A 72,089-nucleotide genomic window follows, 5' to 3' on the forward strand; every position below is an offset into this window, starting at 1 on the left:
TGTGCATGAAACGTTCCTTGTTTTACGTTACGTGACCAGGTATCACTCAGTGACTTCCTAGATTGAAGGATTTAGCTACCGTCACTATTCGAATGTTAGAACAGTTTCACAACAGGCACTTATCCTAATAATTTTATCAAAAAGAATCATGGTCCTATTTCAGTATGTGATCTATTTAAACGAAGTATTGTATGTACGGAAAGGCATACCCTACCCCTTAACACCTCGGTAGCAGACGTGCAAAGTGTCTCCTCTCCTTGCAACAGACACCGGAATGTGACATGCATAAGTTCTTCATCCGGAAGCAGCGTTTTGATGTTCAGTCCGCTGAAAATGTCTGGATACTTATCCTGCAAAATAGAATTTACCGTTAGCTTCCGTGAAGCCCCATCTGATCAAAGTAAAGAAATCTATTTCTTGTCTTCCAAGAAATTTTGCTGGCAACACTGTCGCCCACTCTTCCGACCCACACTCTGGTTTTAGAATCATTTGGCCACTTTTCTTGCATGTGTCATTTACGATAGGAGTGCATTTGCTACTTAACCATTACTATTAATGCTGCACGCTTCGATGTACGCATTTCTGGTGCAAAATTCAGTAATATTCTCCCAGCGACACCTCAGACTCTATTTTCAGAAATACGTTTAGTTCAGAAACTTGGCCTTCTTTCTTCATGGCTAGAACAACTAAGATTTATACCAGTTCCATTCCATGGTGATACATTTCTTTCAGTTAGGATGACATGTCGCACAAACCTATTCTCTGTACCTCTGATCGTCTCTCGAGACACTACATCGACTTCACTAGATATCAAATTCGTACCAGTTTATCTTGAGGGAAGGTGACATCTCCAGGGGACCAGTTTCGACGCTGCGCTTCATAATCGAAGAGAGTTTTAAGAAAAACCAAGCTACCTTCATACGATTTATCGATCTAGAAAAAGAGTTCAGCAAAGAAAAGTAGTGTGGAATGCGGGAAATTCTCAGGATAATCGGTGTACGCTGTAGGGAAAGATCGGAAATACATGATGTGAGTGATAAGCATCAATGTTAAGGACCACGCAGTAGACGAAGTCAAGGAATTCCGCTAGCTTGGAATTGAAATAACGCATTACGGACCGAGAAAGGAGGACTCAAAAAGTCGAGCAGCGCAGCCAAAGTGAGCGTTCTGGCCGAGATAAGTCTGCTACACTAAACATTGGCCTTAATATGAGGAAGAAAATTCTGACAATGTCCGTTCCTAGCATAGCATAGTGTGGAAATGAATCTTGGACTGTGGGCGAGCTGGAGAAGAACGTAAAATATCTGTGTAGTACGGGATGCCGGAAGGGCTGCATCTGAAAAGCAGCAAGTGATCATTTCCAAAGGGCTTCATGCACAAACCTCACCCGTTACAACAGATGCTACGGTAGTGGAACATAAAGCAGTGGCGGCCTGTAGTGCTCATCTGTCGCTGCTAATTAGCGAGAGGGCAGAATCTCGTTGACTTAGCACCTGTATGAAATATAATTACGAGGTATTAAACAATATACTCTAGAGCCACATATATGGACCAAGAGACCAGTTGCGTTATGAATTTCTCTTAGACGTGTTGTATCTATTTACCTTGAATGTGAAGCTAAAACAATTGCCAGATTGTTACCAAGATGGAAATAGTCAAAGATGGCACGAAGGTCTTAGAATTAAAATACTAAAATTAACGCTGTAGATAGTCAGTCTCGGATAAGGTTTTATGTAGGACATATTACGTGTCACTTGTGATGAAACTGTGTTACAGCTCGATGTCATGTGCCACTAACAATCGGAATATGAAATAGAGAATTGGGACTTCGTAATAATGCCTCGTCACAAGTGGTTTTGCATATGTAGGTGAAGTGACTTAAAGACATAAGCGAAGTATTGAGAGCAAGTTTTTCAGTTTGGGAGGACGGTATAGAGTTAGCTGACTCCAGTAAATACTGAAGATATCAGTTTTTATTACTGAATATAACTGCACCACAACGCACCAGCCATTCTCTTAACAGGATGCAAAGAACCTTGTGTTTAGTCAATAAGCGCTACATCGGAAAGGACATGGAGTACTGAACTTATTATATGTTGCCGTGACCATACCGTATTTTATCCAAACAGTGACGTATCCACTAGAGCAGTTCGACAGTGGTGTCAGTAAAACCTGTGGGTTAATGCTGTGGCAAACTGATGACCGATCCCGGAAATAGCTCCCAAGCTAACATTCACACTCCCCACACGCATTGCTGATACAGTACACCGGAACAGCATCGACAAGCTGACAGGTGTAATCGGGGAAGGCGCTCCTTTTAGGGGAAAATCGGTGGTCTCGTCTTTATTAAAACTTTTTCCGCACGTAAGGACCAGGATATTCAGGGCAAGATGAGGCCGCGTTATCTGGGCCCCTGTCGTATCATGAAGATACTTAGCCCGGTTAATCTGGAAGAAATATTCATCTCCTGCCATTAGTGCTTTAGCTAAGGATTCTGTTTATTATTCTTTGATTTGTGTGTAGTTTTGGTCCTATAGGATGCTAAATATGTACCTTCTAAAGCGAATAGTGGAAATGTAGTAATGAAGATTTTCTGAATCATATACATATACGTTCTGGTGTAAAGAATCCTGATGCCCCTGTTTAATGAGGAATTGGCTTCCAGATGTCACTAGAGTCGGTCCCGCCTGTATAAAAGGAGGCAAAGGGTACTGTGTCGCCACCAGAGAAGCAGCAACAGCAGAATGAGTTGGTCAGGAGAGGTCAGTGACTTCGAACGTCAGTTAGTCATGGGTTGTCAGGTGAGTAACATGTCCACCAGGAACATTTCAAATTTTCTAAGGTGCCCAATGATTAGTGATGCGACTGTGGAGGGATAACTGAATGAACAACCACAGCTGAATTAAGATAAGGTAGACATCGGGCACTGACCGTTAGGGATCGTCGAACATGCAGCGAGTGGTTGTAAAATAACGCACGACGTTATCGGAAGAAGTCGTCTTGAAATGCAAGATGCTACTACTAGACCAACTAGCGCAAAGACTGTGTGGAGAATTTATTTATACAATAAAAATCCGAGACAGTTGCCAGTAAGTTCGTAATTTACGCCACGACCGGTTTCGAAGCACGAAGCTTCATTTTCGGGAGCTTCCAAATAATTATGCGAATGTGAATATGTGGCGGTCACGCCAGTCAATCATGGGGGATAACACCCACATCAAGAAAACGGTTGGGAGCGTAGGACGAGCAACCACAGTTGTCGCCTGGACAGCACGACACCGAAGTGAATATCTACATCTACATCTACATCCATACTCCGCAAGCCACCTGACGGTGTGTGGCGGAGGGTACCTTCAGTACCTCTATCGGTTCTCCCTTCTATTCCAGTCTCGTATTGTTCGTGGAAAGAAGGATTGTCGGTATGCCTCTGTGTGGGCTCTAATCTCTCTGATTTTATCCTCATGGTCTCTTCGCGAGATATACGTAGGAGGGAGCAATATACTGCTTGACTCTTCGGTGAAGGTATGTTCTCGAAACTTTGACAAAAGCCCGTACCGAGCTACTGAGCGTCTCTCCTGCAGAGTCTTCCACTGGAGTTTATCTATCATCTCCGTAACGCTTTCGCGATTACTAAATGATCCTGTAACGAAGCGCGCTGCTCTCCGTTGGATCTTCTCTATTTCTTGTATCAACCCTATCTGGTAGGAACTTAACAAGAGTGGGATACAAAGACCCTGCATCTCCTAGTGAGCCACACATTTCTGTAGTCAGTTCTAAACAACCCATGAGGTAGCGCAAAGAGGGGCGTCAGTGCACAGTGGAAGACAGGAATCGAGTGATTTTGAGTGATGAATCACACTATACCCTGTGCAATCCGATGGAAGGGTTTGGGCCTTGCGAATGTCTGAACAACATTCTACCTGCCATTACGAGTAGTGCCAGCAGTGAACTGCAGAGGATGTGGTTTTATCGTATGAGGGTGCTTCACGTGTAAGGGTGTGATTCCCTTATTACGCTTAAAAAAACGACAATTGAGGAAGGACATGAATACATTTACGCATTGTATTGTGTACAGCAGAGTTCGAAGACGATGATTGTATGAGGATGAAATTGCACGCACTCATAAGCCAGCATCTTGGAGGTGAAGGTTTGTGACAGCAATATTCCAGAATTGGACTGGCCTGGACAGGTTCCAGAACCCAGTGGAAACCTTTTGGATGAGTTACAACGACAACTCCAGACACCAGCGTCCAACAACTCTGTCTTCTCTAGTCTCAGTCCTTGAGGAACAATAAGCTGCCATTCCTCCCCAGACATTCAGATATTTCATTTAAAGTGTTCCCAGCTGTCATAAAGGCGAAAAGTGGACGCAATCCTACTAGATGTCTGGGTACTATTGACCAGATAGTGTATACACGATCTGACCTACGCTAGTACTGTACGCACCTTAGTGATATGAAATGGGAACTGCTAAATACGATTCGTAAAAGCAATTTGTAAGAAACGAGTTATGTTCATTTAAATAAATCACCACAATGACGGAGTTTTCATCTCTGACACATAAAAATTCACCATAAATGAAATGAGTAGTAATAGGTCATTTAGCCCGCCTGGTTACCCGTTCGATCTAACGCACTGCTTTCCTAGGCGGAAAGGCGTGTCTGTCCCCGGCGCGAATACGCCCGCCGGATTAGTGTCGAGGTCCGGTGTGCCGGCCAGCCTTTGGATGCTTTTTAAGGCGGTTTTCCATCTGCCTTGGCGAATGCGGGCTGGTTCCCCTTATTCAGCCTCAGTTACACTGTGTCGACGATTGCTGCGCAAGCCCTTCCTCCACGTATGCGTACACCATAATTACTCTAAAACGCAAACGTTGGGGTTACACTCGTCTGGTGTGGGCCGTTCCAGGGAGGGTCCACTGGGGGCCGAACCGCACAATAACCCTGGGTTCGGTGTGGGGCGGCGGTGGGGTGAGTGGCCTGCTGTATACTGTTGTGTGGTTTTGGACCCCTGAGGACTACGGCGGGGACGCAGCCTCTTGAGGTTTCTAGGTCCCCAGTTCCATACAATACAATTAGTAATTTACCACATTTCTGTTGGTACTTATAAACTCCTCAGTTAGTACTGCCAAAAGTTACTCGTATTTGAGTCCAGAAATAATAGTTATAAAATTGTATTCGTGATGTATGGACAGGCTTTTGTCTTAAATGATTCTGTATGACATTATTTTAAACAACATTTTGTAACAAATCTATGAAGTTGGCTGAGGGTAAAATGGATTAATATATTAATATATATTACTTAACATATATTAATTTCAATATAATTAATTAAACTATAATTATTTACATATTAATAACGTAATTTTAAAATTCCTAACAGAATATGCACACATATTTCATCAGAACAGTGCTTTTACCAGTCTTTGTTAAATTATCATACGTCAAAAACGTATTATGTAAATGGAGCCGAATAGTCATGTGTAGAACATCAATTTTAATGTTACTGAATAAAACCACGTTTAAATTCTTACTACGCAAACTGAAGATGGATTTTCAATAAAAGCGAGTCACATGAGAATTAACCTCCACTAGTGCAGCATATAAAGAAAAACATATTAGTAACAATGAAAATGTGTGGTAACAGAATGTGCTCTCCAATAAAATTGCTAAGCCACTAATAAACTATTCCGAAGTTTCTAATGCAGCTCACATTTACCTGTGCTTTCGCAACCACGAAAAGTGGCAAGAGCAGCATCGCAACTGTGAAGACCACCTGATGAGCCATTGTAGCAAAAGTCTATATAATAAGCAGTCTATTACGGCGCTTGTAGCAATGCTTGAGGCCCTTTGCTGAGGTCTGCTTCTGCTTCGTCGCTTTCCTGGAGGTCGCACTCTTATATTAGTCACGTCCCTCACTCGCGGGTCGTCCGATAACTGCAGTACCAGCGCTGCTTTCCTGCTCAGTATCAGTAACTCCTCTCGGTCGTTTGCGTAATCGCAGATGGCACGATTCAAAACACGTGAGGTACACACTCTGCGTCTACTTCACGGCGATAACTCATTAATATTGTAAACATGGAGGTCATTATCTACAAAAATTCTTATTTGTATGATTGCTGAACGTGGCTGAAGGACAGTGAATCCAGGTGTAGGTGGATATCGCAGACTTCCCGCCCTGTCCAGCAGGATATGCGGTGAGCTGTGACAGGTGTGCTGGCAGACTACAACGCTGGCGCAGGCACAAGGTTTTTGCAGCACGCAGTCCAGCGCACGACGCTGAACACACAAGGCCTACGTGTTCCTATGTGGAGCCAACGGGGTCGTCATTTACGATGTTAGTCGAGTGGGACTCCCATGTGACTACCTAGGCTTTCCCGGTGTATCTGCTGATAATATTCTGCTCGGGTCTGCAGCCGGATCATGAAGTCCTTTTGACACAATGCAGGGTGTCCATGAAGACCCTTTACAACTTCAAAATTTTGTTAAAACATCAGTTGTTGAAATATTTTAATACGCTTTACTAAAGTTTTTATATACAGGGTGGTCCACTGATAGTGACTAAATGAAATATCTCACGAAATAAGCGTCAAACAAAAAAACTACAAAGAACGAAACTTGTCTAGCTTGAAGGGGGAAACCAGATGACGCTGTGGTTGGCCCGCTAGATTGCGCTGCCACATGTGTACCGGATATCAACGGCGTTTTTTTAAAATAGGAACCCCCATTTTTATTCCATATTCGTGTAGTACGTAGAGAAATATGAATGTTTTAGTTGGACCACTTTTTTGGCTTTGTGATATATGGCCCTGTAATAGTCACAAACATATGGCTTACAATTTTAGACGAACAGTTGGTGACAGGTAGGTTTTTTAAATTAAATTACAGAACGTAGGTATGTTTGAACATTTTATTTCGGTTTTTACAATGTGATACATGTATCTTTGTGAACTTATCATTTCTGAGAACGCATGCTGTTATAACGTCATTACCTGTAAATACCACATTAATACAACAAATACTCAAAATGATGTACGTCAACCTCAATGCATTTGGCGATACGTGTAACTACATTCCTCTCAACAGCGAGTAGTTCGCCTTACGTAATGTTCGCACATGCATTGACAATGCACTGACGCATGTTGTCAGGCGTTGTTGGTGGATCTCGATAGCAAATATCCTTCAACGTTCCCCACAGAAAGAGATCCGGGGACGTCAGATCCGGTGAAGGTGCGGGCCATGGTATGATGCTTCGACGACCAAGCCACCTGTCATGAAATATGCTATTCAATACCGCTTCAACCGCCCGTGAGCTATGTGTCGGACATCCATCATGTTGGGAGTACATCGCCATTCTGTAATGCAGTGAATGCTCGAGTAGGAACATCGGTAGAACATTACGTAGGAAATCAGCGTACATTGCGCCATTTAGATTGCCATCGATAAAATGGGGGCCAATTATCCTTCCTCACATAATAACGCACCATACATGAAACCACCAAGATCACTGATGTTCCACTTGTCGCAGCCATCGTGGATTTTCCGTTGCCCAATAGTGCATATTTGCCGGTTTACGCTACCGCTGTTGGTGAATGATGCTTCGTCGCTAAGTAGAACACGTGCAAAAAAACTGCCATCGTCCCGTAATTTCTCTCATGCCCAGTGGCAGAACTGTATACGACGTTCAAAGTCGTCGCCATGAAATTCCTGATGCATAGAAATATGGTACCGGTGCAATCGATGTTGATGTAGCATTCTCAACACTGACGTTTTAGAGATTCCCGACTCTCGCGCAATTTGTCTGCTACCGATGTGTGGATTAGCCGCGACAGTAGCTTAAACACCTACTTGGGCATCATCATTTGCTGGAGGTCGCGGTTGACGTTTCACATGTGGCGGAACACTTCCTCTTCCCTTAAATAACGTAATTATCCGGCGAAAGGTCCGGACACTTGGATGATGTCGTCCAGGATACCGAGCAGCATACATATCACACGCCTGTTGGGCATTTTGATCACAATAGCCATACGTCAACACGATATCGAACTTTTCCGCAATTGATAAACGGTCCATTTTAACTCGGGTAATGTATCACGAAGCAAATACCTTCCGCACTGGCGGAATGTTAAGTGATATCACGTACTTATACATTTGTGACTATTATAGCGCCATCCATCACAAAGCGAAAAAGTGGTCCAACTAAAACATTCATATTTTCTTACGTACTACACGAATATGTAATAAAAAATTGGAGTTCCTATTTTTTAAAAACGCAGTTAAGATCCGTTTGACCTATGGTAGCGCCATCTAGCGGGCCACCCATAGCGCCATCTGGTTTCGCCCTTCAAGCTAGACGAGTTTCGTTCTTTGTAGTTGTTTCGTTTGATGGTTATTTCGTGATACATTTGGCTCGGTCACTGTCAATGGACCGACCTGTATACTAAAATTTTATGTTTCAGATACTCTGCTGATGCAAGGAACTGAACCTCTATAAAATGGCAACAATCTGTGTCCTGATTAATTGAGACAATATCGGATGATCAGACTCAACGAAACTGCAGAATGAAGTATTGAAGAGATCCACCATCACGCCCTTCAACACGTGCATGGTACAAAAGAATTACGGACACAGGGCAGTGTTGGATAACGGGAGGAGCGGACGACCAAGAAGATCCGAGGAAAACATCGATCGCGTTTTAAAGGTCTTCATTCGTTCACCTATGAAGTCCATCCGCACTACTGCCAGACAGTTTGCAACCACCACGTCCAACTGTGCATAAGGTCCTCCACAAGAACTTACGGTTGTACGCTTACAAAGTGCAAGTGCTTCAGACACTTCAGCCAAATGACAATCCAAAACGGACAGAGTTTGCACTTAACGTGCTGGAACGCCTTCCAGAGGATGAAGCATTCCTCAAGCGAATTTGTTTCAGTGATGAGGCATCTTTTCATGTTTCTGGGACATTAAACTGGCACAATGAGAGAATCTGTGGATCTGAACACCCCCCCCCCCCCCATGTGACAAGGGAGCTTCATCGGGTTAGTCCAAAAGTGAATGTGTGGTGTGTAATCATGTGCAACCGAAAATTTGGTCCATTTTAGTTCAACGAGTCATTAATTACTGCAGATGTTTAAGTTGACCTTCTGACCGAATATGTAGCACCAACTGTCGTTTTCCAGCAAGATGGTGCACCACCACATTGCGGACTGCATGTTCGTTGGTTCATCAATGAAACATTTCCAGGCAGATGGATAGGTAGGGATCAGTTAATGTGTTGGCCACCGCGTTCGACAGATATCACTCCCTTGGACTTTTTTTATGCTACAGTGAACATGACAAGAAATCGAGTACCGTCTCGATGTGCTTCATGCAACTAAAGGCGCCCATATAGAGGTCTATTAAACACTGTCAAAAAAACTTTTGTAGACACTGATTACACTAAAAGAAATGTTGTTAAAATATTTCAACAACTACCGTTGTAATAAGATTTTGAAGTTGTAAAGGGACTTTAGATAAACCCTGTATTTCAGCAGTCAACCCGATCGTCATAGTCAAGTGAGAAAGCACGAACTCGCCAGGAATGAATTCAGACTGTGGGCGGCGGACCACTGAAGGCCAACAGCGCATGTATAAGAAATCGTCGGAACTGCCCTCTAGCACAAGTGATCATATAGCATTCACTGTTGGAAGATGGTGAAATCGATAAATCGCTATCAAAAACTATTTTGACGGCTGAATCAGAGACAGCTTCCCGTCTTCTTCATTTAAAAAAAAATCTGATGAAAAAGCTTTTCAAATCTTACTTAACGGGTAATGCCTGTCTCTGTTTAACAGCCTTCAGATCGTCGAATAAACTTTCCCGCAGTGGCAGGGATTTCGACCACACTGCGTGTTGTAACCAAAACCAACTGCGGGAACGCCTTAGGCTGCGGATCGGAGCCGCCAGGCGGGGAAGCCGCCGGCGGTGGAGCAAGCACCACCGGGTAAACACAGGACGAGTCAGGCGACAGACCAACGACAACTGACCACAACCGACCACGACCGACTATGACCGACGCACCAAGGAAGAGATAAGCAACGGAGGCTTGTGCAAACCACAACACCAAACACCAACAGTAAATCCACTCAGAACCAGAGCCAGGCAAATGTCAACAACGAGCAACGACCAGAACGCAGTACCGCCGAGATAGAAACGAAATCCAGAGCGAGTACCAAACTGACTGGGCTAGGGCCATTTTTTCCCTTTATTGAGTTTCAATTCCCCCTAAAGGGGGCGGGCTGGCAGCAGCTTATTACGCCGCTCTTCAGCCGACAGAATTTGTTTTAAAAAGATGAAGATAATTAAAAAAAATTATAACAGTTGGCGATAAAATCGATGACTTAAAGGTAAAATGGGAGAAAATTCTGGAGCTTAAAACATAAAACACAGAGTGGATGATGCTAATAAAATACACAGGAAGCAGAAAAATAATAGACAGACAATTAAAAAACACGGCGACAGTCTGGGTCCTGTTCGCAAGAGATATAAAAAGCACACACAGCAACAGCATGATTTCTGTTCGCAACACTGTGGAAGGACGCACAACACCGAACATCACTTAAACACTGCACTAAAAGTTGGCACAAATATGACATACCACACCCGAGAGCAGGTGGGGGGAAACTGGGCAGATGACGGGAAAAAGGGGGGGGGGGGGGCGGAGAGGAAAAGTGAAGGGGGAGGTGGGCTAGGGCAGAGCGGGTCCCTATATATGAAACCGGAGGGAGCGGCTATTGGCCGCTGTCTGCACGTGGCGTAGCGGTGGCGCCCTCGTTGCCCGAGAGCCGCTGCGCGGAATAGCCGCCGCGGAGGCGGAGCCCTCTATGGGCTGACCACGTCCATTTGTTCTGGCGCGTGTTCGACTTCCGCGGCGGAAGGTACTAGGCTGTGCTTCCTCAATCTAAAGTCATCCTTTACTGACCCAAGCAGCGCTTTAATCTTTACTGACGTATGTAAAAGGACTTATGATCTCATACATTTGTAAAAATCTTCCTATTTTCGAAAGTGTGGTCCCAGAAAAAGCCACCGATTTACAAGTGTCTTCTCATGGTTCCCGTGACGGTTCAAACTGGGAAGCACAACGGGTCCGTTATCTGTGTAGCCATTCTGTCTAAACCCAATTTCCGGGCGATCCAACCCTTACGTCAAGCTTTCTGCGTCTGATATGACATGAGCTCTTGTTGCCAAAGCCCGCAGGATGGACGATACATCAATGCAGGCAGGTAACAGTCTTTGTGTGTACACTTTCGATATACACTTAGTATCTCATCACCCGTGGACAGTTCCATTTCAGCCGCGCTAGCGAGTGGCCGCTGTTAACTGCTGCGCTGCACTTCCGTGTTTACATCGCTGTACTTGTGCTTTTCCGAGTACTGTCCGTCCGTTAATCTCCGTGTTCGTTCATATTCCTTGTGATCTGATCGCTTTTTCTAGTCTTGCTGCTGCTAATTGAAATTTCGGTTGTTTAACTGAAATTGTGTCGCTGGATTAACGATGGCTACAAACCTCGGGAAGAATACTTCGGTATTAAATTTTGACAAGGAATCCCGTCCTGTTCAGCCAACATCCATGTAAATAGATGACTGGATTACACAGGCAATTGGTCTCAATTCTGAAACCACCCATACCTGGCAAATGGATCAGGAAAAATACAGTATTTTTGTCAAGGTAATCAGTACTGCGACTGTTGATAATGTGTTACGAAAGTGGGGCTATGAAGTAGATTTTGCGCATAGAAATAGTTATAAAAGTAGGGTTTCCATCTATAGAGCGGACATTCATTACAAAACCGTTCGTGTCTTGAATCTTCCCACTGAATTTGAAAATGATAAGATTAAGGAAGCTACGGGGACGTTAAATCAATTGCAAATGAAAGATGGTCGCCCCGCTTTAAACTGCAGTGTTTCAACGCTGTGTAGAGATGGACCTTAAGACGAATATTCCGTCTCACATAACTGTTTGGGGGTATAAAGCACGATTTGTTTATACAGGACAGGAAGCTACATGTCATATATGTAACGAAACCGGCTGCTTCAGACAGGAATGTCCGCTGCGAACTGTTGTTCTTAAAAGTAATTCGATACAGCGTCAGAAGCTTACCTTAAATGATCTGTTATCAAAGAATAGCCCGGATCAACTGGTTGAGGATGTTAACGCAGCGGGTCAAGCTCATGCCCCCCTTCACGATAACAGTCAATTACCCCTGTTAACAACAAAGGGAAACCCTGTTACCACTACTCGTGAAACTGTAATGCAACCGAAAAACCGACCTCTGGAGACAACTGATAGTTGTTCAGATGACGGGATGTCCCGTCCAACTCCCTCACTTTGCAAGCAAGAACAGTGCGATGTGGAGGCAGAGGAACCGAAAGGCAAAATTCGGATGGAAACTGTTGAACAGAAAGATCATAAACATACAATACCAGAAAATGAAGGGGGTGTAATCAGTATTAATTTGCAAGAAACAACAGGTGCAGTAGCCGATTGCAAAGATCAGCAGCTATCTGTTAATAAACAAATTCAGGGAGAGATTGCAAAACTGCAGTCTCCATTTGTTTCCCTCGATCAGAAAGTAAGTGATATTAATAAAGAACGAGGAATCCTGTGGCCAAACTGAAATCACGGTCAACACCTCCGGACAGGCGCCGGCAACAGAAATTGTGAAAACGTCTGCTGCTACTCCAGATAAGCAGCTAAGTAAAATACCGACGCAACCAAATGAGAATGTAGCTCGTAACCAAGGCAAGGGAAAATCCGGTAATGGCGACCCAAGCCTAAAGAATATTCTGCCCGAAAAGGTCCTACACAAATCACTCGAGGAAAAAACAGAAAGTTTACCATGAAATTAGTCTGCTTGCGGTACAAGAGAAAACATCAGAAGTAGAAAAAAACGGAACAGTAACTAATAAACTGATTGAAGTGTTATTCCATGTTCAGCCTTCCGAGAAAACTGTTATAGCTTAACTGAACCCAGAACCCCAGGAAACTAAATTAGTTCATCAAAACAACTACATAGTGAAAGTGCAATGACGCAATCTTATTCTGTCATCACTATAAACATAAATAAAATTACGTACGGTTTGAAGTTATTGGCCCTTAAGGAATTTTAGTACGAATCCGCGACTGATATTGTCTTGTTACAAGAAGTTTTAATTTCTGATTTAGTAATTCCCGGTTTTGTCAGTTACCTAATCATGTCTCCCGAAACAAGTATTGGAACAGGTGTTTTTCTGAGGGGATTAGAGTAAGTGAGATGGAACGACTGGAATCCGGAAGGGGAGTAGGACTAAATATATGTGATGTGAGTATTATCAACTTGTATGCCCTTCAGGAAGTTCTCACCGAGCTAAAAGGGCACGTTCTTCAAAGATGACCTGATATACTTGTTAAGGAAAACTCCAAGACAGTTATTACTTGGAGGTGTCCGTTACCTAATTTTAATTTCTCAAGTGAACTAAAACATCTAGTTACTGGTTTAGAATTAAAGGATATATGGGAAATCAAATAGCCCTCCATTGTTGAGTTCACGTATGGCACGGCAATATCACGTAGCAGGATTCATGGATTATATATTTCCAAAAATCTTGAAACTTCCGTGAAAAAAGTAAAAACCATCCCTACGTACTTTTCAGACCATTCAAGTGTCTTATCTTGCATAAATCTAATAAGACAGCCAGTTCGGCGATTCAAGAATCAGTGGAATTTGAACACTTCCTTGTTAGTAAATCATGATTTAGAAGACCTGATTAAAGAAACATAGGCAATATACCTGCGTGCTCGTAGTAGATACGCCACTACTATCGACTAGTGGGTTAAAATGGCGAAGCCAAAGTTGAGGAAGGTTCTTATTCAATACAGTGCCCAGAGCGCAAGTGAAATGAAATGCACTACAGAATATTACTATTCTGTTTTGAAAGTTCTATATGATCAAGTCTCAACAGGTTCCTCACTTCGGATAGAAGACATCAAAAAAGTCAAAACCAAGTTACTTAATATCAAGAGAACTCAAATGGAAGGGTTGAAAATAAAATCAAAGGCAATTTCGGTGTCAAAAGATGTAACTACTTCCCTGTATCATTTAGTGAAGCATACGAAAAGCGAGAGAAGGACCTTTATTGATGAAATTCGAGCAAAACACGGTACGATTCTCAGAACCCAGCAGGGTATCATGGACGAGGTTTATCGCTATTGTTGCGAGCTATATTCTGTACATCAAAGTAGTGATGCTTCCTTGGAAGAATTTCTTGACATCCTAGCCCCACAACTGACAGAAGAAGGCAACGAAAATTTTCTCGAGGTTGTCTTTCATTCCCTACTATGCCTATCAGTAGTTAGTGCCTTCAGTAGTTAGAATCTTTTATTTAGCTGTCAGTATTGGCGCTCGCAGGATTGCAGTAGTTCGAGTAACGAAGATTTTTGTGAGGTACGTGATTCATGAAAGGTATAGGTTACTGTCAGTCAGGGCTATTCTTTTGTAGGGATTATTGAAAGTCAGACTGCGATCCGCTAAAAATATTGTGTGTCAGTTTAGTAATGATCAGAATAAGTAAAGAGGAAACTGTCTGAGTACGTCGTGTTTTGCTCAGCTGTTTGAAAATCAAATAACGTAGACGTTTACTAGCACAGTATTTCATATTTTTTCTAAGGGGACGTTTCATATGTCGACCCTTAGCCGAGGCTCTTTTCTTGTAGTTTGAGTATTTAGTGTAGTTATTGTTTATTGCTAGCTTGTAACTGTAGAGAAAATTTCCTTTGTAGTTGTAGTTTTTCATTGTCGCACAGTAAAACAGTTGTGGCATGCATGTAGACTTGCACCAAGTATGTCGCAGCCGCACTTGTTATTAATTAGATATTTTTCAGTGCTATGTTAATGTGTTTTCTTATTTTTGATCTTCAAATTGTGCTTTGCTTGTTATCGTGTGAAATACGTGATAATTATGGCGTGTGAAAAACGTAACACTAGGTTGCAAAGTAAACTGAGAAATGGCAGAGGGTTAGCGCCACCGAGTAATGAATTAACAAGTATTCTGTATAGTAATTCGGTAATTGTGCAGTGGGAAATGGACCAGGCGGCAAATAATGGTGTAGACAGTGAAACAATTAGTCAACAGGGAAGCAATGTCGATCGGTCGGTCGGCAACATCCCACCTCAGGAATCCGAAATGCCAGGACAAAATTTTGCAAATACCGTAGATTCAGGTTTTGCGTCCTCGCCTATTTCTCAATTCAGTAAAGACAAATTTTCTGTTTTTCAAAATACGAATGCTGCAGGTGCATATGCACTGCCGACAGGCACAAAGGAACATGTTTCAGACACTAATAAATATTATTGCAAATATTACAACAAATGGAACAAAATCAAAAACAATCACAACAACAAATGAAACAAAACAAGAAGCACTTCAACAAACACGTGAAGGTTTATCTGCTGAGCTACTTGAAATCGAATCGAAATGACAAAAAGTCTGTTATGACGTAAAAATACAAATTTGTGACCATTTTCAACCTATTTTTTCGCAGCATGAAAATGCATTACAGAATCACGAAGCAGCCATAACAGAGCTGCAAACTATTGTTCATGAAAATCACAACACCTTGCAAGCTAAAATTGACTCAGTTGCATCCACCAATTCGGTTACGCAACTTGCAAACACTGAGGTAAACTTAAAGGACACAGTAGATACTCTGAAACTTGGTTCAGAAAGAAACATGGAGGAAGTCAGTTCATTATTAGAGAAAGTAGTCGAACTTTCGGATCAGCTAAACAATTTATCGACGAAGGTAGATGATAATCTGAGTGACACAAGACCGGTAGTCTTTACTGACACTGACTGAGTTCGAAAAAATTAGGAAGTTCAAATAAAATCAGAATCAAACACAACACAAAAGAGAAATCTGGGAAGTACAAGATCAGTTGATACAAGTAATACAAGAATTACGTATTTCAGAGGAGACTCGCGCCCCAATACGGGAAGAGGGACATAGAAATACGGAAAAGCCACAAAATAATAACACAGGGCATTTCGAAAACTATGAAAGAAATTGGCAAGGTGTACCGAATTTTGAGATGGAACCGCCGACACGACGTAACAATGACCGGTATGCGACTTGCCGTCATGATGACTTTGACTATAAGCTGTTCATTACTACAAGAAAATTCAAAACATTTAAAAATTCCGTCAACGACATTCATTCACAAACACGGCTTCTTCAATTCTCTCATTGTTTTCCTCCTAACTGGTCATTAGAGCACAGATTAAAATTTTTGTGTGATTACTTAGAGAATGAGCCAGCTGCGATCGGTCATTCACGACTATCACAGTGAAGGAGAGTTTTATCATGCCTTCCTCTCAGCCTATTGATCTCAAGCTACTCAAGACCGAGTAAAACATAGCATCATAATGATGAAACGTTCCGAACAATCTGAATTTTCAAGTCTTATCAAATATTTTGAAGACATGTTGCACAAGAATCAGTATCTGTCAAACCCATACAGCCCCTCAGAACTTATTCGCATTTGCTTGATCAAATTGTCTGAACATTTGAGACATATTATTTTGGCAGGATGTTGCAAAGTCGACATCGAAGGTTTTCAGGGGCTTTTACAAGAATTAGAAACTGACACAGAGAGTTACGAGATGCGTAAACAGGAAAACAATCATTACAGGTCATGTCAGTCACAATACCGTGACGACAGAAATAATAACTGGACACGACAAGGCTATTCTTACAACGTAAGCCGTGACCAAAACAGACACCACCCGTATGACAACTGTTTGCAGAGTAATAACTATTACAAGTAAAGATCACCTCTTGGCGGTAATGACTATGACAGAGACAATCATAGAAACAGACAATATGGCAACCAAAATAATTATTATCAACGGAGACAAAATAACTTCAGACGCAACGGTTCGCTGTGGAGTAACGATTCTGGGAGACATTCTCCACCACATGACCGACAAGAAAGAAACTATGAAAACTACCGACAAGACGACAGACGATATAATCTTAACAATAGACCAGCTTCCAACCACAATTGGCGTGATTCGCCAATGTGAATTTGTAGAAGTTAGAAATCCAAACCCCAGTAACGACTCGCGCCAACAAAGACACAGTAGACAATGACTAGCTCCGCAGGCAGCCACGTGGGCCGGCTGGCTCAGAGCGAAATAACGTAGACACTAACCTTGAGAAAAATTTGAGCGTTCTTTACCGATGTATACCACATGATATTTGTGGCGAAGCTGAAGCTCTGCGTACTAGGAAGAGTAAAGGTTTACTCCACATTTCACATGTAAAACCGTATATTGCGAGATGATCTGCTTTTTAACTTAGTGTTTGCCATAAAATTTTGCACTTCATGTCACTAGTACGCGTTGTCACACTTAGAAACTGTTAACATGCAACACTGTTTTAAAGTTAACTATCCAGTCAAGAACCTAGGGAACTTATTTAAACAGTAATTGCGAATGCATTTTTATAGTGTACAGACGACACAATGTTACTGTGTGTACATTCTTGCTTGTTTGTTGCACGATTGCATAACGACTATAAGTCTTACATACTTATAACATATGCTGCTAATGAGATTTTAATGCAACATTTTGGTTTACTTGAATAGACATTCTGGATTTAAAGTAATTTCTGAGAGATAACAGATGACACAGTGGTTAGTTTATTTGACAGCTACACGATTATTTCATGACGCTATTAACGAGCAACACAATTTACATTATTGCTTTGGCACTGTATCTGTTTTATATCTGCACAGTTTTTCTGTATTATTCTGGAAATAAAAACATATTTTAGTAGTAACCTTTGTGGTATAGGTACAATAAGACAGGTATTTTTTGTTACACAACAATACGTTACACTACAGTTCTTTCTTGGTCACCGTAATGTATGTAATAACTAAGACATATATACACATGGCATTGCACTATTGTTTATGACAAGGTAAGTACATTGACTTCTAGAGAACTTGGCTTACGGACGATGATAACAACGACACGTTGCACATTTTTACATTTAAGTAATGACAGCAAGACATAAAGTTTATCGCTACAGGAAACTCATTTCAGTGGTTAATTTTTGTGCTTGGAACTTTTTTAAAGATTTTTGAATTACTAAGATACAAAAAAGGTTTTCGGTGAGACATTTCATTGTTGTAATCCGTTACTGCCTTGTAAAATGCCATATGGCTAGTGAATGACGTTTCATGTCTTGCATTATGTATATATTTGCTTATTTTGTTTAACATCTAGTTTCGAGCTGCACTGCAGCATTGGTTAAAATAAAATTTAATTAAAATTTTATGAACTACTTTCTTAAAATAGAGAGGATAAATAGACATTTCCCTTCACAGGAATTGCTTACATAATTTTTTCAACGAATTGGTAACTTGTTTGGAAGAGTAAGTTATCATGATACATCACTCTCATGTTAAAATGTGACATAGGGATTAAACATTCCTATCTTTACTGTAACATTTTTTCCGCTTGAGCTTTGTCATGTTTAGGTATAAGTTATTGCATTTGCTGCTGCTATTTTCCAGGCATAGTGCTACTGAATTTCACTTTGTAATACTCTGTTAAGCCAGTTTTAGTAGTGATTTATTTGTGTTGTTGCTGAACATTGGCTGATATTAGTTGTGATGAATTTGCTTTGCTAATTTAGATATACTGCTGCTTGCTTTGCCAATTTGCATTTCATGTCATTGCTGTTTGTGTTAATTGTTTTGTGCTGCTGCATTGCAACATTCTCTAGTATATATATATCTGAGCTCAATAGATTTAAGTTAGCATAAGACGGGGTAAGCTATATAAGAGAATGAGTTGTGATGAATTGGAAGAAATGCATTAAGAAGCTATACGAAAAAGGTTTGACCAAACAGGTAGTGTACAATGAAGAATAATTATTTTGAAAGAGGATATGAACGAAAAGGTGGGGTTTAGGGACAACAGGTTTAGGTAGAATTTTTTTGAAAACAAATTATGAGGTAAGATAATGGCAAATAAATAATGAGGTAAGAAATATGTGAACATATAAATACAGAAAGAATGCCTGACTATGGGGAACAAATGTTGAAATAAGAGGAAAGATCAATTGAATGAATTCTTGGGTTTGGACTGCAGTACCAAATGTTATACTGAAAACAAACCTTGTCCTTTCCTTTTCTGTTATTCCGCCATGTGTTTGTGTACCCTTGTGTATTTGTGTTCTTCCTGTCTTTATGTGTTTAGCTGATAATGGTTACATTGTAGAATTTTTCTAATACTATTCTACATTCGCTATGATGAGGAATAATGTTATTGTCAAATATAATTTGCATTAATAATATGTTATTTACTTTGTAAAGATGTTTAGACACTATTTATTCTGTCCTGTTTTAATGCTCAGGTGTGAAGTTAATATTTCGAAAGATATTCTCATTATTATATTTATTTACTTATGTCATAATTCCTGTAACACTGGTGTACATGTTTATTTTATTCTTTTGTAAAGCCTGTATTACTACAAATGTTATCTTATTATTATGTTCTTTAACGATCTATTCTTTATCTTTATAACTTTATTCTTATGCCATAAATTTGTAATTGTAAAGACATCAGTTGTTCAAATTAAGTTTCATTTCACTGCACACGATTCTGTTGGTCATAATATATGTACAATATATGAGAAATAAAAAAAAAAGAGGGAGGACTGTTAGTGCTCACAAGTGTGTTGATAATTCAGCAAGGGACTGGTTAACAGCACTGCTGGTTCTAAGGACATTTCAAAAAATTTTCTGAGTGCACAAAATTTGACTATATTATCTGGAAGACTCTTCGATGGTGATTATGAACTGGCACAGTCGCAACAGATGGCTGCTGGCCATCTCTACAAGGACTACACTGGGTGTGCACCTTTGGTGGCCCACCATTACCATAATCTCTACCAAGACTATAGTGGGTCTGCTCTGTGATGACCTACCCACCAATATTATTCAAAGCTTCGATTGAATCTGCTGTGGGATTGCTCTGTTGTGGCCCATTACCTGTCTGCATGTCAAGAGTCAGCACTGTCTTTCTGCTGGGAGGACAACACTACTTCAAGACTGCATGGAAATCCACTACTTCCGTGTGCATTTTCTTTTACTGATCAGACTTTGTGCATTGTTATTACTACTGTGATGAATGATCAGGACTGTCTTTATGAGAAAAATTTTTGCTTTGACCAACTTTGTATCAATAAGTGTGTGCATTTGATATCTTTGTTATTGTAATTATAAAATTCTTTTTCAAATATGCATTTGGCACTGCCCAAAACAATTAGTACAATTTTTGTTGGGAGCATGGGGGCTATGTAAGTAGGCTGCTTAGGTTTTTATGTTGGTAACGCCACGTAGCGCTCTGTATGAAAATCACTGAACGTGCTGTGTGCAGTCTGTGGCTGGTTGGACTCATTGTTGGAATATTCGCTTGTGTAGTGTTCGGCAGTTGAATGTGAACAGCGCGTAGCGTTCAGCAGTTGGAGGGGAGCCACCAGCAGTGGTGGATGAGGGGAGAGAGATGCCAGAGTTTTGAGAGGATACTATAAGCGGACGATCTGGACGTGTGTCCGCCAGAAAAAGGACATTTGTAAAGATGGTTGTCATGAATTGACAGGTATATATGACGACTTTTGAACATTGTTAAAGTAAATACATTGTTTGTTCTCTATCGAAATTTTTCATTTGCTAACTATGCCTATCAGTAGTTAGTGCCTTCAGTAGTTAGAATCTTTTATTTAGCTGTCAGTATTGGCGCTCGCAGGGTTGCAGTAGTTCGAATAACGAAGATTTTTGTGAGGTAAGTGGTTCATGAAAGGTATAGGTTATTTTTTGTCAGGGCCATTCTTTTGTAGGATTATTGAAAGTCAGATTGCGTTGCGCTAAAATTATTGTGTGTCAGTTTAGTAATGATCAGAAAAAGTAAAGAGAAAGCTGTCTGAGTACGTCGAGTTTTTCTCAGCTGTTTGAAAATCAAATAACGTAGAAGTTTACCAACACAGTAATTCATAATTTGTCTAAGGGGACGTTACAACTTTTAATACTCCAACGGTCACAAGGCCGAAAGTAAACACTCTGCTACAGTCATCGGAAGGGTCCCCTGGAGGGAGCGTTATAATCTGGAGAATGTTTTCGCGGGAATCCTTGGATGATCTCATCATTCTGGGAGACATACTGGATCAAAATAGGTATCAATCTATCGTTGTCGACCATGTCCATCCCTATACGCAGATTGTTTTCTCCTAGGTACGATGTCATCTATCAGCAAGAGAATACACCATGTCACACAAACCGCACTGTACATGCAACGTTCGAAGGGGGCCAGGATGAATTTGCCTTACTCTCATGGCCACCAAACTCTCTGATTTAAGCCCAATCGAGAATCATTAGGACTACCTGTACCACCTTGGATCCGCAGCCGAGAAACCTAGCTCAGTTGGCCACGACCTGGTAGTCGGCCTGACCCCACATCCCTTTGGATACGATCCAAAACCTCACTGACTCTTTTCCTTCACTTCTTGCAGCAGTCCGCTATGCAAATGGTGGTTACTCAGGCTTTAGAATGGAAAGTGTATTATGACAGATATTTGTTTATTTCATTGTATTTTGCAGATGAGTCGAACAGGGAACTGCTCTAAGTCCAGTATGGGATGATTTCCAGTGAAGAAGCAGGTCATGAGCACGACAAAGACTACGTAGGTGTCGTGTCCATGAGCTGTAAATGTTCCACTTATTCAGGGTTCCTTTATTTGTTACTTATGCATTGGTTTCGTTTTACTCGCGGTGCTCTACCACCTGCAAGAAGATCGTGCACAAGAGCATAACCACACAGCGGTTACTTTTCCCAACTGCTTCGCAGTGGAAACGAAATAATGGGTATTAGTATCACGTCGAAGTTCACAATGGGGTGAGGAAGGACCTTCTAGCAAACAGAGTTGTGATTAAAAGTTTTCGCGACTGGCTCGTAAAACTTAAGGACTAAAGTAACTAGCACAAGTCACATACGTCAATGAAACTTGGAACATACATAGAATGCATATTATTTTAATCGGAGCAAAATTACCAGATTTGAATGGAATGATCCGCAGTGCCTGTAAGATATTTTTATTCAAAGGTGAGACTGACTTCGCATCGATTGAAGACGCATCCTTAGGTAATAGTGATTCTGTTTAAAAACTCACAGCGGAAATATATCTCCCTTACAGCCACTCCACATCGTTCACGTCAGGTTGTAGACAAGCATAAAGATGATTGAGCGCAGCAGGCCATCGTCAGAGAATTCAGAATGTCAAAAATGGGTCTTATTTGCAACTAAACCCTTTTCCTGTATTACAGTGAGGAGCTAAAGAAACTGGTACATCAGCCTAATATCATGTAGGGACCCCGCGAGCACGAAGAAGTGCCGCAACAAGACATGGCATGGACTCGACTAATGTCTGAAGTTCTGCTGGAGGGAATTGACACCATGAATCCGAGAGGGCTGTCCATAAAATCGTAGAAGTATATGGGGGTGGAGATCTCTCCTGGACAGTGTGTTGCAAGGCATCCCAGATATGCCCAATAATGTTCATCTCTCGGAATTTTGGTGGCCAGCTGAAGTGTTTAAACTCAAAAGAGTGTTCCTGGAACCACTCTGTAGCAATTCTGGATGTTTAGGGTGTCCAATTGTACTGCTGGAATTGCCCAAGTCCGTCGGAATGCACATGATTAGATGCAGGTGATCAGACAGGGCCCTTACATAAGCTAACCTGTCAGAGACGCATTTAGATGTGTCAGAGGGTCCCAAATCAACTGCACGCGCCCCACACCTTTACGAAGACTCCTCCATCTTGATCAGGCCCCTGTTGACATGCAGGGTCCATGGATTCACGAGGTTGTCTCCATAACCGTACACATCCATCCGCTCGATACAACTGGAAACGAGACTCATCCGACCCTGTAACATGTTTCTAGTCGGCAACAGTCCAATGTCGGGGATTAAGGGCCCAGGCGATGCGTAAATCTTTGTGTAGTGCAACCATCAAGGGTACATGAGTGCGTCTTCGGCTCTGAAATTCCATACCGATGATGTTTCGTTGAATGGTTCGCACGCTGACAGTTACGTCGTTGGTCCCGTTATTGCAGGATCTTTTTCGGATATTTGACGTTTTACTGGATTCCTGATATTCACGGCACAGTCGTGAAATGGTCGTACGGGAAAATCCCCACTTCATCGCTACCTCGGAGATCCAGTGTCCTATCGCTCATGAAAACTCACTTAAATCTTGGTAACCTGCCATTGTAGCAGCAGTAACCGATGTAACAACTGCGCCAGACACTTGTTTTTTTGTAGAGGCGTTTCTGACCACAGCGCCTTATTCTGCCTGTTCATATCTCTGTATTTTAATACGCATGAATATACCAGTTCCTTTGTCGCTTCACTGTAGTATGTACATCAGTGCTAAAATTTAACACGCTGTAAAAGAGAACAACGACAAATTAAGAAATAGCAGAACGACTGTCGTCTACGCTTCCTGGGTATGATTCTGGTTTGTGTGACCCCTTTTTTTTTAATGCGTTTTATTTCATACCGAGAATGGCTTTTCGGAGGTTCCCATCCAACAGAGCACCAAGCTTTTTCTATCGCTAAATACCATGGCAATCTGTAGTGAGGCAGAAGAGTTCACAATTTTCAAGCATTTTCAGCTAAGGCATTAGCCTTACAAGCACCACAAAACAGTATTCGGAACCGAGGATTATGACTATTTTTATTTCTGGTACAGTTCATCCTAGACAAAAATTTGAACCTCTGCATGTACTTACTAAGTTTTTATGTGTTAATAGAGTAATGTCCGGATGTTGTTAGTGAAACAACAACTTCGTATACATCTATCCTGGCGAATGTCACAATCAATACATCTCCAAAAGTTTAAGTATTATTGGAGTATGTTTTAATGTGTGTGTGTGTGTGTGTGTGTGTATGTGTGTGTGTGTGAGTGTGTGTGTAGACAAGAACTATCACTTCGTCAGGTAGGAGAAACAGTCTAATCTCAATCTCAGGTACAGTCATAATAATTCTTCTAATCGACTAATGAAGCTGTTGCTTTGGATGCAAAGTATTGCTAGAGAGTCGCATTTCTCAGCTTAAGTGGAGACTCGCTGAGGTGATAGAGAAATTCAAATATCGAGAAGGCGAAGCACTGACTGAATGATAGCTAGGATATTTCAGTTAGCGATAAGTTTACGAAATCGTTGAGAATCTCGAGGTATTTTAATTAATTAATTAATATTTCCTTTTGGTAACATTGACCATACAGCCAGCAATATTACAGGACAACATTAATGTACAAATTTCAGTTAAACTAAAATGACAGCGAAAACTTACATCTGGGATAACCAATATACTACACTACTGGCCATTAAAATTATACCAAGATGACGTGCTACAGACGCGAAATTTAATCGCCAGGAAGAATATACTGTGATATGCAAATGAGTTGATATCAGAGCGCTCACACAAGGTTGGCGCCGGTGGCGACACCTACAACGTGCTGACATGAGGAAAGTTTCCAACCGATTTCTCATACACAAGCAGCAGTTGACCGGCGTTGCCTGGTGAAACGTCGTTGTGATGGCTCGTGTAAAGAGGAGAAATGCGTACGATCACGTTTCCGACTTTGATAAGGGTCGGATTGTAGCCTATCACGATTGCGATTTATCGTATCGCGACTTTGCTGTCAACGGCCTCGTATCACTAGCAGTCGAGAAGACAGGCATCTTATCCGCATGGCTGTAACGGATCGTGCAGCCACGGCTCGATCCCTGAGTCAACAGATGGAGACGTTTGCAAGACAAAAACCATCTGCACGAACAGTTCGACAACGTTTGCGGCAACGTAGGCTATCAGCTCGGAGACAATGGCTGCGGTTACCCTTGACGCTGAATCACAGACAGGAGCGCCTGGGCTGGTGTACTCAACGACGAACCTGGGTGCACGAATGGCAAAACGTCATTGTTTCGGATGAATCCAGGTTCTGTTTACAGCATCATGATGGTCGCATCCGTGTTTGGCGACATCACGGTGAACTCACTTTGGAAGCGTGTATTCGTCTTCGCCATACTGGCGTATCACCCGCGTGATGGAATGGGGTGCCGTTGGTTACACGTCTCGGTCACCTCTTGTTGGCATTGACGGCACTTTGAACAGTGGACCTTACATTTCAGATGTGTTACGACCCGTGGCTCTGTCCTTCATTCGATCCCTGCGACACCCTACATTTCAGCAGGATAATGCACGTCCACGTGTTGCAGGTCCTGCACGGGGCTTTCTGGATACAGAAAATGTTCGACTACTGCCCTGGCCAGCACATTCTCCAGATCTCTCACCAACTGAAAACGTCTGGTCAATGGTGGCCGATCAAATGGCTCGTCACAATACGCCAGTCACTACTCTTGATGAACTGTGGTATCGTGTTGAAGCTGCATGGGCAGCTGTACCTGTACACGCCATCCAAGCTCTGTTTGACTCAACGCCCAGGCGTATCAAGGCCGTTGTTACGGCCAGAGGTGGTTGTTCTGGGTACTGATTTCTCAAGATCTATGCAACCAACTTGCGTGGAAATGTAATGACATGTCAGTTCCATTATAATATATGTGTCCAATGAATACCCATTTATCATCTGCATTTCTTCTTGGTGTAGCAATTTTAAAGGCCAGTAGTGTATGAAGGTTACATTACGTACAGATCTAGTAGTACACTAGGTTTCCTATAGAATATCTTAGTCAGGATAGTTTGAGCCTATACACACACACACACACACACACACACACACACACACACACACATATATATATATATATATATATATATATATATATATATAGTATTATTTTTAAATAATACACACACACACACACACACACACACACACACAAACACATATATATATATATATATGTGTGTGTGTGTGTGCTTGTGTGTGTGTGTGTGTGTGTGTATTATTTAGAAATAATACAAAGGAACAATAGTTTGACATTTCGTATACAAGTTCATAATTTAAAATATACATACACACACAAATTTCCATTATCTTGTATTCATACAAATGCTTGGGCCATGTGGACTTATAACAGCAAGTTTAAATCTATATATTAGTTTCTTTTAAGTATTTCGCTATTAAACTGTATTTATTTGCATCGAATCATTACAGAATGGAGGTAACACTAGCAGGCAGTGGAGCACCTCTTAAAAGCAGTCTCCTGTGCAGTACTTCCTGTGCTTCCTATACATAGCGCTTACCAGTATTATGTGATTCAAATGTACCGCATCAGTTCCATCGTTTTCTCTATTTCCAAAATCTAGAACTTGTACTCGATGTAAGTGTGCGTTGTAAGGTAATGCATGAGGAAACGTGGATTCACCAAAGGAAACAGAGCCAATGCTTACAGCTAGAGCCAAGGGGAACAGTGGTGGCGTCGAGACCGGTTGAGTGAAGGTGAATTCTCTGACGCCGTTACTCTCATTATTACTTTCCAGTGCTGCAGCGGCAGAAACTTGTTCTACTGGTTCCCTGCTGGGAGCGGAACCTCAGAGTTGCGCTCTGTTCTTCTCGCTGCAGAACCGTCAGCTCTTCTCAGGCTACTCCTGCGCAGTAGTTGGTGGGACCCTTAACAAACCATAAAATGTATACGTTCATGATGCATTCTTATTACTGCATTTTTGCCTAGAGATCGCTCCTTTCCCCACACGTGATACGTGACGGGGATATCGTCACAATCTGAATGTCCCATCTGTGTACAAAATGAACAAATAGCGAGATATCAGAACCTATAGTTGCGAACAGATCGTCTGCAGCCGACACATAGGACACTGCATCTCCGAGATCGAGATGGCTTTCGATTTCCCATGTGGAAACAGTGTACTGTGAATATACTGCCTAGAGAAAAGCCGACGTCACTGAATTGCCTTACTCACAACATGTTCCGTAACATGGTTAACCGTCCTGTATCAACGATTTCATTTCGTTTGTGGTGAAGGCCGGAGAAATCGTTAAGGACGTCGACTAATACTGCACCGAGGAAATGATCAAAAGGGTACAATCCGCAGCAGATCCTAGAATTACCTTTACTTATAAGTTACAAAGTGCAGCAAGCAGTCATCCTTTTCTAGATTTTATTAGTCAAATGCAGATTTCGGCTAGTGGCTAGCCATTGTCACCGCACTATTTTCTATTGTTAATGCATGTAATTCCCCGTTGTTCGGGCTTCGGTAACAGTTCTTTGAATAGTATTCAAAGAACTGTGTCTGACACCCAAACAACAGGGACTTACATGCATTGACAATAGAAAATAGTGCATGAGAATGGCTAGCCATTCTCATGCATCGACGGAATCTGGATTTGCGTAATAAAATCTAAAAAAGGAGGACTGACTTCTGCACTCTATAATTTATAAGTAACATAACAGTCGCTGAGTGCACGCACTTTCCGAATGGAGGGTGGTAACCTGATTACCTTTACTTGCTAAAACGAAAGGAACTATCACTCCAGACAAAATAAAATGGCCGAATCTTTGATCTTCCCGTAGTTTTGAACGGATGTGACTCGTGGACAATGATCGCAAGAAGTCGTCTATTTTGAAACGTAAGTTTGAAGTTTGGAGGAGGATCACGATAATTCCTTGTACCGAAAACGTAAAAAATTAAACAGTGTTTGTACAATAAAACTTAAATTACCGTTCCTCCAGGTGAAATTAAGCTACTTTGGGCTTATAACGATGGTAAAGAATAACTAAAAAAGGCTGTTCAATTCGGAAGAACGGAAGTCGAAAAACGTAGAAGAAAACAGGTCAGGAGTTGGAAAAAGGACCTCAAAGAAAGTCCAGCAATGACCCTGGAAGAACTGAGGACCAAAGCAACATCCTGGAAAGCATAGAAATACATCGTACATCGTGTCACTTGGAGTCGGAAACGACGTAATGGACCATACCTACAACAACAGCAAATAGACGGGTCATAGTGCACCACATCACTGTTTAAATCAGATCCGTAGAAAGTCAACGGATGAGAATCCATACCATGCAGAAACACCTCCTTGCTAATGGATTCAAAGGTTACAACTTGACTCTTGTACTTCTAATCACATGAGACAGAGGTTAGCATGGGCGAAGGAACAGAGGCATTAGGCTGTCGAAACATGAACACAGGTCGGGTCGGTCGGAGGAGATAACAGTACCAGAAGAAAAAGAATTATCCATCTGAGAATTCTCTATCTCGAAGATCCGATAATTCAGATTGTCCAGCATACTCATTGGGAGAATGGAGAGAGAAGCGGTACACACTGGTTCAAAACAACGTCAAGAGGACACTTTTATTGTGCTTCGGTATAAAGTGAAATAAAACAATAGAAGTACCCGATGAATTACAGAGGCCGACTTACATTATCCTAAATCCTCGTAAGAGAAACGAATCGGATAAGAGACAGAATGTTTCCTGGAAATGGAAAAAAGAACACATTGACACCGGTGTGTCAGACCCACCATACTTGCTCCGGACACTGCGAGAGGGCTGTACAAGCAATGATCACACACACGGCACAGCGGACACACCAGGAACCGCGGTGTTGGCCGTCGAATGGCGCTAGCTGCGCAGCCTTTTGTGCACCGCCGCCGTCAGCGTCAGCCAGTTTGCCGTGGCATACGGAGCTCCATCGCAGTCTTTAACACTGGTAGCATGCCGCGACAGCGTGGACGTGAACCGTATGTGCAGTTGACGGACTTTGAGCGAGGGCGTATAGTGGGCATGCGGGAGGCCGGGTGGACGTACCGCCGAATTGCTCAACACGTGGGGCGTGAGGTCTCCACAGTACATCGATGTTGTCGCCAGTGGTCGGCGGAAGGTGCACGTGCCCGTCGACCTGGGACCGGACCGCAGCGACGCACGGATGCACGCCAAGACAGTAGGATCCTACGCAGTGCCGTAGGGGACCGCACCGCCACTTCCCAGCAAATTAGGGACACTGTTGCTCCTGGGGTATCGGCGAGGACCATTCGCAACCGTCTCCATGAAGCTGGGCTACGGTCCCGCACACCGTTAGGCCGTCTTCCGCTCACGCCCCAACATCGTGCAGCCCGCCTCCAGTGGTGTCGCGACAGGCGTGAATGGAGGGATGAATGGAGACGTGTCGTCTTCAGCGATGAGAGTCGCTTCTGCCTTGGTGCCAATGATGGTCGTATGCGTGTTTGGCGCCGTGCAGGTGAGCGCCACAATCAGGACTGCATACGACCGAGGCACACAGGGGCAACACCCGGCATCATGGTGTGGGGAGCGATCTCCTACACTGGCCGTACACCACTAGTAATCGTCGAGGGGACACTGAATAGTGCACAGTACATCCAAACCGTCATCGAACCCATCGTTCTACCATTCCTAGACCGGCAAGGGAACTTGCTGTTCCAACAGGACAATGCACGTCCGCATGTATCCCGTGCCACCCAACGTGCTCTAGAAGGTGTAAGTCAACTACCCTGGCCAGCAAGATCTCCGGATCTGTCCCCCATTGAGCATGTTTGGGACTGGATGAAGCGTCGTCTCACGCGGTCTGCACGTCCAGCACGAACGCTGGTCCAACTGAGGCGCCAGGTGGAAATGGCATGGCAAGCCGTTCCACAGGACTACATCCAGCATCTCTACGATCGTCTCCATGGAAGAATAGCAGCCTGCATTGCTGCGAAAGGTGGATATACACTGTACTAGTGCCGACATTGTGCATGCTCTGTTGCCTGTGTCTATGTGCCTGTCGTTCTGTCAGTGTGATCATGTGATGTATCTGACCCCAGGAATGTGTCAATAAAGTTTCCCCTTCCTGGGACAATGAATTCACGGTGTTCTTATTTCAATTTCCAGGAGTGTATAAATGTTGGTTAGCGTGTATCAACATATGCAGACGATGTGTATTCGATTTCACGGCAGCTGTGTAAGTGTTCCGCTATTAGCGCCACTCTTAGAACGCAGATCAGTTATTCCTTAGATACAAGCTGTAACGGTCGTGAGCTACACTACTTGCCATTAAAATAGCTACACCACGAAGATGACGTGCTACAGACGCGTAATTTAACCGGCAGGAAGAAGATGCTGTGATATGCAAATGATTAGCTTTTCAGAGCAATCACACAAGGTTGGCGCCGGTGGCGACACCTACAACGTGCTGACATGAGAAAAGTTTCCAACCGATTTCTCATACACAGACAACAGTTGACCGACGTTGCCTAGTGGATAGTTGTTGTGATGCCTCGTGTACGGAATAGAAATGCGTACGATAACGTTTCCGACTTTGATAAAGGTCGGATTGTAACCTATCGCTATTGCGGTTTATCGTATCGCGACATTGCTGCTCGCGTTGGTTGGGATCCAATGACTGTTAGCAGAGTATGGAATCGGTGGGTTCACGAGGGTAATGCGGAACGCCGTGCTGGTTCCCAACGGCCTCGTATCACTAGCAGTCGAGATGACAGGCAGCTTATCCGCATTGCTGTAACGGATCGTGCAGACACGTCTCGATCCCTGAGTCAACAAATGGGGACGTTTGCAAGACAACAACCATCTGCACCAACAGTTCAACGACGTTTGCAGTAGCATGGACTATCAGCTCGGAGACCGTGGCTGCCGTTACCCTTGACACTGCATCGCAGACAGGAGCGCCTGCGATGGTGTACCCAACGACGAACCTGGTTGCACGAATGGCAAAACGTCATTTTTTCGGACGAATACAGGTTCTGTTTACAGCATCATGATGGTCACATCCGTGTTTGGCGACATCGCTGTGAACGCACATTGGAAGCGTGTATTCGTCATCGCCATACTGGCGTATCACCCGGCGTGTTAGCATGGGGTGCCATTGGTTTCACGTCTCGGTCACCTGTTGTTCGCATTGACGGCACTTTGAACAGTGGACGTTACATTTCAGATGTGTTACGAACCGTGGCTCTACCCTTCATTCGATCCCTACGAAGCCCTAAATTTCAGAAGGATAAAGCACGACCGGATGTTGCAGTTCCTGTCCGGGCCTTTCTGGATACAGAAAATGTTCGATTGCTGCTATGGCTAGCGCCTTCTCCAGATCTCTCACCAATTGAATACGTCTGGTCAATGGTGGCCGAGAAATCGGCTCACAATACGCCAGTCACTACTCTTGATGAACTGTGGTATCGTGTTGAAGCTGCATGGGCAGCTGTACCTGTACACGCCATCCAAGCTCTGTTTGACTCAATGCCCATGCGTATCAAGGCCGTTATTACGGCCACAGGTGGTTGTTCTGGGTACTGATTTCTCAGGATCTATGCACCCAAATTGCGTGAAAATGTTATCACATGTCAGTTCTAGTATCATATATTTGTCCAATGAATACCCGTTTATCATCTGCATTTTTTCTTGGTGTAGGAATTTTAATGGACAGTAGTGTAGCTTTGAAATTGGAAGTGCGGAGTTGATGTTAGACAAGAAACGCTTAATGCGACAAAGACGCAATTTCGACACCTCACTGAGGTTCAACGAGGTCGTGTTATAGGGTTACGAGAAGCTGGATGTTCCTTCAGCGATACTGCAGAAAGACTTCGGGAGACTGTAGCCACTGTACATGACTCCTCACAGCGGTGGTCTCGAGAATGTATGATTGCAAGAAGACCGGGTTCTGGAGGGCCACGCAGCACGACCGAGGGGAAAGACCATCGTATTCGGCTTATTGCTATGGAGCATGCATTCCACTGACCCCAAACTATCTCCATTTGAGACTTGTGGTGTCAAGTGAGAGATTTTTTTAAGATTGGAGGTTTGTAGTGTTTTCTGATGAACTTTGGTTCTGGCTAGGTGACAGCGACGGCCGTGTGTTGATTAGAGTAGGTCACTTGAGAACCTGCAACCAATCTGCCTGCCTTCTAGACAAACTGGACCAACATCTGGAGTTATGGTCAGGGGTGCAATTTCGCATGGCACCAAGACCACTCTTATGTCTATCCCACGCACTCTGACTACGAAACTGTGCATTTGTCTGGTGATTCGACCAGTTGCGTTGCTATTCGTGAACAACATTTCAGGGAGTGTTTCCCAAGATGATAACGCTCGCCCACGTACCACTGTTGTAACCCAACATGCTCTACAGCGCACTGACATGTTGCCTTGGATTGTTCGATCACCAGACCTGTCTCCAGTGGGGCACATATGGGACATCATCGGACGACAACTCCAGCGTCATCCACAAATAGCCTTAACGGTCACTGTATTGAAGGACTAAGTACAACAGGCATGTAACTCCATCCCACGAACTCCGGGACCTGTACAACACAATGCTTTCAAGTTTGCATGTTTGCATTCAACATTCTGTCCGTTACACCCGTTATTAATGCACTAGCGTTTCATATTCGCAGTAGTTATCTCGCGTTTAGATTAACCTGTGATCTTGCCATGTTAATCACTTACACATGTTACGTAGACAAATGTATTCCTGGAATTTCGTTACTCTACCTTAACTAGTTTTTGGCGTTGCGATTTTTTCCGTCATTGTACAATGTGACCGACAGCAAAGCTTATTTAAACTTATTCTGAATTTATTTGTCGAACTGTTATTTAATTAAACTCCGGTAGCATGTATCATATAGTACAATAATGTATTCACTTTGTTGTTAAATTTGCGTTTGCCTAGCAACAAGAGGTGGGCTAAGGACTAATCAACTCATGGTTACTCAAGTCACTGTTTTTTATTTTATTTTTTTAATTGCCAATGTACACATAAACTAATAACAGTGCATAGTTCCTCGACTGACTGGTATAATACTTAGGTTTGTCAAATACTCATCACAGACTTTGATGCATCAGTATGTTTGTTTCGGACCGAAAGAAAAGCATTTCATTCTGACGAGAATGACTTCACACGTTTATGGAGGAGATGTAGGAAAGGAAACAATGCAAGTTAGGAAGTAAGATTACAAACGAAATCTTTATTAATTACTTTCGCTTAAAACAGCATTTTGATGGCATAATTATTCAGAATGAGATGCTCGGAGTACGATGCAGAAACCCTGCGTTGCGGACGATGCTTTTGAGCTGCTGTAAGGAAGTAGAGTATGAATGGAGGGGAGAGCGGTCACACTTTGATTCCATCGGCCGCCCACGTCTGGGCGTACTTGGCCCTGTACTCCTTGCTCGGGTCGTACTTGTCCAGCAGCTTCTTCATCTGCTCCGGGTAGTGTTGCGACACGTGCGCAAAGAAGCTGGCCACCTTCTCCTTCTGTGTCTCCGTGCACTTGGCGCAATCCGTCTTCACGATCTCGGCCAGCACCGCTGCGGAAGAACATACAGTGATGTAATGACATGATGTTGCAGCATAACTGTGGTGTGCGTACTGTAAGACCTTCGGTACACACATTATCAGATTATTTGACTTGTCGCTCTAACGAAGTAGGCGAATGTCAGCAATATGTCTCGTGGTCTTATTGTGGCGTGTTTATCTACTGCCTTTAGGTCAGATGATAGAAATGCCACTTGCACGCTTAGAGTAGCAGATTGACGGCGACCAACTTTAAACAGAACTTGATTAATTTTCACACACATTTATTACAATAATAACCATCCTAAAAATAGCTTAACTTGGTTCTGGATGCTATTTACAATTGACAATCTGAAGTTCTTTGGTCTTGGTACGTTAATCTTATTCTCACATATCTCTGATACTTGACAAAGTGTCTATTCATTTATCTTCATGGCTATGTACAGGAATATGATAATCTTATTAGGCGCTGACTGAAACTTGACTACAGACTAATGCAGACAAATGCAGAGTAATGCAGACTAATTCAGACTGATGCAGACTAAGGCAGACTGAGTAATCAGAGGTCTGTACACTCGTTATAATACCTCGCGCGTTCATGTATCACTGCGCGAGTGTGATCCGCAAGGAGAAAAGGTTCTACGTTAGCAGCAATCTCATTGGCTGCGTGACATATTAATACGAGGATCGGCGGAAGCAGAATTCGGTCCGTCTCTAAGACAGTGCCATCTCGTGGTGCGGAGACGGACGAGCGCTGCGCCTGCGCTGTTGTGCTTAGTGGGGCGCGTTCTAGTGGGAAAGCTGTGTACGCGCTGACTACGCGGGTACACAACAATAACGCTCAGGTAAACATAATTGCCGTATATGGGACACCACATAAGATTTTAAAAAGTTATACAAACAGAATCCAATGCAGGATGACCTTTAATTGTAGCTGTATGTTTTCGATAGAGCGTTCACATATAGATGATAGGGATTGTGATTTTATTCTACAGTAGTTTTATCTGTCAGCAAGGGCAGTGTAAATGAACACTTTTCTGGCAAGTGAAAGTATCATCTACTCGAGCATGGGCGTAGGACTATGCTAGAGCCTTTTTTCATCCTCTGATCTCATGTACCTTTCTGTGACGTCTTATCTAGTTTGTTGTACGAGGAAGAAATCACGACAGACACTCATATCCCACTACAGTATGTGATCAAAAGTATCCGGACACCCCCAAAAGCCGCTCTGGTTAGCCTTGCGGTTTACGGCGTCTTGTCGCGGTTCGCGGGGCTCCCCCCGTCGGAGGTTCGACTCCTCCCTCGGGCATGGGTGTGTGTGTATTGTCCTTAGCATAAGTTGATTTAAGTTAGATTAAGTAGTGCGTAAGCCTAGCGACAGATGGCCTCAGTAGTTTGGTCCCATAGTCCTTACCACAAATTTCCGATTTACACCCTCCCAAAACACCCGTTTTTCATATTAGGTGCATTGTGCTGCCACCTACTGCCAGGTACTCCATATCGGCGACCTCAGTAGCCATTAGACACCATGAGAGAACAGAATGGGGCGCTCCGTGGAACTCACGGGTTGTGAACGTGGTCAGGTGATTGTGTGTCACTTGTATCCTACGTCTGTATGCGAGATCTCCACACTCCTACACATCCCTAGGTCTACTGTTTCCGATGTGACACTGAAGTGGAAACGTGAAGCGACACGTACAGCACAACAGCACACAGGCCGTCCTCGTCCGTTGACTGACAGAGACGCCGACAGTTAAAGAGAGTCGTTATGTGTAATAGGCAGAAATCTATCCAGACCGTCACACAGGAATTCCAAACTGCATCAGGATCCACTGCAAGTGCTATGAAAGTTAGGCGGGAGGTGAGAAAACCTGAATTTCATGGTCGAGCGGCTGCTCATAGGCCACACATCACGCCGTTAAATGCCAAACGACGCCTCGCTTGGTATAAGGAGCGTAACCATTGGACGGTTGAACAATGGAAAATGTTGTGTGGAGTGACGAATCACGGTACACAATGTGGCCATCCGATGGCAGCGTGTAGGTATGGCGAATGCCCGGTGAACGTCATCTACCAGTGTGTGTTGTGCCAACAGTGAAATTCGGAGGCGCTGGTGTTATGGTATAGTCGTGTTTTTCATGGTGGAGGCTTGCACCCCTTGTTTTGCGTGGCACTATCACAACAGAGGCCAACATCGATGTTTTAAACACCTTCTTGCTCCCCACTGTTGAAGAGCAATTCGGGGATGGCGACTGTATCTTTGAACACGATCGAGCACCTATGCATAATGCACGGCCTGTGGCGGTGTGGTTACAGACAGTTAACATCCATGTAATGAACTGGCCTCCACAGAGTCCTGACCTGAAACCTATAGAACACCTCTGGGATGTTTTGGAATGCTGACTTCAATACCTCTCCTCAGTGCAGCACTCTATGAAGAATAGGCTGCCTTTCCCCAAGAAACCTTCCAGTACCTTATTGAACGTATGCCTGCGAGAATGCAAGCTGTCATCAAGGCTAAGCGTGGGCCAACACCATACTGAAATCCAACATTACCTATGGAGGGCCCCACGAACTTGTAAGTTATTTTCAACCAGGTGTCCGGATACTTTTGATCACATAGTGTATATAATGCCTTATTTCGGATGCCAGCAGACAACCGAGTCTACGCTGGAACCTCATTGGGCAGTTCTAATCAAAATATCAGTGGTGTGATTGTACGATATGCTTAATATGCTTAAAATGGTTCAAATGGCTCTGAGCACTATGGGACTGAACTGCTAAGGTCATCAGTCCCGTAGAACTTAGAACTACTTAAACCTAACTAACCTAAGGACATCACACACATCCATGCCCGAGGCAGGATTCGAACCTGCGACCGTAGCGGTCGCGCGGTTCCAGACTGTAGCGCCTTTAACTGCTTGGCCACCCCGGCCGGCTTAATATGCTTAGGAATAACTAAACAACGCATGATCAGGGATGATGTCTACACGTTGCCGCTGGTCAGACCGCCAGCGATCTCAGTCTAACAGGCCGCGTTGGATCACCAGCGAGCAGCTTGTCAAGAACCTAGTTCACCGACATAAGCTGCCACAAAGTACTTCGCGAGGAACCAAGGTCTAACTGCAGGAACCTAGGACATAGTGTACGTCATGAGATGCGGGCCTTAAATAGTCGATGAAATTTGTTCTTAGGGCAATATGAAACCTGGTACGAGTGGATTGTGTGTATGTGCCAGTCAGTTAAATGGAATCAACGCAGATGGATGTATCGACGAGGAAACGTGGCAAATTAGCGGGAAGGAGCAATAGTATATCGACAGGCTCTTGACAACACCATGAATTAAGTTGTTCAAGCATTTGGTTTATGAACTCGAACCTAACCGACGACACTGGAGAATGTCACAACTTGTCAACGTCAATCGATTTCAAAGCAGGGGAGGTGGGGGGAGGGGGACTGCTGCTGCCAACTTTTCTGTTAGAATATGAGCGAAAGCTGTGAAAGTAACTGCAGGCCATTTACATTTGGTGCAAGGTACCTCGCGAAAGGTCACTGCTCACATGGAGATCAAGGCACTCAATGCGGTAAAAAAAAAAAAAAAAAAAAAAAAAAAAAAAAAAAAAAAAAAAAAAAAAACTGGTTAATACCGTATTGCGGGTGTGTACTGTTTACGTACCACGAATTACGATTTTACTTCACAAATGATGCAAGGCTTCGAATGAAGCTTTTAATCTGCAGTGAATATATGGAGTGGTGGGGGCTGGAAATGGTTGTGTGATGATTTTGAGGTGTTTTCGTAATATGACTCGAGCCCATTCATTCAGGACACAGTAAACACGAACTAGGAAACTGTTTCTTCTGCTTCAAGAGGAATATTATGTAAACTTTCTGTCTACCAAAAGACAACAAGCTTGTTCACATGTCTACGAGTATACGTTCTTGGTTTGACGATAAGTTCCCTACCGCGTGTCGATTCGCCTAATAAATCAATCGAGCTTAAAAACACACAAAATGTCTGACACGATTTCGATCAGCGGGTGACTCGAAGGAATCAGGTTCGCCACAATCTGGCAGCTATACGGGATCTAATCATCAATATCTAGGTATTTCGCCACGTAATCACTGCTCATACCGAAGCCGCTAGAGCAATTTATCGACCACACGAAGTAAAAAATTTGGAAGTGGCAGCGACTTAAGTTTAAAGAAGAGCTTAATTCACATCTTCCAGAGTTGATTTTCCGCCTTGAGGACCCAAAGGTAAACCTGTGAACGAGATTACGCATCGCTAACTGCTAGTCTGGTGGGAAGCTAATACTCTTTCATTTTAATATACTGTCGATCTGCATTCGAAAATATCTCACGACAGTATGGCAGCACGCAGCAACAGTTCTAAGTTAGCACTTCACACGAGACTGATAAATACAGAGAGACTTTCCAACTTATAAACTTCGGTTTGTTCTGTACGCTTCTATACATACACTTGAGCAACTTTCCGGCGGGTCTGCAGGCGCCGTCGCCATCTTCGTCCAGACACTGGATCGCGGCCTCAATGCGAGCCTTGTCAGACAGCAGCGCCTTCATGTCCAGCTGGTCGAAAGTATCCGGGTACTTGTCCTGTAAACGATACACACACATTTTTTTCAATAAATTTTTATGCATGCATAAACCACTACCTAGGTCTTTCAATCAAGACCATGATAGTTATTTGGACAAGGTATATACTCGGATACATTCATGGTGATAGAAGGAAAGAAGATTAGAAATTAACGTTCCGTCGACCACGATTTCAGTAGAAAGCGTTGCAAACCTCAAATAGGGAAGGAAATTGACTGGCACCTCTTGAAAGATATTAACTCAAAAGTTCATGACCATGGCTTAAGTATATCGTCTTATACCACCAATCAAATCGTTCTTGGTCCGGGGATCGAACTCAGACACTGCTTAAAATCCCGATAAAAGTTATCAGTCATGGTTGTAGGATACGTCTTGTATAAAGTGTCGTTTTTGTTTTGTAAAAGAGTGTGGAGGGTCTGGCCACCATCTTGCCGTTTGGTTGAAAGTTGACCCTAAAAGGGAGAAAAAAGAATTGGAAATTTGAGGTAAGGTCTTATGGGACCAAACTGCTGAGGTCATCGGTCCCTATGCTTACACACTACCTAATCTAACTTAAACTAACTTACGCTGAGGATAACTGACACACCCATGCCTGAGGGAGCACTCGAATCTCCGACGGAGGGAGCCGTGCAAACCGTGACAAGCTGCCTACGACCATGCGGCTATACCGCGCGGCGAAAAAAGGTAGAAGAATAAACTATTAGTGACGGCATAAAGATTCAGAAGATAATGGAAACCATAAGGCAAATTCACAGGACATGTAGCATGTAACTGAGAAAGTGTTGCGCTGATCCTTCCATTGACAAATGATTCTGCACTAGCCCGCTTTTTGCATCTGCGCGAGCTGTCTGTCAAAGGTAAGGTAACCATGACAAAACAACGGAATAACCAACAAAAGCGTAACATTCTACGAGTCGGAGCGTGGAATATCAGAAGTATGAACATAATAGGAAAGCTAGAAAACCAGAAGAGAAAACTATAAGGGCTCAGCCCGCTTGCAGGGTGTTTCTTACAAACTTTCAAAAACATTTGAAGCGACGTAGATGACGCTGAGACACGTAATTTAATATAATGCACAAAACGTCGGGAAACACCCAAAAAGTGAACGGTAAATGTTGAAAATGTGACGTCACCAGATAGTGTGCCTCGTAGCACGTTATGTGGTTGTGGCTACTGGTCTGTCGCACCTGATCATCCCTATCTTGTTGTTGTTGTGGTCGTTTGATGCAGCCCTCCATGCTACTCTATCTTGTGCAAGCTTCTTCATCTGCGAATACCTACTGCAACCTACATCCTTCTGAATCTGCTTCGTGTATTCACCTCTTTCTCTCCCCCTACGATTTTTACCCTCCACGCTGCCCTCCAATACTAAATAAGTGATCTCTTGATATCTCAGAACATGTTCTATCAACCGATCCCTTATTCTAGTCAAGTTGTGCCACAAATTTCTGTTCACCCCAATTCTAGTCAGTGCCTCCTCATTAATTACGTGATCTACCCATCTAATCTTCAGCATTGTTCTGTAGCATACATTTCGAAAGCTTCTGTTCTCTTCCTGTCTAAACTATTTATCGTCCATGTTTCACTTCCTTACAGGGATACACTCCATACAAATACTTTCAGCAAAGGCTCCCTGACACTTAAGTCTACGCTCGATGTTAACAAATTTCTCTTCTTCAGAAACGCTTTCCTTGCCATTGCCAGTCTACATTTTATATCCTCTCTACTTCAACCATCATAAGTTATTTTTCTCCCTAAATAGCAAAACTCATCTACTACTTTAAGTGCCCGATTTTCTAATCTAATTCCCACAGCATCGTCTGATTGAATTTGACTACATTCCATTATCCTCGTTTTGCTTTGGTTGATGTTCATCTTATATCTTACTTTCAAGACACTGTCCATTCCGTTCTCCTGGTCTCCAGGTCCTTTGCAGTCTCTGACAGAATAAAAATCCCATCGGAAAACCTCAAAGTTTTTATTTCTTCTTCATGGATTTTAATTCCAACTCCAAACCTTTCTTTTGTTTCCTTTACTGCTTGCTCAGTATACAGATTGAATAACATCGTAGATAGGCTACAACCCTGTGTCACTCCCATCTCAATCACTGCTTCCGTTTCATCTCCCTCGAGTCTTATAACTGCCATCTGGTTTCCGTGTAAATTGTAAATAGTCTTTCGTTTCCTGCATTTGACCCATACCACCTTCAGAATTTGAAAGAAAGTATTCCAGTCAACACTGTCAAAAGCTTTCTCCAAGTCTACAACTGCTAGAAATGTAGGTTTGCCTTTCCTTAATCTATCTTCTAAGATAAGTCGTAGGTTCAATACTGCCTCACGTGTTCCAATATTTCTACGGAATCCAAAATTATCATTCCCGAGGTCGGCTTCTACCAGTTTTTCCATTCGTTTGTAAAGAATTAACGTTAGTGTTTTGCACCCGTGACTTATTTAACTGATAGTTCGGTAATTTTCACATCTGTCAACGCCTGCTTTCATTGGGAGTGTCATTACTGTATTTCTCTTGAAGTCTGAGGGTATTTCGCCTGTCTCATACATGTTGCTCACCAGATGGAAGACTTTTGTTATGGCTGGCTCTCACAATGCTATCAGTAGCTCTAACTCCCGGGGTCTCGTTTCGACTTAGGTTTTTCAGTGCTCTGTCAAACTCTTCACGCAATATCGCATCTCTCATTTCATCTTCATCTACATCCTCTTCCATTTCCATAATATTGCCCTCAAGTACATCACCATTGTATATACCCTCTATATACTCCTTTCCCTTTCACCTTTCGGCTTTCCCTTCTTTGCTGACAAATTGGTTTTCCATCTGAGCTCTTGATATTCATACAGGTGATTCTCTTTTCTCCAAAGGTCTCTTTAATTCTCCTATAGGCTCTATCTATCTGACCCCTGCAGATATATGCCTCTACAACCTTACATTTGTAGTCTAGCCATCCCTGCTCAGCCATTTTGCACTTCCTGTCAATCTCATTTTTTAGACGTTTGTACTCCTTTTTGCCCGTTTCATTTACTGTATGTTTATATTTTCTCTGTTCATCAATTAATTTCAATATCTGTTCTGTTACCCAAGGATTTCTACTAGCCCTCGTCTTTATACCTACTTGACCCTCTGCTGCCTTCACTACTACATCTCTCAAAGCTACCCATTCTTCGTCTATTGTATTTCTTCCCCCCGTATTCGTCAGTTGTTCCCTAATGATCTCTCTGAAACTCTCTACAACCTCTGGTTCTTTCAGTTTATCCAGGTCCCATCTCCTTAAATTCACACCTTTTTGCAGATTCTTCAGTTTTAATCTACAGCTCATAACCAACAGATTGTGGTCAGAGTCCACATCTGCCCCTGGAAACGTCTTACAATTTAAAACCTGGATCCTACATCTCTGTCTTACCATTATGTAACCTATCTGAAACCTTCCAGTGTCTCCAGGTGTTTTCCACATATACAACCTTCTTTAATGATGCGTAAACCAAATGTTAGCTATGGTTAAATAATACTCTTTGCGAAATTGTACCAGGCGGCTTCCTCTTTTATTCCTTTCACACATTCCATATTCACCCACTACTTTTTCTTCTCTTCCTTTTCCTACTATAGAATTACAGTCACCCATGACTATTAAATTTTCGTCTCCATTCAGTATCTGAATAATTTCCCTTATCTCATCGTACATTTCTTCAATCTCTTACCGAGCGGGGTGGCGCAGCGGTTAGCACACTGGACTCGCATTCGGGAGAACGACGGTTCAATCCCGCGTTCGGCCATCCTGATTTAGGTTTTCCGTGATTTCCCTAGATCACACCAGGCAAATGCCGGGATGGTTCCTTTGAAAGGGCACGGCCGACTTCCTTTCCCATCCTTCCCTAATCCGAGCTTGTGCTCCGTCTCTAATGACCTCGTTGTCGACGGGACGCTAAACACCAATATCCTCCTCCTCCCTCAATCTCTTCGTCATCTGCGGAGCTAATTGGCATATAGACTTGTACTACTGTAGCAGGCGTGGACTTCGTGTCTACCTTGGCTACATTAATGCGTTCACTATGCTGTTCGTAGTAGCTCACACGCATTCCTACTTTTTCATTCATTATTAAACCTACTCCTGCATTACGCCTATTTGATTTTGTATTTATAACACTGTATTCACCTGACCAGAGGTCTTATTCCTGCTGCCACCGAACTTCACTAATTCCCACTACATCTAACTTTAACCCATACATTCCCCTTTTTAAATTTTCTAACCTACCTGCCCGATTAAGGGATCTGACATTCCACGTTCCGATCCTTAGAACGTCCTCCTGAGCAGTGCCCGCCCGGAGATCATAATGGGGGACTATTTTAAATCCGGAATATTTTATCCAAGGGGACGCCATCATCATTTAACCATTCAGTAAAGCTTCATACCCTCTGGAAAAATTACGGCTGTAGTTTCCCTTGCTTTCAGCCGTTCGCAGTACCATCACGGTAAGGCCGTTTGGTTAATTTTACAAGGCCAGATCAATCAATCATCCAGACTGTTGCCCCTGAAACTACTGAAAAGGCTGCTGCCCCCTTCAGGAAACACACGTTTGCCTGGCCTCTCAACAGATACGTCTCCGTTGTGGTTACACGTGCGGTACACCTATCTGTATCGCTGAGGCACGCAAGCCTTCCCACCAACGGCGAGGTCCATGGTTCATGGGGGGTGGATCAAAGTTAACTATTCACGACGGTGTGGCTCTGGACCTTAGGGTTCGAATCTTCCGTCTGGCAGGCAGTTTTTCTTTCCTTGCGTGGGACAATTACGTGTTTACAGTGAGGTATTAATTTATTTACCAGTTTAGCGATCTCTGCTAGTTTATTGCAAAGTATTGCACAACAAAAATTAATTGCATTGCGTCAAGAGTAATTGAGTACAAGCTTCCGAATTTCGGCGTTACCAGTAAATGTTTTTTGTTTGCTGAACTAAATAACACCTATAATTAAGAAAAGAAGAGACGAAAGGAAAGAAATAGAAAATAAGACCAGTTTATGTCTGGTTACACCGAGGACAATAATTTTTTAACTTCTATGTTTACAACAGATCACTTAGAAAAGACGGGCGAAATTCATACCGTTTCCTTGAAAGCAAGAATCACATCACCCAATCATTTCTTCATGCACAAGCTGGAAAATAATCTCCTTATTTTGGATAAGACGTATCATGTTTAATGTCTGTCATCCCCTTTTGGAGTATAATCCGACATTTCACCGCCCATGTGTCTTATATTAAATTACTCGTCTCGACACCATCGACGTCACTTTGGGGGTTTTTAAACGATAATTAAAAATCACCTTGTACGATGCATGTCGGTATGTGAAGTGGAAAGTATATAGGGATTTGTAATCGGACGAGTGAGTGGTTATATCAACAGCGCAGTAAGTGGCGTAAGTAGAGTGGGGTTCGTCATCAGTAAGATGGGGGGGGGGGGGGGGCAGGTAGCGAGTAATTGATAACAGTTCAGTGTTAGGGTTATTATCACCAGAAACGACGGAAAACCGCCGCCATCAAAAACGGAAGTAAATATTATGACATCACAAGCAAAAGACGAAGAGACGTAGAAAATGTATGACGTTAGTGAACTCGTAACTCAGTATTAAAAATCTAATGAGCATGGATAATTGGAACGCTATAACAGAGGAGAGAACTCAAGACAGCTGCTGAAAAATACGGGATAGGTAGTAGGAATGAGAGAAGAGAGAGACTGAGTTCTGCAACAAATTTCAGCTAGTAACAGCGAATCTTTTGTTCATAAATGACAAGAGGAGGAGGTATACTAGAAAGCGGCCTGGAGACGTTCGAAGACTTCTGCTAGCTACATATTTGTCATACAGAGATTTCGAAATCAGTTATTAGATTGTAAGAAATATCGACTGTTTAGTAATGATGAAGTGGAAACTGAGGTTTCAGACGGTCGTCGGAAGAACAAAATTGGAAATAAGTCGAATACTGATGTACTGAGCAATGCTGAGGCCAGCTGGATAATGAATACTACAGTAGGCAGTTCAGTTGAAGATGAATGGACATATTTCCAAAAGGGAAATCACAGAATATGGACGTACAAATACAGGTACAAGGAAGCTAAGTGCCAAGAAACATCAGGATACGGAAGTCAATTACTGATTGAGGGAAAGAAATGAAGTACAAAAGTGTTCAGAAGAAGACATGAGTGCAGTAACATCAGTCAATTAGAAATGTAGCAAACAACAAGTGCAGAAAAATTGCGAAGGAATTTTAATAAAAATTACTACGCGGAAGGACTAATTCAAATACAGAAAAGTCAAAATTAAACATTCGGTGAATTTAATACAACTTTTAGCATTTAATTACGTCAGATCTAATAGGAACGGGTTAATCTAGGAAATGTCGACCATTAGCCCTGCGAGTTGTAGACTGCAGTTAATGTCGCCAAGAATGTTGGACGATTTATTCAGAAATTGACAAGATAACCAGCTGAAATGGTACACCATGCTTACACAGCTCTGCCTTGGCGATGTCTCTTAGTAACTTCGCGGCCACTGACCGATTTCGTATATCTTTCACACTACTGAAGTACGTGCTTAGATGCTTCAAATGTTACTCTGGCACTCCTAAAACATTCAACACAGGTTTCTCAGAAACGCCGGAGAAGAGTATCCAATTAGAGCAGCATTTCTTACCTGTAAGTATGTACTTCAGTCGGTTGAAAGATGAGCAACATCGATGGCCCATCGGAAGTATTCCTCCAATGTCAATGAACAATGGCGGTTACATCAGCTCGGATTTCCATGCTGGGAGTCTTGCTCCCTGCAGCAGTACTTCAGTACTGTGCAGACTTCATAGAGACGAGTACCCATTGTACACGAGCATTATTGTGTTACAAAAGGGCACTCTGTTACCCTCCCGTTAGAGGTAACACATGTGGACGCAGGATGTTTGTGACGTACCATCGCGCCGTCATTTTTTTTTTTTTTTTGGTCATCCGTCTACTGTTTTGATGCGGCCCGCCACGAATTCCTTTCCTGTGCTAACACCCATGCCCGAGGCAGGATTCGAACCTGCGACCGTAGCGGTCGCGCGGTTCCAGACGGTAGCGCCTAGAACCGTTCGGTATCCGCTGATGATTTGTACTTGTTCCGAGCTACATTGACATACAGTGATATTTTGTAGCAATTGACAGAAAGTCGTCGAGTAAAGCAGAAGTGATTTCTGGCGTTCACCAAGGTACTGATATAGGCTCTCAGCTGTTCTGTATCTATATAAACGATTTAAGAGACAATCTGAGCAGCCATCTTAGGTTGTTTGCACATGATGCTGTCGTTTATCGACTAGTAAGTGAGTCAGAAGATCAAAACGAATTTCAAAACGGTTTAGAAAAGATATGTGCATAGTGCAAAAATTGGCAGTTGACCCAAAATAATTAAAAATGTGAGGTCGTCCAAGTGAATGCTAAAAGAAATCTGGTAAATTCCAGTTACTCGATAAATCAGTCAAATCTAAAGGTCGTAAATTCAACTAAACACTAAGAATTACAATTACGAACAACGGAAATTGGAAAGAGGAGATAGAAAATGTTGGGTAGAAGGCCAAAATGAGACTGCGTTTTATTGACGTAACAGAAGAAACACCAGATCTACTAAAGAGAATGCCTACACTACGCTTGTCCGTACACTTTGGATACTCCTGCAAGGTGGAATCCTTGTCAGATGGAATTAATTGGCTACATCGAGAAAGTTCAAAGAAGAGTAGCACGTATTGTATTATCGAGAGATAGGGGAGAGAGAGTGTCACTGAGATGATACTAGGTTTAAGGTGGACATAATTAAAACTAAGACTTTTTCGCTGAGGCGCAAACTTTTCACCTAATTTCAAACCGAGCAAGGTGGCGCAGTCATTAACACAATTGACTCGCGTTCGGAGGACGACGGTTCTAACCCGCATCCGGCCATCCTGATTTAGGCTTTCCACGATTTCCCTAAATCACTCCAGCCAAATGCGGGGATGTTTCTTTTGAAAGGGCACGGTCGGCTTCCTTCCCTAATCCGATGGGACCGATGACCTCGCTGTTTAGTCCCCTCCCACATCAACCAATCAACCGATGTAATTTCAGTCAACAAATTTCTCCTCCGAATGCGAGAACATTTTGTTGACGCCGATCTACAGAGAGAGAAACGATCATCATAATAAAACAAGGGAAATCAGAGCTCACAAGGAGAGATATAGGTGCTCTTTTTTTTTCAAGCGCTGTTCCACATTGGAATAGTAGAGAATTATTGTGAAGGTGGCTCGATTTATAGGGTATTTCTGATTTCTGCAGATGTAGGTACAACCATGCCTTCTGGGGACTTCACTCTTTTTACCAGGTGGTGTATATGGAAAACTTTGGATGGACAGTAGGCACGATAATGACGCGTGGTTTTCACTGTGACGTAGCTCATAAAAGGAAACATCTTCATAGACTACAAAACTATTGATAACGATAATGTTACACGATCGATCCTCGTGAAAATTCAGATAGCCGTTCAGATGGCTAGTGATCATTTGTTAGAAACGAACAAGTGAACTGTAACAGAATTTGAGCTGGTACTCCTAGAAATGACACGTGTGCAGAGTTTAAGATACCACAGTGACAGACCGACAGACCGATGTTCGATTTTTGTTTACAATAGCTCCACCAATATGCAAAACGGTGAAACTATTTTGCGCTGAGTAAGTGGCCCAACTAACTCACGTTTAGACCAAATTTCGTAAACAAACACGCGCCCTACGATAGGATGTTTTATCTAAGAGAACTTTGTCATCTGCATCTAAATGAAACTCAATATAATGAATAAGTGGTCCTATGAAACTTTTAACTCAAGACTTAGGACTACCGAAATCTTAAAACAGAAGGCACCCCTCTAGACTAGCAACAGGCAGAGTAAAACTACTGGTTGCTGGGCGTCGCGTTCTGAAGAGAGACATTGCACATTTTTTGTGTCCAACCAGCGTAGATTTCTTTTATTATGTCTGTTGGGTGCCAGTAATGAATTGTTGACTTTAATTGCTAATGTAATGCATTCAACCAGTGCACCAACTCTTTAAACAGTGTGTATCAGAACGAAAGTTTCGATGATGAAGTGAGTGGCTATTCGAGGAAAACGTCAGAACTGATGTACACTCTGTTTAATGCTCTGTTTAAATTGGTTCCAGAGATAATACCTGTAATGTTAGCTACGATACGAGGCTATTTTTTAATATCTCTTTCTTTAGCCAATTTCCAGATTACAAATTTAAAATAGTTCACAGTAACGTTTAAACGATCCAGCGTAAACTGTTGAAAAGTTCGAGATAAGATTCACTGCTCGTTGGTACTGAAGACTGCAGTTCCTTATGAGGGCAGCAGGGCTCGTGATGTAACTCAGATTCTCACTTCCTGTATCGAATTTTATTTTTCATCGCTTTTGAACAAAATATAATGGTGTTACGTCTGGAGAGCTTGGTGGTAATACTACGATTTCCTATCCCCGACAGAGTTGAGAGGTTCTCTCACATGTGTATTGGGTTGGCATGAAGCTCCAACATGCTGGCAGTACCTCGCATTCCGCACAGCTGTCAGAATGTAGCCTATCTGCTCAACCATATAGTTCCCAAAAATGAGTCATTGACAAGGCACTGGACATATTCTCCAAAGGAACAGGGCTTCTCCGGTCATTCTTCGTTGTTCCTTTGAATCACCTAAGGTAAATATCTCAAACTACATCAAATCTAAATACACTCCTAGAAATTGAAATAAGAAAACCGTGAATTCATTGTCCCAGGAAGGGGAAACTTTATTGACACATTCCTGGGGTCAGATACATCACATGATCACACTGACAGAACCACAGGCACATAGACACAGGCAACAGAGCATGCACAATGTCGGCACTAGTACAGTGTATATCCACCTTTCGCAGCAATGCAGGCTGCTATTCTCCCATGGAGACGATCGTAGAGATGCTGGATGTAGTCCTGTGGAACGGCTTGCCATGCCATTTCCACCTGGCGCCTCAGTTGGACCAGCGTTCGTGCTGGACGTGCAGACCGCGTGAGACGACGCTTCATCCAGTCCCAAACATGCTCAATGGGGGACAGATTCGGAGTTCTTGCTGGCCAGGGTAGTTGACTTACACCTTCTAGAGCACGTTGGGTGGCACGGGATACATGCGGACGTGCATTGTCCTGTTTCAACAGCAAGTTCCTTTGCCGGTCTAGGAATGGTAGAACGATGGGTTCGATGACGGTTTGGATGTACCGTGCACTATTCAGTGTCCCCTCGACGATCACCAGTGGCGTACGGCCAGTGTAGGAGATCGCTCCCCACACCATGATGCCGGGTGTTGGCCCTGTGTGCCTCGGTCGTATGCAGTCCTGATTGTGGCGCTCACCTGCACGGCGCCAAACACGCATACGACCATCATTGGCACCAAGGCAGAAGCGACTCTCATCGCTGAAGACGACACGTCTCCATTCGTCCCTCCATTCACGCCTGTCGCGACATCACTGGAGGCGGGCTGCACGATGTTGGGGCGTGAGCGGAAGACGGCCTAACGGTGTGCGGGACCGTAGCCCAGCTTCATGGAGACGGTTGCGAATGGTCCTCGCCGATACCCCAGGAGCAACAGTGCCCCTAATTTGCTGGGAAGTGGCGGTGCGGTCCCCTACGGCACTGCGTAGGATCCTACGGTCTTGGCGTGCATCCGTGCGTCGCTGCGGTCCAGTCCCAGGTCGACGGGCACGTGCACCTTCCGCCGACCACTGGCGACAACATCGATGTACTGTGGAGACCTCACGCCCCACGTGTTGAGCAATTCGGCGGTACGTCCACCCGGCCTCCCGCATGCCCACTATACGCCCTCGCTCAAAGTCCGTCAACTGCACATACGGTTCACGTCCACGCTGTCGCGGCATGCTACCAGTGTTAAAGACTGCGATGGAGCTCCGTATGCCACGGCAAACTGGCTGACACTGACGGCGGCGGTGCACAAATGCTGCGCAGCTAGCGCCATTCGACGGCCAACACCGCGGTTCCTGGTGTGTCCGCTGTGCCGTGCGTGTGATCATTGCTTGTACAGCCCTCTCGCAGTGTCCGGAGCAAGTATGGTGGGTCTGACACACCGGTGTCAATGTGTTCTTTTTTCCATTTCCAGGAGTGTACATCAAATCTAAATATTTACTTCTGGGTACTTGCTGTCCCGCCTAAATTTTCTGATCGATTCTCGGATGAAATGAGAAAAAGACGACTGACGCTAAGCCTCCTCAATAGTTCTTAACGTCTCCTATTTTCCTTTCATTGTTCTGTTGCGGCACCACCTTTTAAGATGGGAAAAGGTTAGCTCCAGTGCAATGTTTCTGAGTGCACAAGATACAACCAGGTGTAGGCCAGCTGACAGTAAGTTACGCTACCAGCGGTTGCAAAGTAGAATGCAGGCCACCTACTGAAAAGAGTAGACGCAGCGGTGTGCATGGCGCAAGTTACAGGCAGAAGGGGCCCACTGGCCCAACCCAGTTGTTAAGAGCACATGACTTGGAGTGATGGGTTAGCAAAACAGAGGCGCACAGCGGCGTATAAATAAGCGCCGTTTCACTAACAAGGCATTCAAGTGTGACAGCTTTCCTGGATGGCGGGCCATGTCACACTACCGGCTACAGGCGGCAGCAGATGGGGCGCCAGCGTTCCAGTCCATGGTAGATCACTTGTTCTACCCTCTGAGGCCGACGCAGTGTCTGCAGCCAGCCAGTGGTTGGCCACAGCATCCCGATGGGAGGGCCGCAGATTCGGACACCAGATTGCAGGTGCTTGTTGTCGCCTTGCAGCTCCCAGCGGGTGGCACTGAGGTGGCAGGGACGAACACTGCTGAGTCAACTGCTGCCACATCCTGATGTCACAACTCTGCAGCCGTACAAGATCAACACACAGCTGCGCATTGCACAGGTCGCTGAGGCACGCATTCCGCGCCAAGCTCTTTCATAGACTGCGAAGTGGTGTCCTCAGCACTGCGGAACCTGGTGACACAGACCGAGAGGGACGGGGGCACTGTAGCTGGAAGTAATAAATCACTTGGGAAACTCGGACGAGTTTTAATACGGCGCATCCTGACAGCTTCCACTGCAAGCCAACATCTACATTTGGATGTGACGGCTATAGTTCTTTTGCGAAATGTAATAAGCTGTCTGAGTCTCCTTTGAAGGCCCATTCTTGAAACAGTGCTATTGAATCTCACCGTGATACGAGTCTTTTTCCATAGTGCCTTCTATGGCCATACCCCTGCTGCATCTTCGCCCAGTTTAATTTTGTTCATGAGTGCCATCGTCAGTAATGTAATCACCTAGCTTACATAGTTATTGAAGTCCATACCTTAAAGTTTTTTCAACTACCAGTTTTTTCTAACATCATTTACTAGCATGAGATTCCTCTAATTCTAAACCATGGTAATTATACACATATTTTTGATGCCAGTGGAACGTAAGTTGCCATGATATTGGAATAGTCAACACAGTTTTATATTCCAGTAAGCATTAATGTGACAGCGATTTGAAGGTTACATGTATCATAAAACGTACTCTGTTTTGATAACATTTGTTGATAGTTTTATGTCGCAGCACTCAGTTAAACTGGGAGAAAACTATTAGATCGCCCTTTCACAGCTCTAAGCAAAAACCCATTGATGTACAGTCTGTAATATGATGTAAAAATCCTGGTATGTTACTTCTTTTCATAACAGGAATTTACTAGACAAGTTGATTGGTATAGGGAGGAGGAGGTACGGTACACTATGCACATGAACTGCGTCGAAGTATCGAAACAACTTTCATACCATACTGAAAGTTCGAATGAAGTGTATGCATAAGACACTGTTTACTATGCTGATTCTTATGGAAATGGGCATTAATTCATTCGAACGATTTTGGCGTTCATAGAGGAATACAGTGGATGACAGATCCATATTTCATCTATTCATTCAGTTTCGTTTCAGTACTTATGAACATAAAGACAAAAGAGCTCTACAATTACTTAGTAATCACAACGTTCACACGTACACTATTTGAGGAAGGTGTCAAGAAATCATCCACAATAATCTGACGCTTAGAGTGGTCGCAACGTTCCGTTTTTGCTGTAACATTGAATATCGAGTGTGCACAATTTATTTCGTTTCCGAATGGATTTTACTTTTTTTTTTCATAATCGAGATGAGGTAAAACAGCACGATACCATCTTTGGTGTTTTAATATTCTTCCCAAACACATGAAAAGTGGAATAACCTGAACGGATCAGTAACTAATAGTACAGATAAACGACAAAGGAAACACACAAGTTTTGAAAAGTACCTGTGAGGATACTATTGGTTTTTTGTTTATGGTGGAAGTTCAGAAGATGCGAAACAATGTCAAGGAATATGTTCGACGCATACAGTTGTAGTAGAATAAAGGTTTCTTTGACAAAAAGAGTTCTTGTGGACTCAAATATTAAGACGAATTTGAGAACAGTTTTTCTGAAACTAAGTTCTAATGTATAAAAGAAAAGAAACTTAGGTTAGACGCTTATTCATGCTGCTACAACACAAATACAATAGAAAACTATGAATTTAAATACAACATTTTTCAGTGCAGTGGTACACATATGTAGTGAAATGCGAGATATAAATACAACGAACACGGAAAGGCTGTTAGTTGTCATTCCACTTTGTTAAAGGTTAAAGTGCGGTTTGGAAGTTACTGAAAACATTTTATCGATATTAAAATTTGTTATCAGATCACGACTGTTCTAGTTTCGGCCTTCGTCGGTACATGTTCAATTAAATGTTCCAGCAATATGTGAATACTCCGTGCGATGTTAAGTGTCCAGATTCATATGAGTATGGTAAAGTAATTAGACTGCCTGTCAAAAAAACTTAAGCACTCAGAAGACATGGTCGGATATTGGTGTAACTTCGTACACGTGCGTACTATCAGTGGATATATATGTGATCAGAGTTGCAATTCCTTGCCAGAGGTTGAAAGGGCATGAACGTACATCAGTTCCGTTCGACGTACATGTTGTTATCAGGTCTGGTAGGGTACGAAAGGGTTTTTAACAGAGTCAGATTTCGTCAAATCACTGTGAACGATCCGAGGATGTCACATACATGAGTGAGACAGCGTTATCAGCACTTGACAGAACGGGGTCTCATTATAATGTCCATTTGAGCGGCAGGTCGAGTCATGCAACATCCAGATATATGAAGCATTTGACCATGATACAGGCACGATGTTGGACCGCATGCGAATCCGAGAGCATTCGTATTAGTTGATAAAGTTCCAATCGACCACATCTGACCTTTACAAGGTAGGATCGCCGTGTTGTGCATCATTCAACTCGTAATGTCATCACATCTACACCCGCCATGCGAGAACAAATTACGGACTCACTGCGACATTTTGTGTCGTCCCGCACCATTGACTGTGGAGAGGCAGCAGCCGGACTAGGGAATCACTGTCCCATGTGTAGGCTACCGTTAACACCACAGTACAAACGACTGCGTTTCTAGAGCTGTGCTGTGATCAGGAAGCATGGACTGTTAATGAATGGTGTTGCACTGAGTTCATTGCTGAATCACGGTTCTTTGCTACCCCAGGTCCCAGATGACCTTCGTCGGCGACTATGGTGGTGACCTGGACAGAGAACCTATTTTTTTTTTTTTTTTTTTTTTGGAGAGGCACAGCGGTGTTACTCCTGGAGTCATGGTGTGGGGAGCCACTGGGTAAGACATAAGAACATGGCAGGCAGTGACAGAGGAAACTCTGACAGCACAACGCTGTGTCACGAAAATAGTGCGTGTTACCACTCATGACACAGTATCATGGTGCCATTTTTCAAGAGGACAACGCTAGTCCATCCAAAGCAGGCGTCTTTTGGAAATGTCTGCATGATGATCAGGTACTCCAACGGTCAGCACGCTTCTTCTATCTGTTCCCAGTAGAACATGTATGGGACCATCTCGTACGTCGAGTCCATCTCAGTGCCAATACCCAGATTGTCGAGGTCAAGTTACAACAGCCGTGGACCAGTCTGTCTCCAGAGAGGATACAACTGTTTTATGACGACCTTTCCACCCGAATTAGTGCATGGATCCAGGCCAGAGAGGTTGTAACGTCATACTGATAAGTGAGCCCATATTGCCAAGTTCCTTGTAGGTGTGACTCGATTTTGTAATCACTGCAAGAGCATCACAATCGTTCTCTACCTGAGAAGTTTCATTTCATTTCCCCCTATTTTCTGCGTGCTACACTTATGTTGTCAGACACTGTATTTAGCTGCTCCGTCGTCCTATATGTACTCGTTTATCAATGGCAAATTTTAAAGATTACCCTTGTACAGAATTGTTTTTGGCGCGTAAATTTACATGTGTCACTTCAAATTCACCCACAGAGCAGTAAGTGACACTTTGTGATGCACCAATAATGTTTAGGTTTAGCCAAATGTCTACATCTCCACGGAGTAACAGTTTTTGAAGTATAATCAGAAAGAATTTATTTATTTGTGGCTTTTGGAAAACAATACCCAAAGATACATTATTTTCTGCTGTCTTCTTCAGCAAATGCAACACAGTAATTAGGTGACTACGACCTGGCGCCATAGTTCGCCTGTCCATATGACCTATGACAAGAGCTTATGACTTTGCAGTAGATCTGAAATTGCGAAATGTGAATTAAAATTACATTAATTAGAAGTTCAAAGCATAAAACTGTCAAGAGATTACTGTCAATAAAAATGTAATGTAAAAAATAAATATGAAGTAACTAGTACAACTGGAGGGAACACTGTCTTCTAAAGTGATCAATGTTGGAATGACAGATGATTCTGACGTATTTTCTGAAAATCTCGAAAATACAAAAATGCAAATCTCCTGTATGAAAGCCGACTCAGAATGTTTTAAGAATATCCGTAAAGAAAATTAAATTTCTTAATGGTATGGTATACGCAAGAAACCTTTCGACAACAGCAAACATACGGACACATGTGTGAAATTTCAGAAGCGTTACAGATATTTTAGAATATTGTTAAGAAACATGTGTCCACAGACAATCGGCCCTGGTTTCCACAGTAGCAAGTGGAAGACTGATACGTAGCTGTAAATGATGATCGGATCTCCATTTGCAATTTGAGTATTGTTGACATATCGCGACCCCTTTCGATCTCAGGGAAGGCCATTTTAGGTTCAAATCTATGTTCCGTGTCATGTACACATTTATCCGTTAGACAATCTACGAGTCCCAGTCACGATTTATCAACAGATATGAATTATTAATAAATTACTGGAAACTACAACTTAAAAGAATGACTAAAATAAATAGGAAAATCAGATGCCAAGATATTAACTGAATGAATTTCAACTCCTCTCTCTCTCTCGAACAGGTCATGAAGGCCCAACGGCACCGACCGGCCGTCGTGTCGTCCTCAGCCCATACGCGTCACTGGATGCGGATATGGAGGGGTCAGCTCACCGTTCTCCCTGCCATATGTCAGTTTCCGACACCGGAACCGCTACTTCTCACTCAAGTATCTCCTCAGTTTGCCTCAAAAGGGCTGAGTGCACCCCGCTTCCCAACAGCGCTCGGCAGTCCGGATGGTTACCCATCCAAGTGCTAGCTCAGCCCGAAAGCGCATAACTTCGGTGACCTGATGGGAACCGGTGTTACCACTGCGGCAAGGCGGTTGGCAAATGAATTTTAAGCAAATGTAATTAATCCCTGCCCGTCGGATCGATTCTTAAGTATTCCTAATCAGTCTGGGACCCTTTCACGTTGCAGTAGTAGACAGAATAGTGGCGAAGCAACGAAGATATCGTTTAGAAGACGCAAAAGCATTATAGCGTTTTTAAACAAATTTTAGTGGCAGGCGCTTCTACAGAATCGTTGTGCATCACAGGTTTACTGTCGAAATTCCGAGAACGCATGACATGAGTAGTCTAACACACTATTTCCTAACATATAAATCTCTTACAATTGAAATGACGAGACAATGGAAGAAATTAAACCTCTTAAAATTATTCATCTCATGAACGATTCACATATGGTACAAGGAGAAAGGTACAAGATATACCCTCCGTGACACATCTTGGGGTCGCTTGCGGTATGCTGATGTAGACGTACACCAGATGTAATTACAAATGTAGCTGTTATGTCCATCAATAGATAAAAGATTAAGAAAGTCGTTTAACATCGTACAGATGCAATCGTTAAGAAACGACCAGTTAGTGACGTCATTAACAATAAGAAAACATTACCAACACAATAACTCTTACATTGGCTGGTAGTGTATGGGATTACGTGAGTCTGGGTGGTATTTTCTTATTCATCACTCTTTCAAGCATATTACATTCGTGAAAATATCATATCACAGAGCGAGAATAGTAATTTCAATCAGGGATGCACTTTTAACAATTAACTACGAAAAGCTAGAACCCATGACATATTCGTTGACGCTAACGTTGGCTTCACCAACGCACCATCAGACTGTCACCTACCATCGTAACGTAGACCTGGAGCTACGCAGTGCACCGGAGTCGATAGTCTCACTATGTTTCTGATCAGAGACTGGAACTAAAGAAAGATATAAATTAGTCTGTCACCAAACCTCGATAAAACTGTGCAGTGAAGTAAACGTATATATCACAATTCAGAAGATCGAAAGCAGAGCAGCAGTATCGTGATAAGAATTGCACTTTTCATCTCTAGTATTTCTTTACAGGTCACGCATACAACACCATACAAGGCGTCATTCGCTTAATTGGCTGCCAACACTACTAGATAAACATATGATTATTAAGGGATACTATCCATCGCGCCACTCAGAACTAACGAAGTTGCCAGGGAAGTACACGAACGACAGCTACTGTTGAAATATAAATTAAAAATGTTCCACCTACGTACGCAATGACTGACGTCACGCTTTAAAGAAAACATAGTTGGCATTGTTCAGTAGATCCAATAGCTGTAATTAGAAGTTGATTATAAAATAATATACGTTAGTTTTATATGCTGCTACATTGTCGTGAATGAAAACAATGATCCAGAATCCAGAGAATTTATTACTTTAATTACATTAAAGGATCACAAAATCTTTTCGTCAGACTATCGGTTTCGATCCATGAAGACCATCTGCAGACTAAAACAGACTAACCCTTCTGTTATTCTAATATAATTAAAGCAAGGAGGTATCGTCATAAGATATAAAACGAAGTTACGACGACGCTAGCCTTAATCACACTGGGATGATGCAAGGCTTCTTCTGTTTTAATCTGATCTGAAGATGGTCATTATGGATCGAAATCGATGGTCTTACTATGTTTATGATCAGTGACTGGAACTAAAGAAAGGCATAAATTAGTGTAATGCAAAGACAAATAATAAACGTATAGCAGAGAATAGTATAAGGTGATGTAGTATAGAACTGAGTTCGCAAATAATTTAATACGGATGCTAAACCAGTCATGTAATTTCCGGTTTTAGTAAATAGCAATTCAATTAGTGAACCTAATGCAGTAGGTTGAAGGCAAACACAGCGACGCCGCGGCGTTTACCTGAGCGGCAGCCAGCGCAGCCAGCAGCGCGAGCAGCGAAAGTGCGATGGAGAGGCGGAGCATGGTGGCGTCTGGTGGTGTGGCTGTACTGCCGCGGCGCGCCCTCTATATATACACACGGCGTCTGTGCGCCTGCGCAACCGCCTCCGGCCGCGCAGCAGCCACTACGCATCCGGAAGGCAGGTGTACGTGTAGCATAGCTCTACCACTCCTCTGCACGCACTCATCTCCTCGTCCACTGCTCCTTCGGCCAACCGGTCGCCACGTGGTGGTCAAGGCTCTCCGATAAACCTGTGAGGGCCAATTGGTATTAACTGTTGACGGTGAGGAAAAGACAATATGTGTAACAATACACTAACAAGGGAACCTCCCCATCGCACCCCCCTCAGATTTAGGTATAAGTTGGCACAGTGGATAGGCCTTGAAAAACTAAACACAGATCAACCTAGAAAACAGGACGGAGTTGTGTGGAACTATGAAAAAATAAGCAAAATATTCAAACTGAGTAGTCTATGGCAAGATAGGCAACGTCAAGGAGCATGTGAGCTCACGAGCGCCGTGGTCCCGTGGTTAGCGTGAGCAGCTACGGAACGAGAAGTCCTTGGTTCAAGTCTTCCCTTGAGTGAAAAGTTTACTTTTTTTATTTTCGCAAAGTTATGATCTGTCCGTTCGTTCATTGACGTCTCTTTTCACTGTTATAAGTTTAATATCTGTGTTTTGCGATCGCACCACAAAACCGTGCGATTAGTAGATTAGTAGACGAAAGGATGTGACTCTCCAATGGGAACCGAAAACATTTGATCGCAAGGTCATAGGTCAACCGATTCCTCCACAGGTAAACACGTCTGAAACATTCTATACACTGGTGACGGCAGTTGTCGACCCACCTAACTTGTACACTTGGCGAATGGGTAAAAAGATTCTTCTACCTTGGTTTTCTTGTGGATGTGATAATCACTCCCAAAAAAGTGATGAAAACATAAGAGTTTGTGAGATAATAATTGAAAAAAAAAATTAAACTTTTCACTCGAGGGAAGACTTGAACCAAGAAGCTCTCGTTCCGCAGATGCTCACGCTAACCACGGGACCACGGCGCTCCTGAGATTACGCTATCCTTGTTGTTCCTTATTTTGCCATGGACTACTCAGTTTGTATATTTTGCTTATTTTTTTCATAGTTCCACACAACTTCTTCCTGTTTTCTCAATTGATCTGTGTTCAGTTTTTCAAGGATTGTCCACTGTCCCAACTTATAACTAAATCTGAGGGGAGTACGATGGGGAGGTTCCCTTGTAAGTACTTGGGGGCAGCACTTTTCAGCATTGTACAAAAATGTGTAAAAGCAATGGCATATCGTATACGATCTTGAGTATCGTGTAGTCATTTAAGCAACAAGACATACTAACACAATCATTAGATCTATTCCCCTGTGAAATTTTTCGTTACCTTCGGTTCTACATGCTAGAATGTTGTTCAGTTTACCATTCAATAACAAATATTTTCTTTTCATATTACGGATTTCGACCACCTCAGACGGCCATCTCCAGATTCGGTTTCCACAAAGGGCAACTTTTTCTTCTCACTTTTGGACATATATGTCAGCGGTTGAGACGGCCAACACCGGTAATTCCAAAATTAAACGAAGGACGTTCAACATTTAATCCGACAGACTTTCTTCTGAAAACAGGTAGTTTAATTCAGTATTCAACTACATCATATTACTTACCTCTCTTTTGACTACAAAACCTTATTCTGCAACATAATCTCCATTGAATGCGACGGCCTAACGCCACTTTACTGGGAGGGCCTGCAGATCGGCTTGGTGCTCCTCTACTGGTGGATGCTGGATGCATGCCTTTTGGGCTGTAGGGTGGTTCAGGAAGAACAGTCCAAAGAAGTTCCGTGAGCTCCTCTCGAGGGCGGGGAGGGGGGGGGGGGGCGGTGCAGACTTGTGTGAGGCCTTTTGTTGTCACGGGGAAGAAGAAGTTCTTTTGCATTTTTGTGATGATGAAGATGGTGAAGCCTTTTCTTGGATTTGCTAAGGGTAGCATTGCAGGAGTCAAAGCCGTTTGCGGTCGGCCGGTACGCGGAAGACCGGACAGGTTTGCGCGAGCTTATTGCGGTGACGGCAGACGCCTCGCCCAACGACTGACCGGTCTCCGTAGACATTGTGCAATCGCGTATGAATATTTGCGATGCTCTGGTTTTCCCGCTAAAAGAAACTCAATGATAGCACTCTCCTTGGCTGCATCTCCATTACTGATGACGTTTTGAAGGCTACACATAGCGCCGGCAACTACCGGAACTTCATGGAACTATAGTGGCTGAAACAGGAATATTCCACAATGTTCCACAGTCAGTTCTGCATTTTTTCAACTGAAACTGGCGGAGAACAAGAAAAGTTAAATGTGTTGCATTACTTACCGAACGCCCCTGGTATTATTGATGAAGTCACAAAATATAAAAAAAATTACTACAAATTTAGCAGTTATGTCGTCTCCACACAATGCATAAAAATAATGTACTTCATGTTCGACACGCAGTTCCTCGTTCCAGAAAATTATTTTATTAATTAGATGAATTGTTAACTTAGAGCACTGATGAGACAAAACATTATGACCACTGCCCATTGCGATATTGTCGGTCGAGTTGCGTGCAGTAAGGGAAGTATACAGAATCATTCCATGTTGCTATTACAAAATTTAAAGGATGATGGAGAAGTGTAAATGTATCAATTTGAGGCAAGGAACCCTGGTCCGGAATCGACCTGTTCGAAAGTTAGACTGATAAGCCAGATCATTATGACCACTGCCCGCCGCTACGCTGACCTGGTGCCATCGCAGGCACGTTACGCGGCAATAAAAGTATGTAAGTGGAGCAGACACGGACGGGGGATCTACCCCAGCGAAAATGTGGGCTGCCAATGCGGAAATCCATTGAGATATGCGACTTTGACACAGCGCAGATTATTATTACGGAGAGCCTGTGAAAGAGTATCTCGAAAATTGCGAAGCTGTTCGAATGTTCACGTGCTACTGTCACGAGCATTTACGGAAAGAGAAGAGTAGTGAAACTACGAACAGGGGCTAAATTGTTCGACGTCAACTACTCTTCACAGAACGTTGGGTTCGTAGGCTGGTCTGTTATGTAAAGAAGGATACATGGTGGTATGCGGCAACTCTGCCAAAAGAGCACAATGCTGATCCCCGCACAAGTGTTTCGGAGCACACCGTTTATAGTGCAATATTGAACGTGGAGCGGAATAGACCACCCCTAAGTGTTCACATGTTGACCCGACGACATCATCAATTACAATTGCAGTGGGCACAGTACGATTGGAATTTGACCGTCGATCAATGGAAACGTGTCGGCTCTTCTGTTGAATCGTTTGTCTTCTACACTAGGTCTATGGTCGTCTCCTCAAATGCCGCCACCGAGGTGACCGGTATCTCGAAAAGTGTAGCGCGCCCCGTACGCAGGCTGATAGGAACTGTATTATGCTATGGGAGACATTCTCATGTGATTGCTTGGGACCTGTGACAGAAATCTCAGACACGCTAACAACTGCGAACCACCTGCATCCCTTCATTCTTTTCTTCCCCGACGCCGATGTAATTTTTCAGCAGTATAATTGTCAGTGTCTCGGAGCCAGAACCGTGAACTCACGTCACGTTCATGTCTCGGTGACCAAATTCACTTGATGTAAGTCCTACGGATCCCATCTTGGTCGCTATCGAACGCTGTCACTGCGTACGCAAATCAGTGCCCCATTATTTACGCGAATTATGTGATCTGTACGTAGATATCTAATGCCACTTACCTCCTCAAACCTACTAAAAAACTGTTGAATCCCTGATACACAGAATCAGTGATGTATTTCGTTCAGATGACGGACAAACAAGCTATTAAGCAGGTGGTCACAATGTTTTGGCTCCTCAGTATATAACCGAAAATCGCTCTGATACCTGTGACAGTTGACCTCTTCTTCTGCAAGCTCTTTGCTTTCCATGCTTTGAGAGGAGGTATTTTTGACCGAATAGAACTCTAGTAAAAATAATCTCTAAAATGGCAAACCTGAAGAGCTATCATACGTTCTTCAGCACAGAAACTGTATTCCACTGTAGCAAACATGAACAATTGCTCATAGCTCTAAAGGTGTGCACTTTAGAGCCAATGTTTACTGAATATTTTTTTCTTGACATGGCCCATATTGTTCCACTGACTGCGATCGCAGGTTCGAATCCTGCCTCGGGCATGGATGTGTGTGATGTCCTTAGGTTCGTTAGGTTTAAGTAGTTCTAAGTTCTAGGGGACTGATGATCTCAGAAATTAAGTTCCATAGTGCTCAGAGCCACTTTTGTTCCACGGTCTGAGGTATCAGAACGATTTTCGCTTATAAATTTCATCTCGGTCGATTCATGATCAGGGTCCCTCACCTCATATTGATACACTTACCATTCTCCATGCAAGGAGAAAGTTTATAACTTCATTACGGAATCACTGAGTATAAGCCGAGCAGAGACTATTGGGTAATCACTCTAGCGACGATATGGGCCGCAAATGGTAAAATTCACCGACATAAGCCACTAAGACAAAACACAAATGTTATGGCAGACGGGAACGATAATCTCGAAATCGGCGTTGTGCTACCGTCAGCACCATCGGCAAATGGTTGAAACATGGTGAAACCACGAGTAAGCGACAGAGAGTTGTACGCCAACTCCTTATTTTATAAAATATGGTTCTCGGAGTCTTGTCCACTCTGTATAGCAGGACAAACGGTTATCTGTGGCAGATGTGACGACAGGCAACAGTGGTACTGTAGGAAGAAGTGTTCCACAGCAACCCCCCCCCCACCCCCCCACCCCCATAGGACATACTGTTCAACATGGGAGTCCACAGCAAATGACACCCACGTGTCCCATTGTTGACCCAAAGGCGTGGTCAGTTACGACTGCAGTGGTCACGGGGTTATCGGGATTACACGGTGGATCAATAGAAACGCGTCAATTGGTAGGATTAATCACGTTTCTTTTTAAAAGGTAATAATCGTTTCCGGGTACACTGTCGACAGCCGCAGTATAGTGGCTTATGAGGCGTAACGCTCAACACACTTTGACGTCTAGGCCACCATATACGCCGACTCGAAACGAAATGGAAGACATCTGGGACTCTATCAGTCGACAGCTCCGTTCCCACAAACCACCGTCCTGTAATTTACGGAAATAGTGTAACTTTTTCCTCAACATCTCTTGCCACATACTTCCATAAACCCACCAAGGACTTGACAGATCCTTATCACAGAGAATCGCTGCTGTATCGATTCCAAAGTTGTACCAGCACGCTATCAAGCAGTTGCTCATAATGTTTTGGCTCATCACGGATAAATTGAAGTAATTCACGCTATTTGTCAGTATGTACGCCAACTTCCCCTTCAAACTGCAACGACATTGCAAACCAGTTGACATGTTTTATGTGAGAGTGATATCTAAGGAGTTTTAGCGAAAGATCTTCAGATTAACATCACAGTAACTATCTAATACATTCTGTATCTCCTTCAAGGTCGCCGCACAAGATGCTACATGTATCGTGCTCAGCCGAGAAGAGGCACATGCGTCACTCAAATAGCTAATATTGTTCCGTTGGATAAATATGTTTCTTTTAAATTGGAGCAATACTTCTTGCTACTCACAATGTAGACAGCTTGACGATAAACGTACCGTGACACAACATTCGTTAATATTTACAGTGAATAATTTGGCGAAAAGTCGCCAGAAGTCTGGTGAAGTGTAGCAACTGCAACCTACGCCTTAAGTTATTTATGTTTATTCCAGTCTCTGTCTTCTTCTAAAGTTTTTGCCGTCGACAGTTCCCTCTAGCCCTCTACAGCTCCCTCTAGTACCATGCAAGTTATTCCCTTATGTCTTAACAGTTTTCCTGTCTTCCTGTATCTTCTTCTTGTCAGTGTTCCTCACACATTACTTTCTCGCCGAATCTACGGAGAACCTCTTTATTTATTACCTTATCAGTCCACCTAATTTCGAAATTCTTCTATTGCACCACACCTCACATGTTTCAACTCTCTTTTGTTCTGGTTTTGGTTTTCCCAAGGTCCATGTTTCACTACCGTACACTACTGCGTTCCACAGGTACATTCCCAGAAACGTCTTCCTCAAATTAACTCTATGTTTTGCACTAATAAACTTCTCTCGGCCGGGAATGCCCTTCTTGTGAGCGTTAGTCAGATTTTTATGTTCTTCTTGCACCGTCCATCTTGGGTAATTTTGATGCCCAGGTAGCAGAATTCCTTAACTTCGTCTGCTTCGTGATTCCAAATTCTGACATAAAATTTCTCGTTGTTCTTATTTCCTAAACTTCTCATTACTTTAGTCTTTCTTCTAATTACTCTTAATCCATATTTTCTACTCATTACACTTTCATTACATTCAACAGACCCTGCAATTCGTTTCACAATCACTGACGATAGCAACGTTTACATAGACGGAGCATAAAAAAAAACAACCTATACAGATTTATGGAGGTAGCAGTACAGACAAAAGGAAATGCTTTGTTATGTGGTACAAATGTCCCACCCCCGCTTATCATCCTTGAAGGATGTGTCGCTGGTCTTCACTTGGACCAAACTTGTTTCGACTGCTTCCTATGCATCACGTTTACAACGGAATCTGATATGCTACGCAGTTACATCACTACCGCTATTAGTGTCTAGATCCCTGTTATTAATCTTTATTTTGTGTTTATATGAAATTTTCTACGGTTGTTATAGGTTCTTGATGGGTGATTACAGTCTAACATGCATGTAATTTTTGGGGAGGCACGATGCAACAATCGAGCAGATAGTGCCTCTATGCAGAACACTTTTGGAGTAGAACGTTACAAAATCGTCCCACATTTCATAGACGTGATAGCCGTCTTTGTGAAACGGAATCCATTAGACCAGGCCGGTGGGAACTGGTACATCTGCAAGATAGAAAATCCTAAGGCAACTCGTGCGTTCCACCGTCAACAGAGATTTTCGATAAATGTGTTAACTAGTAATGTTCTCGAGCAACTGATTCGGCCGTATCTTATGCCTAACAAACTTTGTTGGAGGGAGTTACTGAATGTTTCTCCAAGACGTACTACCGAAAATGTCGAGAAATGTCATGTTTGCAGTCGCAACGATTATGGTCCCAGCATGAAGCAGCCCAACCTCAGTTTGCCGTTGTTGTTAGAGAACACTTAGTTTTTCCTCTACTGTCGGATTGGGTATGGTGCGCCAGTACCGTCGCCACCACAGTCTCCCGACCTCCTAAGGATTTTCTTTGACGGTGAAAGATGAAGCTTTCGGTGTACGAGACAACGACAGATGTTCCAGAAGAGAAGGTTACCTCTAAGACGAAAGCTGCATCCATTATTCGTGAAACATCTGGATATTGTTAGCGTGTTAGACATTTATTAGCACGCGGGTGTAAGTTTTACTTAAACGTAAACGGATCACGTTTTCGTAACATCTCTAAACCAATAGTCATCACCCAACACTTTGAACTTCCAACGCCAAGTAGACACTTAGGTGGGGAGGAGGGCGGGGGGGGGGGGGGGCGGATGGGGGACGATTCAGCTCTGGCATTGTACTTTTTATACCCTGCAAACACATCTAAGGTTTGTGCACATAGTTTATCTGCACCCTCCATGTACTAAGCCAATCTTTGTACAGTGCATGATAGAGAATACTTCGTAATATCAAAATAACATCATTCATATTTGATGCAAGGGAAAGCCAGGGATGAGGTAATGTCTGTTCGACTACCTGATTCAAAACGCACCCTTATCTTATTCTCATCACCGATATAGAAAAAATGTGTTGACGTCTATGCTAGTGTGCAAATAACATCAAGCATCTGATTGCCCCAAATCCGCTTCACATAAACCTTGTAGCTTTCCTACGATGATTGTGTGTGGTTCAACCAGGTTTGCTTTTTTAAAAAGCGCGTCTCAGAAACATAGGGACTGTTGCCTACGATTGTGTGTGGTTCAATCACGTTTGCTCTACCTCAAATGCTTTTATTATCAAACTTTAACCTAATACAACGCTCATACCTACTGGTGAAGATTGACTCTATAATTTATTGAGGACTCTCGAAGGTGGCGAGTCTACTGTCAATTTAAACAGTTTGGCAACAACTTTCTGCTGCGAGAGTATTCAAGTTTGAATGTAAACCATATATAAAGGGTGATCCACGAAGATATGCAAATATTTTAATATGTTATTCTACAATTAAAACTAAAGAAAGAAGTTCGTATCAACATGGTTCACAAATGTTTAGTTATGGATTTACGGCTAATAATCGATGTTGCCTGAAATTTATCAACTTCGCTAATATGAAGCAATCGCAAAACTGTACGAGGTTAAAGTAACGCGCGATTTCCATTTGTTTTGCTGTTATTGGTCTGGTGAATCTCATAAAACATGTCCCAGACGAGTATCTGCAGTAGTTTTCCAGATCATCTAGAGAAGCAATGATTATTATACAAGTAAATTTGTTTTCTTTCCATTAAGAAGGTAGAAACGTTTATGTCATGGATGGCAACCGTTAGTGAATTGTTTCAGTCGTTTCCTAACCTTAAAACGAGTTAGTGTTCCCTAATTTACAGTGAATGAACATAATAACAACAGTGTATTTAAGTGAAACCACATAGTAACTGTTGTAGTTTCTAGATTATTTATGAAAAACGGATGCCTTTCAAATTTATAAAAGAGGAATACGCCGATATGGTGTTTATTTATGGCAAATGTGATCGTAATGCTACGGCTGTAGTTAACGAATATTGCGTACGTTATCCAACTCGGACGATTCTGAATGCACGCACCATTAGCGGAGTATTACGAATGTTACGGGAGACAGTTCTCTACCTAGCGTTCATAATCAGTACGAGAGCACGATAAGTGAAGACGATGATAATGATATTATGGATGCTGTTAAACGTAGCCCGGGTACCAGTACACGACTTATCTCTCAACGATTAGGCATTTCACGATGTAAAGTACGGTTTACACTGAAATACAATAATCTGTATCCTTCCCATAAACAAAAAGTGCATCATTTACATGTGGCTCCTGCCCTTCACTTGGAGTTGTGCAACTGGTTAAATACTTATCGACAGCTACCCAAATACTTTTTATTTACTGATGACGCATAGTTTACTCGAGATGGTATAAACAATTTACATTATGAGCATGTATGGTCTGAAGCAAACTCACATGCAACAGTGCAACGCAATTTCCAGCAGCGATTTAGCATAAATGTGTGGTGCGGTATAATCAACACATACTTTATTGGACCATTCACTTTCCCAGGACGTCCAACTGGGGAGACGTACTTAAAATTCCTTCAAGAAGAAATGGCCCGCTTGCTCGAAGATGTTCCATTTGCTACGCGTTTGCAATGTATTTTCAATATGACGGGGCGCCTCCACATTTCACCAACGCCCTTAATACACATTTAAATGAATATTTTGCCAAGAAATGGATTGGTCGTGGTGCTACACGTCTGTGGCCACCCAGATTGCCCGATTTAATGTCAATGGATTTTTGTGTATGGGTATGGATGAAAGACATAATTATGAGAACAAAGTCAATACACGTGTAGCATTACTTGCTCGCATTATGAATTCAATTGACGAAATTAAAAACAACCCCGTGAAACTAAAACGAGCAACAAAATCTGTTCATACACGTGCAGGTAAATGCACTGAACGCTGTGGAGACATTTTTGAACAATTATTTTAAATGTATTGTGAAACTGTATGTACACTGTGTAACCTCTTTAACACTGAGCTTTGTTTTCTTTCGGTTTAACATGAATTCGCGTGTGCTACAGTATTGATAAAAGCAGATTATTCATACAGATTCAGTTAACGTTGTTACAATCATTTTTCCAAAATTAAATTCTGTACAACTCCTGTTGAAAACGCTGTGCAATTGTCAGGAAATAAAAAAAAAAAACAAATTGAGCCAAGTAGTTAATAATTTTGCGAAATTACATCTTTGCTTCTTTGGATGTTCTGGAAAACTACTGCAGATACACGTCTGGGACGCGTTTTATTAGATTCACCAGGCCAACAACAACAAAACAAATGGGAATCGTGCTTTAATTTACCCTCGTACAGTTTTGGGGATTGCTTCATATTAGCGAAGTTGCTAAATTTCAGGCAAAATCTTTTATTAGCCATAACTAAACATTTACGAACCTATGTTTATATGAACTTTTTTCTTTAGTTTTGCTTGTAGAATAACATATTAAAATATTTGCATATCTTCGAGAATCACTCTGTATTGAACGTAAGTACTCCTCTTTTGGACAACTGAATGGGGTACGAGAAGCTGCATTTTTCTTCTGCGATTTGCAGAATGACGTGCCTCGAATGCAGAAACTGTACAACAGACTGGATATGATTACTGGCTGCAGTTGTACTGAGAATGTTCAGTCGCAAGAAGTCTGGGCTCTGGACAGCCACCTGGCGCCATCGAGAGGGAAGACCATCGTTTTCGGTATATGGCATCGTACTGCATCTACAGCAGTCTGAGCACCTCTTGACACCACAGTGACACAACGCACTGGTAGAAATCGATTACTTTAAGGACACCTCCGAACCAGACGCAGTGTAGTATCTCTTCCATTGACCGCAAACAATGCCTATTTGCGATTTCAGTGGCATCAGGTTAGAGCTCATTGCAGGGTGGGGTGGACGTCTGTTGTGTTATCTGACGAAAGCTAGTTCTGCCTTGGTGCCAGTGATGGACGTATATTGATTAGGGGAAACCAATTAACGGCCATGTTCAACCTGTCTGCGTGCTACACGCACTGGATCAACACGTGGAGTTATGATCTAGGGCCCGATTTCGTATGAGTACAGGAGAAATCTGGTGGTTATCCTATGCACCCTGACTGCATATTTTTACGTCATCTGGTGATTTGATCTGTTATGCTGCCATTCGTGGACAACATACCAGGAGGTGTTTTACAAAAGGAAAATATTCGTCCACATAGCGCTGCGCAAACCCAACAAGATCTGCGGAATGTCAAAATGTTAAGTTGGCCTGCTCGATACCCAGATCTACCTCCAATAGACCACATATGGGACATGATCAGGTGACAAATTCAGCGTCATTCACAAAGAGCATTAACCGCCCGTGTATTGCCTATAGAAGAACAACAGGCATGGGACTCCATCACAAACTGACAACCGGCCCCTGTACAACGCAATGAATCCCTGTTTGCATGCTTGCTCTCAACATTCTAGCAGTTACACCAGTTATTAGTGTACCAGCTTTCACACCTGCAATGCCTTATCTCGCTCTTACTTTAACCTACGATCTTGCAATAATAATCAGTTACGTATGTTACCTATAAAATGCAGTCCCAGAATTTCATTGCTCTACATTAATTACTGTCTGGTATTGTCATTTTTTTCGCCAGCTTATTTTGCTGCGTATATCACAATATATGTAAATTTTCAACAGGTAATCGAACTCAGATCTTCTGCTTATCGCGAGGGATTACGTAAATAGTGTTATTTATTTTTTATCCTCGAATTAGTTGACCGTTGTGGCCGAGCGGTTCTAGGCGCTTCAGTCTGGAGCCGCGTGACCGCTACGGTCGCAGGTTCGAGTCCTGCCTTGGGCATGGATGTGTGTGATGTCCTTACGTTAGTTAGGTTTAAGTAGTTCTAGGGGACTGATGACCTCAGATGTTAAGCCCTTTGGTGCTCAGAGCCATTTGAACCATTTTCTTCACCTTATAGCGTCCAAAAGTAAGGCATCTTCTTGAAGTACTAACAGCCGCAGTCTAGAATACACATTCACAACAATGACTGTTATGAAAGTTGCATACTAGTGTCCCTAGTGGGAAGAAAGCCATTTGTCAATTAAGGTCATATGCGTCATAAGATTAATGTTTCGTTCCACAACAATTACATGCGAATAATCGTAAAATAGGTGTGAACAGAGCCCACACTAAAGACAGCCCGGTGTAAATCTTTTTATTGGACGCCACTTCGCTGTCTTGCGTGTCCTTGACCTATCCCAGTTAGCCAGCCGGCGAAAAGGCACCTATTGTTTAACGTGGAATCCGAACCTCATGTCCTTAGCGACGATTTATCACATGGTTGACAGGTGATGGCTAGGTTAAAACGCAGACTGAATAATCAGGGATGCAACCGATATTCGATCCCGCGATTTTCCCGTTTGCAGACACATACTTCACCAAAAGACCACCAGGCCCGACGCAGTCGTAAAACAAATAACGTAAGCTAAAGTTTTCATGAAGAAATACTCTCAAAATCTTATATACAATGAGTTACATGGTCAGGTACAGATGTTGTGATTCTTGGTATCTTAATATGTACAAAGTTTATCATGTAGGTTACTCTTTTTCTCTGCGTCTAATAGTCCTCCCACAAATACACCAATTACTTTATTACCCGGTATTTTCTGAACAGTCGTAACTGCACCACGAAATGGATTATGCCCGTCAGTATAGACTACCCATTTGTCTCCACGCCTCCAACCTTCAATACTTGACCTGCTGTGAGGGGAAAATGAATAGATTGCTTCTGCCATGCCTAACATACTAAAAATTATTCAATTCCATTGAGGCAGGGTGCTATAGTATTCAGTTTCGAATCATTCCAGACTATAAACAATAAAGGTTGTGAAATTATTTAATAATAATAAAGTATTATCTTTGAGCATGCCAAAACAGACATTGTGCTGTGTGCGGCTCAAACCACGTTTATTATGTAAACGTGGCCCTGTTTGTATTGCTGTGGCGGAATCAGCTGGTGTGCTTCAGGTGCCTCTTGCTTTTCATATGTTTCTATTACGGTTGGATTACATATCCAGTTAGTCTTGCATCCATTATCCATTTTATTTGGCTTTATGATGGATGGGTTACATATCCACTTTTTTTACACCATCTGATGATGCTCCAAAAGGCTGAAGCATACCATTGATATTAAATAATTTCACAACCAAGACTTTTACTATGGAATAAAGACATACTACTCATAATACCTAAAATTATTATTCTGCAGCTAAAGTACATACTTGTTGTAATGTTCTTCAATACACTGTGCTCAGCCATCACCAGAAATATTAGCAGTTATACCCCTAGCACCATGTTTGTCATAAATTTGAAAGTTTATACGTGTGTTTGTGTGTGTGTGTGTGTGTGAGAGAGAGAGAGAGAGAGAGGGAGAGAGAGAGAGAGAGAGGAGAGAGAGAGAGAGAGAGAGAGAGACAGAGAGATAGTAGTATGTTTGTTACATCTATATGCTGGATCTGAATGAAGTTTGGAATGGAGATGGCTTATACACAGAATTAATACCCCTGCTACCTTACATATACCTATCGAAGTGGTGGAGTGGGAGTGGAAAAGAAGCCCCAAATTTTGAAATACCCATACTTCATTAATCCAGTATATGAGAAGGAGAGCATTTAATGACTTGCAATATACTTTTCAAATTACATCAAACCTTAAAGAAATCATTCTCATTGACAACCCCCAAAAACCAATGAAAGAGAAAAAGTTTATTACTTACAACATTTTGCCTCTTACTGCAGTAAAACTGCCGCATGAAGCATGTTGTTTTAATGTGTAACTTCTATGATACTAGCTATATTTGAGACGTGTTTTGCAGGCAGTGTTCACATATAGTACCAGCAAATACTATATCGTTGTATGACACATAGTTCATGAGATATGACGTCATAAACAGAGATGTGTGAAGTACGTAACTACAGGGCGAAATTCGCCAGAGATAGAAGTGAAATATGTGTACAAACTCGTATGAAAAATCTTAAATATATGTGAAATAGATTTTACACGTGCATACACATGAAAAGACAGGGGTTAAAGATTCATCCCAACCCAGTGGAATTCTTTTAACAAATTTGGCAGAAAAGTTGTTGAGGATATGAAAAGAAAGACTGTGAGGGTAAAAACCATCAGGCTCTAATGGAGTGGAGGTGATAATGTGAGGACCGAACGGGAAGGAGAGCCAGTTGCTGTGGCCGTGCGGTTCTAGGCGCTTCAGTCTGGAACCGCGTGACTGCTACGGTCGCAGGTTCGAATCCTGCCTCAGGCATGGATGTGTGTGATGTCCTTAGGTTAGTTAGGTTTAAGTAGTTCTAAGTTCTAGGAGACTGATGACCACAGATGTTAAGTCCCATAGTGCTCAGAGCCATTTGAACCATTTGTAGGGGAAGGAGGAGATAGACACAGAGAAGTAAACATTTAAACATTTGATGGATAGATGGATATAAATAGGTGGAGGAGGATGTAGACAGAGAGGCGGTTTGGGGGGGAGAAGGAGATGGACAGAAAGAGGCAGAGGATAAAATAGAAAGGGAAGAGATGGACTGGGATAGGTTGGAGGAGTAGAGGTGGGTGGGAGGAATAGATGGACAGAGGGAGGAAAGAGAAGATCGACAGAGAGAGGGGAGTGGAGGAGGTGGACAGCGAGAAAGGGAGGAGGAGATGGACAGGGAGACGTGACGGAGGAGCTGGACAGAGAGAGAGGAAAGGAGAAATAACATGGAGCGAGGGAGTAAGAGAAAATGGACTGAGAGAGGGGCAGGAGGAGGTCGACAGAGTGGGGAATGGTGGGCGGGGTGGACAAAGATGGTGGAGCAGACGTAACAGAGGAAGAAAACGAGGATGTGAACTAATAGAAGACTGGAATAAATACACTCCCGGGCAAAACTAGCTACTCAGCCATCAGAGGACAACAAGTTTTCGATCGATGTTTACAAGGACGTTTCTGGCTCTCCATACACATCGAGGCAATTTTGATCCATCCTGTACCAAGCATGTCGCAAACAGTAGTGAAATTCCGTACTCCCTTTCCTGGCCCATTTTTTTAATTCGCTACTCGGTCGCTTAAAAATGTTTTCGTGAACGAGTGATTCGCGAGCGACATGAGTTCTGTCATCGTACCAAGATGTGTTGCGTTTCTGTCTTTCTCTCTCCCTTCCCCCCCCCCCCCCCCTCTCTTTATCTCTCTCTCTCTTTCTTTCTGGTGTTCTACTGTTTGATAAGCAGCAAGTGGTTCGCGGCGCATAACTTCCAGGAGATAACTTTTGCAGTGGCGTATACTCGTGTATAAAGAATTTCGGCACTAAATGTTTTTTAAAATTATACCGCGACGCGCAGCTAGTTGCATATAACTGTAACATATCCCAATGAAAGGTAAAGACTTTAATTACAGTAACTGATCAATAAGCAGTATATATTTCTGTCATTGAACTTTGTATAGTAAGCTCTTTTTTTGATACGCATCAACTTTGCTGAAAGTCTGAAGATCAGGTCATTGTTGCACTCCACTCGACTTTCCAAATAATGAATGTTTATTTAATTTTATTACTTCTTCTTCAAAAGACGACTGTGTGGAAAAGTTCTGACGTTTGTGGCTCTGATGTGGCAATAATTGCGAAACTGGTTTCTTTGGTGTCA

At 42.8% G+C, this 72,089-nt stretch overlaps 1 protein-coding gene across 1 annotated transcript; it reads right to left on the minus strand.

Moving 5' to 3' along the window:
* Positions 1–32,776: 32,776 nt before the first annotated feature.
* Positions 32,777–56,695, minus strand: LOC126191400 (ejaculatory bulb-specific protein 3-like). Its single transcript, XM_049932265.1, has 3 exons — positions 56,576–56,695; positions 37,843–37,978; positions 32,777–33,378 (listed from the first exon to the last, which is right to left on the minus strand). The coding sequence occupies exons 1-3, from the start codon at positions 56,636–56,638 to the stop codon at positions 33,182–33,184; spliced, it is 396 nt and encodes a 131-aa protein (XP_049788222.1). The 5' UTR covers positions 56,639–56,695; the 3' UTR covers positions 32,777–33,181.
* Between the last annotated feature and the right edge of the window lie 15,394 nt (positions 56,696–72,089).

The sequence above is a fragment of the Schistocerca cancellata genome, chromosome 6, assembly GCF_023864275.1.
Source record: "Schistocerca cancellata isolate TAMUIC-IGC-003103 chromosome 6, iqSchCanc2.1, whole genome shotgun sequence".
Classification (NCBI taxonomy): Eukaryota; Metazoa; Arthropoda; class Insecta; order Orthoptera; family Acrididae; genus Schistocerca; species Schistocerca cancellata.

What these genes read in the sequence shown, in the direction of transcription:
- LOC126191400 (XM_049932265.1), bottom strand. Translation starts at nt 56,638, where the DNA reads ATGCTCCGCCTCTCCATCGCACTTTCGCTGCTCGCGCTGCTGGCTGCG. An exon ending in CTGCGCTGGCTGCCGCTCAG is followed by an intron (nt 37,979 to 56,575) that starts GTAAACGCCGCG and finishes TATCGTTTACAG; the next exon opens with GACAAGTACCCGGATACTTT. An exon ending in CGCCGGAAAGTTGCTCAAGT is followed by an intron (nt 33,379 to 37,842) that starts GTATGTATAGAA and finishes GTTCTTCCGCAG; the next exon opens with CGGTGCTGGCCGAGATCGTG.